The 72,089-nt window shown below is 43.5% G+C and overlaps 3 protein-coding genes across 8 annotated transcripts; all 3 read left to right on the top strand.

The window, feature by feature from the left end:
• The first annotated feature begins 5,306 nt into the window (after positions 1-5,306).
• Positions 5,307-19,326, top strand: LOC123991405 (zinc finger homeobox protein 2-like). 5 transcript variants are annotated; one of them, XM_046292973.1, is made up of 5 exons: positions 5,307-5,411; positions 9,467-9,619; positions 10,754-10,814; positions 11,113-15,302; positions 15,627-19,326. In XM_046292973.1, the coding sequence occupies exons 1-5, from the start codon at positions 5,346-5,348 to the stop codon at positions 16,020-16,022; spliced, it is 4,866 nt and encodes a 1,621-aa protein (XP_046148929.1). In that variant the 5' UTR covers positions 5,307-5,345; the 3' UTR covers positions 16,023-19,326. The 5 variants fall into 5 exon arrangements, with proteins under 5 accessions (XP_046148929.1, XP_046148931.1, XP_046148933.1 ...); XM_046292975.1 differs by lacking the exon at positions 5,307-5,411 and adding an exon at positions 7,454-7,571; XM_046292977.1 differs by lacking the exon at positions 5,307-5,411 and adding an exon at positions 7,538-7,571 and having other exon boundaries at positions 9,467-9,505.
• Positions 19,327-19,934: 608 nt separating this feature from the next.
• On the top strand, positions 19,935-34,311 carry LOC123991407 (polyadenylate-binding protein 2-like). Its single transcript, XM_046292978.1, has 7 exons — positions 19,935-20,440; positions 22,057-22,165; positions 22,385-22,452; positions 23,814-23,920; positions 29,322-29,409; positions 29,911-30,065; positions 34,183-34,311. Exons 1-7 carry the CDS (start codon positions 20,294-20,296, stop codon positions 34,220-34,222), a joined length of 714 nt encoding a protein of 237 aa, XP_046148934.1. The 5' UTR covers positions 19,935-20,293; the 3' UTR covers positions 34,223-34,311.
• An 11,273-nt stretch (positions 34,312-45,584) lies between these two features.
• On the top strand, positions 45,585-56,550 carry LOC123991408 (solute carrier family 22 member 17-like). 2 transcript variants are annotated; one of them, XM_046292980.1, is made up of 10 exons: positions 45,585-46,120; positions 46,925-47,452; positions 49,953-50,056; positions 50,568-50,722; positions 51,319-51,484; positions 52,520-52,635; positions 52,758-52,863; positions 53,613-53,836; positions 55,179-55,290; positions 55,464-56,550. In XM_046292980.1, exons 2-10 carry the CDS (start codon positions 46,985-46,987, stop codon positions 55,738-55,740), a joined length of 1,728 nt encoding a protein of 575 aa, XP_046148936.1. In that variant the 5' UTR covers positions 45,585-46,120; positions 46,925-46,984; the 3' UTR covers positions 55,741-56,550. The 2 variants fall into 2 exon arrangements, with proteins under 2 accessions (XP_046148936.1, XP_046148937.1); XM_046292981.1 differs by having other exon boundaries at positions 45,586-46,120; positions 47,121-47,452.
• The last annotated feature ends 15,539 nt before the right edge of the window (positions 56,551-72,089 follow it).

Genomic DNA, 72,089 nt, shown 5'->3' on the forward strand with positions numbered 1-72,089 from the left:
TAGATGATATAGAGTACAGTATATACGTATGCATATGAGATGAATAATGTAGGGTATGTAAACATTATATTAGGTAGCATTGTTTAAAGTGGCTAGTGATATATTTTACATCATTTCCCATCAATTCCCATTATTAAAGTGGCTGGAGTTGAGTCAGTATCAGTGTGTTGGCAGCAGCCACTCAATGTTAGTGGTGGCTGTTTAACAGTCTGATGGCCTTCAGATAGAAGCTGTTTTTCAGTCTCTCTGTCCCAGCTTTGATGCACCTGTACTGACCTCGCCTTCTGGATGATAGCGGGGTGAACAGGCAGTGGCTCGGGTGGTTGTTGTCCTTGATGATCTTTATTGCCTTCCTGTAACATTGGGTGGTGTAGGTGTCCTGGAGGGCAGGTAGTTTGCCCCCGGTGATGCGTTGTGCAGACCTCCCTACCCTCTGGAGAGCCTTACGGTTGTGGGCGGAGCAGTTGCCGTAACAGGCGGTGATACAGCCCGCCAGGATGCTCTCGATTGTGCATCTGTAGAAGTTTGTGAGTGCTTTTGGTGACAAGTCGAATTTCTTCAGCCTCCTGAGGTTGAAGAGGCGCTGCTGCGCCTTCTTCACGATGCTTTCAGTGTGAGTGGGCCAATTCAGTTTGTCTGTGATGTGTATGCCGAGGAACTTAAAACTTACTACCCTCTCCACTACTGTTCTATCGATGTGGATAGAGGGGGGTGTTCCCTCTGCTGTTTCCTGAAGTCCACAATCATCTCCTTAGTTTTGTTGATGTTGAGTGTGAGGTTATTTTCCTGACACCACACTCTGAGGGCCCTCACCTCCTCCCTGTAGGCCGTCTTGTCGTTGTTGGTAATCAAGCCTACCACTGTTGTGTCGTCCGCAAACTTGATGATTGAGTTGGAGGTGTGCATGGCCACGCAGTCGTGGGTGAACAGGGAGTACAGGAGAGGGCTCAGAATGCACTCTTGTGGGACCCCAGTGTTGAGGATCAGCGGGGTGGAGATGTTGTTGTCTACCCTCACCACCTGGGGGCGGCACGTCAGGAAGTCCAGTACCCAGTTGCACAGGGCGGGGTCGAGACCCAGGGTCTCGAGCTTGATGACGAGCTTGGAGGGTACTATGGTGTTGAATGTCGAGCTGTAGTCGATGAACAGCATTCTCACATAGGTATTCCTCTTGTCCAGATGGGTTAGGGCAGTGTGCAGTGTGGTTGAGATTGCATCGTCTGTGGACCTATTTGGGCGGTAAGCAAATTGGAGTGGGTCTAGGGTGTCAGGTAGGGTGGAGGTGATATGGTCCTTGACTAGTCTCTCAAAGCACTTCATGATGACGGAAGTGAGTGCTACGGGGCGGTAGTCGTTTAGCTCAGTTACCTTAGCTTTCTTGTGAACAGGAACAATGGTGGCCCTCTTGAAGCATGTGGGAACAGCAGACTGGTATAGGGATTGATTGAATATGTCCGTAAACACACCGGCCAGCTGGTCTGCGCATGCTCTGAGGGCGCGGCTGAGGATGCCGTCTGGGCCTGCAGCCTTGCGAGGGTTAACACGTTTAAATGTTTTACTCACCTCGGCTGCAGTGAAGGAGAGTCCGCATGTTTTCGTTGCAGGCCGTGTCAGTGGTAGTGTATTGTCCTCAAAGCGGGCAAAAAAGTTATTTAGTCTGCCTGGGAGCAAGACATCCTGGTCCGTGACTGGGCTGGTTTTCTTCTTGTAGTCCGTGATTGACTGTAGACCCTGCCACATACCTCTTGTGTCTGAGCCGTTGAATTGAGATTCTACTTTGTCTCTATACTGACGCTTAGCTTGTTTGATAGCCTTGCGGAGGGAATAGCTGCACTGTTTGTATTCGGTCATGTTACCAGTCACCTTGCCCTGATTAAAAGCAGTGGTTCGCGCTTTCAGTTTCACGCGGATGCTGCTATCCATCCACGGTTTCTGGTTAGGGAATGTTTTAATCGTTGCTATGGGAACGACATCTTCAACGCACGTTCTAATGAACTCGCACACCGAATCAGCGTATTCGTCAATGTTGTTATCTGACGCAATACGAAACATATCCCAGTCCACGTGATGGAAGCAGTCTTGGAGTGTGGAATCAGCTTGGTCGGACCAGCGTTGGACAGACCTCAGCGTGGGAGCCTCCCGTTTTAGTTTCTGTCTGTAGGCAGGGATCAACAAAAGGGAGTCGTGTGTGTGTGTGTGTGTGTGTGTGTGTGTGTGTGTGTGTGTGTGTGTGTGTGTGTGTGTGTGTGTGTGTGTGTGTGTGTGTGTGTGTGTGTGTGTGTGTGTGTGTGTGTGTGTGTGTGTGTGTGTGTGTGTGTGTGTGCATCTATGAGTTACACATACATGTCAGTACATACACAACAAGTAGGTCACATGGGGGAGAGGCGTTGTGTCATGAGGTGTTGCTTTATTAGTTTTTTTGACACCAGGTTTGCTGTTCACTTGTGCTATATAAGATGGAAGGGAGTTCCGTGCACTCACGGCTCTGTATAATACTGTATGTTTCCTTGAATTTGCTCTGGACCTGTAGTCTGTGAAAAGACCCCTGGTGGGAGAAGTGTGTGTGTCAGTGCTGTATGTAAGTTGACTATGCAAACAATTTGAAATTTCAAACAGAGTAATGTTTCTTATAAAAACAAGAATTGATGCAGTCAGTCTTTCCTCAACTCTTAGCCAAGAGAGTCTGGCATAGTTGATATTAGCCCTCTGATTACAATGAAGAGCATTTTCTGGTCCAGCTGCACTTGAACTAGTTCCTTCTTTGCAGCATTTGACCATATGACTGGACAATAATCAAGATAAGACCAAACTAGAGCCTGCAGGACATGCTTTGTAGATGACATTCAAATCAAAATGTATTGGTCACATACACGTGTTTATTGCAGGTGTAGTGAAAATGCTTGTGCTTCTAGCCCCGACAGTGCAGTAATATCTAACAAGTGATATCTAACAGTTTCACAACATATAGCCGAAATACATGTAAATCTAAGTAAGGAAAGGATTAAGAATATATATACATATGTCAGAGCAGCATTGGACTAAGATACAGTAGAATAGTATAGAGTACAGTATATACATATGAGATAAGTAATGCAAGATATGGAGACATTATTAAAAGTGGCTCGTGTTTCATGTCCTTAAAGTGGCCAGTGATTCCTAATCGATGTCTATAGGCAGCAGCCTCTGATGTGCTGGAGATGGCTGTTTAACAGTCAATGGTGTAGTCTAGAATACAATGCAGTATATACGTATGAAATGGGTGATGCAATATGTAAACACAATTTAACAGTGACTAAGATACTGTAGAATAGTGTGGAGTGCGGTTTATACATTATGGAGATGAGCAATGCTAGATACGGAACATTATTAAAGTGGCTAGTGATCCATTTCTAAAAGTGGCCAGTGATTCCTAACCTACAGTTGAAGTCGGAGGTTTACATGCACCTTAGCCAAATACATTTGAACTCAGTTTTTCACAATTCCTGATATTTAATCCTAGTAAAATCTCACTGTTTTAGGTCAGTTAAGATCACCACTTTATTTTAAGAATGTGAAATGTCAGAATAATAGCAGAGAGAATGATTTATTTCATCTTTAATTTCTTTCTTCACATTCAAAGTGAGTCAGAAGTTTACATACACTCAATTAATATTTGGTAGTATTGCCTTTCAATTGTTGAACTTGGGTCAAACGGTAGCCTTCCACAAGCTTCCCACAATAAGTTGGGTGAATTTTAGCCCATTCCTCCTGACAGAGCTGGTGTAACTGAGTCAGGTTTGTAGGCCTCCTTGCTCGCACATGCTTTTTCAGTTCTGCCCACAAATTTTCTATAGGATTGAGGTCAGGGCTTTGTGATGGCCACTCCAGTACCTTGACATTGTTGTCCTTAAGCAATTTTGCCACAACTTTGGAAGCATGCTTGGGGTCATTGTCCATTTGGAAGACCCATTTGTGATCAAGCTTTAACTTCCTGACTGATGTCTTGAGATGTTGCTTCAATATATCCACATCATTTTCCTACCTCATGATGCCATCTATTTTGTGAAATGCACCAGTCCCTCCTGTAGCAAAGTACCCCCACAACATTATGCTCCTACCCTCGTGCTTCATGGTTGGGATGATGTTCTTCGGCTTGCAAGCCTCCCCCTTTTTCCTCCAAACATGAAGATGGTCATTATGGCCAAACAGTTATATTTTGTTTCATCATACCAGAGGACATTTCTCCAAAAACTACGATCTATGTCCCCATGTGCAGTTGCAAACTGTAGTCTGGCTTTTTTATTGCGGTTTAGGAGCAGTGGCTTCTTCCTTGCTGAGCGGCCTTTCAGGTTATGTCGATATAGGACTTGTTTTACTGGGGATATAGATACTTTTGTACCTGTTTCCTCCAGCATCTTCACAAAGTCCTTTGCTGTTGTTCTGGTATTGATTTTCACATTTCGCACCATAGTATGTTCGTCTCTAGGAGACAGAACACGTCTCCTTCCTGAGTGGTATGACGGTTGCGTGGTCCCATGGTGTTTATACTTGCGTACTATTGTTTGAACAGATGAACTTGGTAACTTCAGCCATTTAGAAATTGCTCCCAAGGATGAACCCGACTTGTGGAGGTCTACATTTCTTCTGAGGTCTGTATGTAATGACACAAAACAATTCCCGAGCTAATAACGTAAAAAAGAGTACATAAACAAACAAAATATTGCAGTGTTGCTTAAGAGCTAGTCGCGATGCTGCCATCTCTGTCGGCGCCATCATGTCTGATAAAGTGTAGCAACTGAGTTTTAGCACTCCAGCTCAAATCAGTCTGGATTTCAATTTACTCCTGAAAGTGGTAAAAGTGGAAGGCACAAGGTGCAATGTCGAAATTGGATAGTACATCAGCAGTTTTCCTCTTGTCATGTTAGTCATTGGAGACTGAGTTATGTATAACTTGCCATCGATGTCCAAACCAACTAGGCCATGTCAACTAACATTTTTTAGCTTTTTTTTTTTTTTTTGCCCATTGATTTTGTTGACATGACAATGCTGGAAGTGGGGCCTGAGTGAAAAAGTTTGGGAACCCATTTTATAGGGTAACATTTGGACTTCTAAATTTCAAAAGGTTGCTATAAACCTGTCTTAAAATCTCTTAAAAAATTGTATTTAAAAATGATGATTGCGCAGGATCTTTTTTTGTATCTTGTATTTAATTTATAAGGTAATTATACTAACTCAATGTTATTTGTTTTTTTAAAGGTTGGTTAACAAGACCAAACACAACTAGTGTGGTGATAGAGGTTGGAAGACACATTCCCAGTCATCCAACATCCTCAGCCAGAGTGGATCCACAACTTGCAGAATGGCAGATGAAAGTATCATTCAGTGACACTGGAAATGATTGCTCTGATTTGACTGACTCCGCATATGGACAGGTTTGTAGTTCATTGTTCTTTAAAAGTGGTTGAATTACCATGTACTAGGTAAAGGACACCCAGACGCGTCTTTCTTTTTCTCAAGGCAGGTAAGCTAAAACCACGCCCCCGGCGTTCTATTACGCTCCCATTGGCTAGCTAGCGTTGTCTCACTCACTGGCGATCAGCGCAGAGACAGTGACCTTCCAAGGTAAGAATGTTAAGTGTAATTTAACAATTAGCTGCCTACCGTAATGCAGGCCTATTATTATCATGTTTGGTAACATTTGCCCATGTATTTATTTTCAGAGTTTCAATGAGTTGTACAAATGTCTCATAACTCTGCTGAATTCCCTAAATTGAAGGTCAGCTAAGTTAACCCATCTCGGTATTTGAAGTTATATTATCATTAGTAGGCTACTATCAGGTAAAAGCAAATGCTTATTATTCACAATGGCTCATATTTATTAGCTAATCATTCAGTCGAATACGCTATGCTACAGCCATTGAATCTGTCTTTGAGCGTTAAGGGATGTTAATGGCTAGCTCGGTCCACGACATTATGTTATTATATTTTTCAATCTTGAAATACAAGGGAAAATGTTATTAATCAGTGACTGAAAATTCGCGCTACGTGATATTCACTTCCGGACTTGGAGAGCGCTCAAAGCGTTGTAGAACGCCTCTCTGAATAACGGGGCGTGGTTTTGGCTTAACTGCCTTGGGAAAAAGAGGACGCCACCTACAACAGCACAGCAGGACATACCTGGAAACCAATCATAATAACTTTTCATTGCATGTTTGTAATAACAAAATGAGACCATACTTTTAGTGTTAACCATTTTAATTAGACAAAGTTAAGGACATGAAAAACTAAAACAAGGAATTATAATGTACAGAATTTTCTCTGCCATTAGTCAGCTACTATTTGTTACAATGTAACAGTGCAGCTGTATGTGCATTTAGTCATTTTACATAGTGCCCTGGGCGGTATCTTTGTAGGTAGACAACCATTTTTCCTTGAACCCTCTAATCGTCAAACAGAACTAAAGGTGGAGGGGGAGAGGGGAAAAATAAAGAAAATATAAAATAGTTATAACATAAATACACAATTATCGGACATAAAAGCACGGCATATAGTCGTCAGGATATGGTAACAAGTTATTACCGATCAACAATCACGCAAAACAGGTTGGAGTTTGAGTTTTCCTAAATCCCTGACAGCTGCAAGTATTTTAGAAAGGCGCAGTGTGGACACCTAGGTAATTACTGCATTCCCGGGCATCATAGCCCGTCATAATAACGCAGAAAAGGTACATTACAGAGATTGGAAAACAACTGTAACAGTTTTTAAACATATCCAATATACTCGTTCTATCTTTGTTATAACCCTATTCCCCCGTAACTAATGCAACTATTGTGACGCACTACTTTGCAATAAAATGTATATTAATATAAAAGTGTTTGGTGAAATAAGAAGTGACTTAACGTTTGTTTTGTGTACCGCCATGATATAATAGAAGCACTAGAAGAAGTGACCTAATTACATAGGGGTCGATTCTTTTAGGCCCAAGTGAAAAGTGCCAATCTCATTGAATTAGCCTGCAATTGCTGGACTCGGAAACAAAACAGAAACCAAATAGCTTTAATCGAATACATATCTTGGCTCACTATATTTCGAAATAAATGTAACGTTTTATCGAGATACATTTCCGATATAGTGGTTTTAAAGTTTAAATCTGTAAACTATTCACTCTGTTTAGTTATTTTAATCCTAATCTGATGACCCCATACAGGATCAGGATGTTGGGAATGAAATCTGATTCAATCCGGTTGATTGAATTTTACAAATGCTTATTCAGATCAGTCGCCATGGCTCTGGAAAAGCCCACTCTCAGCATGCCTCATTACATTAAACAGCAAAACTGGTTCGACGAGACAAATATTATTTGAATCAACTCATATTGTTACATAAAGATTTTATATTGACGACACGTCTGCGTCCCTGCTGAATGTCAGCGATCAGCCTTGGGGGGAGCTGTCGTGTGTTTACTAGAGAGAAGAGGGAGGGAGAGAGACGAAGGGAGAGAGAGAGAGAGAACAGGCGAGGGAGGGCGAGCAGGAAAACTTTTCAGTTTTAAAGAGCGAGAGGAAGCGCGTGCTGGAGCGGCGACCATGCAGGTAAATGCATTAACTAATTGCAGAAGTTAATTAAACGATATTGTCGATGTCTTAATTGCGATTGTGCTTGAACGATTTAAACTATCATTTGAACAACAATCGAACGATGAATTGTTGTATATCAAATAGTCCTATGCACCGAATTCGAACATAAATGTCCAAAACTTTTCTGCCTCCCCTTCTCTTCACCCCACCACCCCCCTTTGCCGTGCGCAGTGTGCATGTAGTCTGTTTCAAGTAGCTTAGCGTTTGATTTATTTGGTCAATTATTGCACGAAGCTATCAACAATGATTTGTTAAAGATGTTCGTGAATACTAAAACTGTTGGATAATGAAACTGATCATTAAAATGCGTCCTGGGTTTTGTGGAATGGTGAGGGAGGAGGGGTGCGTTTTTTTTTTTTTTTTTACACATCTGTGAAGGGAAGCCATATTCATTAATTAAATAGCTTAGTCCATGTAGGCCTCAATTTGCGCTGTTGAGCAGGCAGCGGGTGGCGTAATACTGGATGCCCGATTGGAAGCCCATAATCTGTGGGGTAAGGGAACCACTCAAGGCCGAGGTTTCGGATGGGAACCAAAAGCCTAGCGACTCAGTCTATGTATCTATTTGTAGTGGAACGCTATGCTTCAGGATGTGTAGCCGTGTACACCTGGGATAAGTTTATTTTATGTTTTTTGTCTTCTGGAATAGCTAGTTGAGTGCGACGGGTTATCTTGTCGGCTAACAGGCTGGCACGATTGTTTGATCCTTTTGTTTTAATTTCGCACCGTAAATGAATAATCAATGCGGTTACGTTTCGAGTCTCTTGTTTTTAGCCGTCCTTTTTATTATGGCAGAGGAACTAGTGTTTGTTGCATTTCATAACATTAGTTTAGCATCACAACGTTGATCGCTTGGCTAACTAACTAGCTTGCTAGCTAATTGATCCATCACTGTTCCGCGTATCTAATTAATATGTACCTTAATTAGCTAAATAATGAAGAGCAATGGGAATGTATCAATACCGTTGTATAAATCCTTAAACTATGGTTTATAACGCACGGCACTCTCTCTCTCTCTCTCTCAACTATAATAATCAAGCAACCTTGTTGGTAAAACGATATTTTCTGGGCACGGCTAGCTAATTGGTGAGGACGGAAGTGGTATTCGACATGTATCTTTTTATCGCTCGTCGATTCGTTTAGAAGTACCGGTATTGAAAGTTGTAGCCTAATAATAGGGTCGTTTGGTCTAATTACACAATTCAATGTCTGCCGAGTAGCTTTGGAAAAGGACAACACTGCTTTGTCTCGTGGTTGGGGGTATGCTGGCCATTTACAAGGCTGTTATATAGGTGTGTGTGTGTGTGTGATCACGTTCAAATGGCCCATGGTTCGCTCATTAGTTACAATGAACCGACATGTTATGTTTTGCATGATCCCAGATATCGTACTTGTCTCTGAAATTTGGTAAATGTATGCTGGTCAAGGTCAATAATCACGCCATTCACAACGATTTAATTGAAGTGGAATAACTGTTTCTTCGTGTGAAGTGAAGTGGCATTGCATTCAAGTCAGAAAATATTCTGTATTTTTATTTGTCTGTTTTTATTGATTTATTTGGACCAAGTTCGTCATACTATTTTGGCTGTATAGCCTAAACAATTAGACTAGCAATAGGCTGTATGTGTTTCTTCTGATAGTTATCTAATATTGAGGCATAACTTGGATTACTCTCTCTATTTAGGTTTATGTAGATTTATATTTCCAACATACTTACTGAAATAACATTTGCACTGTATAGCCTATGACATTTAAAACATTTAGAAAATACAAGTAAACAACCCTGGATATGGTTCTAATTTCAAAGCAATATTTTTTTCTATCCACTGAAACACATTTTGATCTTGCAGGAGAAGTCTGGAGAGACGGTGAGCAGTGAAAGCAACGAGGTGTGGTTGTGCCCCCTGTGTCAACAAGGCTTACCAGACAGGGGCTCCCTTTCTCTGCACCTGTCTGACAGTCATAGTGTGCTCCCTAACTGTGTAGACAAGCTGCTGGACATTGTGAGTAGTGCTACGCTACATCACATGGGTCTACAAAACTTGACTTGGGTGTCTGTTATTATGGTGATGTGTTTCATGAATGATACTTGGATGTTAAACAGTATACATGATAAATTATTGTACATTGTACAACATGATACATTATTGTACATTGTGTGTATGTACATTGTACATTGTGTATGTACATTGAACATTGTGTGTATTCATGATACATTATTGTACATTGTGTGTATACATGATACATTATTGTACATTGTGTGTGTATACATGATACGTTATTGTACATTGTGTGTGTGTATACATGATACGTTATTGTACATTGTGTGTATTCATGATACATTATTGTACATTGTGTGTGTGTATACATGATACGTTATTGTACATTGTGTGTGTGTATACATTATTGTACATTGTGTGTGTGTGTATACATGATACGTTATTGTACATTGTGTGTATACATGATACATTATTGTACATTGTGTGTGTGTATACATGATACATTATTGTACATTGTGTGTGTGTATACATTATTGTACATTGTGTGTGTATACATGATACATTATTGTACATTGTGTGTGTATACATGATACGTTATTGTACATTGTGTGTGTGTATACATGATACATTATTGTACATTGTGTGTGTATACATGATACGTTACTGTACATTGTGTGTGTATACATTATTGTACATTGTGTGTGTGTGTATACATGATACGTTATTGTACATTGTGTGTGTGTATACATGATACGTTATTGTACATTGTGTGTGTATACATGATACGTTATTGTACATTGTGTGTGTATACATGGTACATTATTGTACATTGTGTGTGTATACATGATACATTATTGTACATTGTGTGTGTATACATGGTACATTATTGTACATTGTGTGTGTATACATAATTGTGGGACTGTAGACCGCTCAATATAACTTTATTTACCCCCTTAGGGCATTATTAGTAGTGGATCACTGGTTATGTGAAATATTGCAGAATGAGTCACCAATTTGTAGTAAGATGCTATCTTGTTGGACTGCAAAGCGCAAGCAGTTGGTTCCCGTGTCAGCAGAATTTAGTCTGAAGATAGTGTTTCCTTTTTCAGAATGAATTAATCACGTTTTCTTCACCAGGCTGCTCCCAAACAGGGGGTGAGTGGAGTGGACGGGGACACCGATGTTCGGCATGACGCAGGTGACTTTCTCCTTTGAATGACCGCAGTACCCACCATTTTGCACTGTGGATTAGTTTATCAATATTGTATTTATCAATTTATTTTAATAGTGGATACAAGCACATTGAAAGAGTAACCTAAACATCTAGCGTGTGTTAAAAAACGCCTGTTACTAAGAGGGTATTGTTACACCTACAAGCATTTTTTTTTGCTATGACTGTATTTGTGTGTGTCAGGTAATACATTAATCGGGTGCTGTCAGGGTTCCATCTACCAAAAAAAGCTGTTGAAATGTCTTGCCTTTCTCCTTTACATCAGATGCTCCGTCATTACAGCTGGAGCTTTTAGAAGCCTCCTCCGCCTCCCTCTCAGACCCGTGTCATAATAATGAGAACGCTGACGGACCCCAACATAATTCCGACAGTAGGCACACTCTCATTGGGTCTGGAGACAAAGATAAAGAGATGGATAATAAGGAGGCCGAGGGAGCTAGAGACCTGGAGGGAGGTGGAGTTGTCTTTGAGACGCATCAGGAGAGAGATCAGTCCACAGAAACACCTGACAACAATGAAGAGTCAAAGGGTACACATTGTGTAATGGCTGAAGGCGATGACAGTCCTCCATTCAAGTGTAATGCGTGCTTAGAGGCTTTTCCTACCAGGACCGCATTAAGTGTTCACTACAACTCTGCATCCCATGTGCAACGGATGAGAACCGGATCCCTAAAACAGGGTGGTGAAAATGGGACCCCAGCCGCTCCCTCAGTCCCTTTTCTGTCTCGGCCATATCTATCAAACAAGCCCTACCAGTGCACTGTGTGTCGAGTCTCTTACAACCATGCCATCACCCTGGAGAGTCATTTGAAATCTGTTTTGCACCAAACTCGTAGCAGAAATGCAGGAATCTCTGCCAACAGTGCAGGTGGAAATTCAGGAAGGACCAATATGGCTACTAACTTAGTTGTTACGTCTGGGGGCAGTGCTGCACAGTTGGTTAGCACCCCCAGCAGCAATTGTGTCACCCCGGCAAGCCTGGCTGCTGCAGCAATGACTAACAAAGATGGAGATGCAATTCAAACCCAGCCGTCTCCCTCACTGCTTTCCTCCCCTGTGACCTCTGCTCAGGCAGTCTCTGCTTTTCTCACCCTCCTCACGTCCAGCCCAAGCTCTATCTCACACTCCCTCCTCCCCTCCCTCCTCCCCTCTCTGTTTGCGGCTGGTGCATCCCCTGCCACGGCCTCACCTCAGCTCATAACCCAGACTCAGATGCTCATCCCCTTTATCCTGAATGGGCTCCAAACACAAAGCCAGAGACTAAACCCAGAGCTTCTGACCCAGTCAATACCCCTACTAGGTCTCAATGCTGCCCAGCAAGCTATCCTGGCCCAAAGACTCAGTAGCTTACAGAACCAGTGGCCAGCTGTCGGTCTCCAAGCAATCTCACAAGCCTGTTCAGAAGACAGCCAAACAAACAAGAGCAAAGTGAAGCAAGACACAAACGAGGCGACAGCTGAGGAGAAAGGATCACTTAAGGCTGAGAAGGAGGACAGTTGGTCCATGGAATGTGGTGATGGAGAAAGAGAGATTTGTGAGGAGGATGGTAAGGGATATGCACAAGAGCATCTCGGCGCCTTAGTAGGCAAAAATAACAGGGCTGAGTCATGTATGATAGATGGAGATATTGAAATGAAAGAGAGCACAACAGAGAGCGGGAACTCAGCAGGTCACGTGGGGCCAGATGAGAAAGTGGGGGACAATGACAAGTGTAGTGACCGCTCACCGTCTGTTACCAGCAACTCAAGCCTAAGTCCTACCACTTTAAACCTTTTGCTTAGCCCTGATTCTACCCCTCAAAAATCTGAAGTTGGCACAAGCCCTTATGCCTCTGTCTGCTCCCCGGAATCTAGCCCATCTAAACGCACCTTAAATTCCCCCGATTCAACTCGTCGCCATGCTCATTTCAGGGCTCGCCACTTCTCAGGCCCCCCGATACTGTCAGAGTTCCAGATACAGGTTATGCGTGCGTTTCTGGAGTCGCGAAGCGAGGCTGATGCGGCCAGTCCTCCCCGTGACGACTGCGAGTCGTTGGGCAGGGAGGTGGGGCTCACCGAGGTGGAGGTACGCGAGTGGCTCACCGATGCCCGACGAGCCAAAGAGCGGCAGATAGCTGGGGGAACAGAGCGCGTGAGCAGCATTGCAGGCTATGGTAAAAAATACAAGGCTCTTGAGAACGACGAGGAGGAAGGTTGTCTTACGATAGATGAGACCGAGGGTGGGGTCAGCGACGAGGCCTCTGGCAGTCACGCGATGGATTTGTCAAATAGTGGAGGGCGTAAAGAGATGGGGAGGGAGAGCCAAGGGGACTCGTGTCTGACCTCAGACAATGAAGAATTCTACACCTCTGTCATTGTGAGTGATGAGGACAGCCTGAGTGGCTCCATGAGGGAGGGGCCAGGCAGCCCTGCTAAAGAGGAGGCTCTGGTAGAACTGTCAGGAGACAAGGGTTCAGGAGGAAAGGTGTTGCGCTCCACCACTGTGTTCCTCTCAGACGCTGAGGATGACGATGATGCCGAGGAGGCCGCAGCTCAGAGAGCAAAGAGAAGAAAGAGAAAGAGGGAGTTGGAGCGGGAGGAGGTAGAGGTTAAGAAGGAGAGACTAGACCCCGACGTGGATTTACAACTAGAGGCGCAAGCTGATCCTCCTTCCCACCTTCCCGTCACCATTGACCATCAACGGCTTCCAAGTGGCATTCTACACTCCCTCCCTCTGTCTCTGTCCCTCACTCCATTCTCTAATCAGTTCCATAGCCCTTATGTTCTCTCTCTCCCTCCATCAGTGGTTGGGCTCGGAGTTGCAGAAGGAGATGGAGGCAAAGTACCTGCCTTTCCAAACCCCCCTAACATCACCCGGTTCTCTGACCCTCTCATTACATCATCCCTCTCCTCCCATACCCACACCTCCCACTACATGTCTAATGGAGGAGACTGTGAGGCTGCTTTAGATCTCAGCATTGGGAAAAGCAACAGCTCAACATCTCTCACGGGTGACAAGACTTCAGCACAAAAGGGCCGTCTGCTTGATGGACTCGGTCTAAGGCCCACAGCTTTTGGGGCACCTGGGGAAGGGAGACTCATTGTGGTCGAGGTCAAACCTGAGCAAGCGACTTCCAACAGCGGTGGCTTTGTCAGTGGGAATAACATGGCCAAGGCCAGCACTGTCTACATGAGAGAGAAAGAGGAGAGGGACCAGAAAGGCAGGCCCAAAGCACGGCGGTACCGCGACATGAGACGTTCCAGGACTATCATCCAGGCTGAGCAGCTAAATGTGCTTTATGGCTGCTATTTCAAAGACCCAAATCCTGGGAAACACGAGTTTGAGCAGATATCAGAGTGGGTCCATCTCCCAAAGAAAGTTGTACAGATTTGGTTCCAGAACATGCGGGCTAGGGAGCGCAAGGGTGAGGTTCGCTTCATCAGTGACGGCACGCTGGCAGCAGTGGGCAAACCACTCATCAAGTTCACCTGGCCACTGTCACAACCTATCTTCTCCAGCACCCCTAAATCAAACTCCAACAGCAGCGTCTCAACTGTAGCCAATCCAGTACGGGCCATCCCAAAGATGGAGGTGAAGAAGGAGGAAAATGTAAAAAAAACAGTTCCAAACAGGCCCAAGGAGGTGGCCTCTTCTGTTTCCTCCATGAGCCACAGTGTGTCTGCAGTGCCAAAGACCAAAATGGAGTTGACGAACAATGTCACAATGGTCAAAATCGCCCCCAAAAGCATCGCTCCAGCTCTCCCTGTCGTCCACAAGGAAACCCGACCTCCCCCTCCTCGCCCCCTTCCCAAACATGCGCCTGAAGAGGAAGTTGGGGAAGATGATGAGGAAGTGGATGATCGTAACCAAGCGAAGCCACTCGCCAGGCCTGGATCCACCAACCGCATGGTGCCAAAACTGCCCTCGACGCCAATTAGCAAGTCTCCTGCTGCGACGTCACAAAAGCAAAATGGGCTCAATTACTGGTCGGCCAAGGGCCCCTTTAAGATCAACACACTGTCTAGGGAACAGTTGGGTCTGTCAGCACCCCGTACCTTCACAGCTGTCGGTGCAGCTGCTGCCCCCACTGCCATCACCATTTCTGCCACGTCCTCTGCTCCTGCTGCTGCCACGGCCTCCGCTCCCGCCTCTGCTGCCACGGCAACTACCACCCCCACCACCACCACAACAGCAAGCGCAAGTAATCAAACCACAGTCAGCATTGTCACCATCGCTAAGACCTCTCCATCGGAGAGCAACTTCCTGCACCACTCCACCACCCGCAGGCCACGCACACACCTGTCCTGTCTGCAGCTGTCCATCCTGCAGTCATGCTATGAGACGTGCGCCCACCCTAACGCCATGGAGTGTGAGGCGGTAGGGACGGAGCTGGGGCTGCCGCTCAAGGTGGTCCAGATCTGGTTCCAGAATACCCGCGCCAAGGAGAAACGATGGAGGCTGCAGCAGGAGAAACTGGTCAGACATTTTACTGTACAGTATGCAATGAATTGGTCTGTGGAGATATATAAAAAATTTAAAAACTTTACAGGCAACTATTTAGGAAAGAGATTAAGCCCAGTTGTGAACAAAAAAAATCAATTTCAATGGAGATCGCCATTGTGCATGCGTTTTAGTCCAGGACTAGGCTGAATCTGTGTCTGGGGAAACCAGCTCTAAAACATAGCTTCTTGTCTAGAACTGTATTTTGAGGTGACCTTTTGACCTTTTGTTGAACATGTATGTCAGAAGCCAGTGTTGGAGTGACACTTTTTCTTTCTTCTCTCTCTCTGCCTTTTGTAGTCTCCTGTGTCGTCAGATCCCTCCAAGACGATTGACATGAGCTCGGGCAGCTACCTGCAGTACAACGCTCTGCGAGCCCACCGTCCCATCCTTCCCAAACCGGTTCAGCTGACCGTCCTGGAGCCCTCTTCTCCCCCAGCCGGGGGCCAGCCTGCAGGCCGAGAGACGCTGAGAGGCAAGTGCCAGGCCTGCAACACAGGCTTTGAGTCCAGAGCAGCAGCAAGATCCCATGTCTTCTCCCTTCGACATTTAGCCACTCTGAGAACCACTAACTTTGGCCAGCCAGCGACCATCATCAACAATAAATCTGACAGCGGGTCTATTTCTGTTTCCGCCTCCGGGTCTTGTGTGGAGGACCCTTCAGCTTCCCCACCCTTACCCAGCAGCACCAGCTAAGGCACCCATCAGTGGTGGTGAAGACTGGACCCATTGGGCTCCTTAAATGTTTATAAACACATTGGGCACTGGTCCTCCAAGCTAATATTCTTTAATGTGTGATGGAAAGGCCCAGTCACTTACCACCCTTTGCTCCCTCACATTGGATGTCTCTCTCCCGAGTTCTTGTGTCCAAACTGGATACACTGTTGTCACACTGCTTCACCAAAAGTTATCAAATGAGTGAACATTTACCAGTCCCTTATATTGTCCTGGGCTGCAGTTATAATATTGTTCTTAACCATCCTGGCCCAGTTTTTAAATCACTCTTATAATACTTGTGTATTATCCCTAAAGACTGTGCTTATGCAAAAAACAATTCGGCCATTATCTGACTGACTAAAAAAAAGACTGCTGGGATTACCTGTAACTGTATCGAGTTGGACCAGAAATGAGAAGTAGCTCTGTTTTTAGTGGCGTTGAACTTGCCATCTTGATTGTGTGTCACTACAAGCTTTCTGTATGGATACAGGTGGCGTGTGTTCAGATGGTGTATGCTACTTCACATGGAATCGGAAGGTACTTTTAACTGTTTGTGACTAGAATTGGCCTGTTAAACTGAACAGATTATCCCCTCCTGTAAACACACTGGCTGTGGCTGAAATGGAATCCTCCATGGGCCCTGGTCAAAAGTAGTTCACTATATAGGGCTCCATTTTAGACACACCCACTCACTGTTCTCATGACAATCCTCTATAGACAGGGAAAAAGAGAGGCTGAAGAGGGCAGACTCTCATAATACGGCACTTTGATGCGTTTTACATTGTATGAAACGTTTTTTATTCTTAAGCATTCTTATGCAGTGTCTTTCTACTTAATGAAAGATGTGCGTGTTGCATGTTGGATGTGTTATTGTAAGTTACATTAATTACATTGGAAACATTGTTTTTGGTACTTGCAGTCTGTCAAAAAAAAATATCTACATTAACTCATTAAACACCAAACAAAAGGGATCAGACCTTACTGCTGTGCAAGGAAAGTCTTAGTCCTGACACTTAAATTATTTCTAAATTTATTAATTCACTACTGGTGTTTTAAGATCTATTGAATGAATGTTGAACAAGAAAATAACATTTCCTTATTTGGTCAATGAAAAATATCCACAACAAATCATTTCAAGTGTAAGATTGAAACGGGTGATATTCCTTAACAAACAATATACACTGAACACAAATATAAACGCAACATGTAAAGTGTTGTTTCATGAGCAGAAAAAAAGATCCCAGAAATTGTCCAAACACACACAAATGTGATTACATCCCTGTTTGTGAGCATTTCTCCTTCGCCAATATAATCTATCCACCTGACAGGTGTGGCATATCAACAAGCTGATCCTTACACAAGTGCCCCTTGTGTTGGAGACAATAAAAGGCCACTTAATTTTTTTGCAGTTTTGTTACAACACAATGCCACAGATGTCTAAAGTTTTGAGTGTACAATTGGAATGCAGGAATAGCCACCAGAGCTGTTGCTAGAGAATTTAATGTTAGTTTATCTACCACAAGCCACCTCCAACGTTGTTTTCGAGAATTTGGCCTCAACCGCAGACCACGTATGGCGTCTTGTGGGTGAGCAGTTTGCTAATGTCAACGTTGTGAACAGAGTACCCCATGGTGGGGTTATGGAAGCATAGCAATACTGTGATGAGATCCCGAGACCCATTTAATTTTTTTTTTTTTTTTAAGGTATCCTTGACCAACAGATGGATATCTGTATTCCCAATCATGTGAAATGCATAGATTAGGGCCTAATGAACTTATTTAAGTTGACTGATTCCCTCATATGAACTGTAACTCAGTAAAACAGTTAATTGTTGTGTTTTATATTTTTGTTCAGGATACATCAACTTCCTGGGGAGGTCAAATGAAACAGACTTGACAAGAAGAACTAGAAAAGAATGGGGTTTCATTTCTGAGATTTAATTTTTTCTGTCTTGAAACATATGTGGTTGCAAGCTAGTACTTATCTGTGTATGGGTAGAAACAATGCAAGTCCAGAAACCAGGAGAAGGGAGTCAGTTGGGTACTCTAGTCGTCACCTTTGTCTTACTGGGGATACTTCTGTAAGCAATCGGGACATGCAAAAAGTCAAGACCGCACAAACTATGAAAGGTGCTGTTTTGAAGGACACATAAAATACTAAAGATATTTTTCCTTCTGTTTTAAGTTGTATATTATTAACAATGTTACTATTAATAGTTTTGACAAAATGCAAAATGACAAATTACACTTTTTTTTTTTTTTAAAGAAATATATTAAGAAAAAAATAATATTCCAAAGTTATCCTTCCTTTTGCTTTCTGTCATTTAAAAAAACCAAAAAGCAATCTTGAGGTTGACAGAGCAGCAGAGATGTTCTTCATGCAAACTGTAAAGGAACTCCCATGGCTTGACATTTGAGCCAGTCCAAGATCTTTACCATGAGCTACAGATGAATGCATTTCAGCCTTCACAACCTGGGGCAGGCACTTGATTTGGCTCATAGACTACAAGTTTTAAAATATCCTTCATAATTACTAATCTTTTTTGCTTTTCTTTTTTGTTTGTTATGGTGTCGAGCTGTAGCTTGTCTAAAAACAAGGACTGGGTTGCAGTGCTGTGCTCCAAGTCTGGGATCGGTCCAAGGTAGTTTTATGGAGATATGCTTTTTATTGTATTCACTATTCATTGTCACTTGATTATCACTATTGTTATAACTACTACTTCTGCTATTTTTTATCATTATTCATCACTGTTTTGATTGTTGACTCATAACGGTTTTAATGTCTCTTTACTCAAAGAGAATTTTTATTGGTATGAATATTGAACAATAATGGTGGCAGTGTGTTATAAGTGTGTTAGCATATTGATTCAGCTTTTTCTCCTTACTTGTACTCTCATTTTGTGTTGGATCGCCATTTGGTTTTCTTTGGTATACAGAAAATAAATACATTTTAATTGAACAACAAAACTGGTCCTATTACCACGTTATTGGTATGTCAGTTGGGTTTATTGCTCCTCAGCTTGTTAAATGAATCTCATCAGTCACTTGTGATTGTCTACATGTTATCATAACCAAGAGTATTTGCAAATTCACTGGATATGCCTATGTGGCCTGGAGGTGTGGATGCTTCTAGAGGGGAATACAGTAGAACAAGGAGAGTTCTACTCCATGAGGAGCTCTCAATATGCATGTTGTTTACAGTTAGATATTTAGTTTCTAGATTACAACTGAATCTGCAACCCAACCTGATCTGCTAATATAATAAAAACTAATTGTAGAAGTTACTCTGTAAATGGAACACCTTCTCTCACTCCACTTTTCTTGCAATAACATTCACCACCGCCACCATATTTGTTCAGCCATCCCCATGGGAAAAATTTATGGGGAAAGAATAGGATTTGGGAATAAATGCTCAAAGCAAGGTATGAGGTTAACACAGATTTAGTAATAATAGCAATCAGTTAACAAAGCCTATGTGATTTATTTTTAATTGACATAAATTGTTCCAAATGTACAACAAAGTGACTTTAGCTGATGATTATTATTTCAACAAAATTATCTCCAAAGCCTGTGTGTACCACCTTTTATTTTCGTTATTTAGCCAAAAAACCTCCAAAAACACAATTCTCCTCATCCATAGGCTTTGTCCAACGATCCATGGCGGAGTTAGTGCCTACAAAAAGACTCCATTAATGATAATGCAATCATAGGTCGCAAAACAAATGGGGGAGTGGGCCTTGTGATTGACAGATTTCTAATCGAATCAGATTTTGAAGTTTAAGACAAAAAAAATGTTAAAAAAAGAGAATGTGCTGCCAGATATCCAATAGATGCAGGGGTGTGTGTCTACGATCATCAACTGACTAATAAAATTGCGAGTTCACGCCCGCAGTGAAACGTAACTCCACCCCCCGGCATCCATTTCTGAACGGAGGGACACGGCGCTAGCGAAGAGAATCCTCGATTTTATGTATATTTCCTCATGTATATCACTGTAGATTATCTTCAGAAAATTCGCGACATAAAACTGAAGTAGCCACTAGTCTGTGAAATCGTATCATATATTATCCATTGAACCCGTTCGGACAGAGGCAAGAGTTGAAGCTCGCCTTTTATTTCACGTTTAACTTTCCTAAGCGGCGTGTTCAGCCGTTTTTTTCTTCTTCCTTTGCCCCGCTCCCCCCCGGTGTGAGTAGTGGCCTGTAACGTTGATTTAGCCACGAGGCGGGTCGGATCAACCGGAATTGGGCGATGGCGGAGTTCGGTAACGGACTGGACTCAGGAATGACGGAGGAATCCCTACTGGACTCAGACCCAGGGCACCCAGAACTAGAAGACCCGGGTGTTGGCGATGAGGAGCCGGGATTAGAGGAAGGAGAAGCTGCAATTGAGGACCCGGTAAGTGAAGGACATAGTTTATGCCCAAAGCCTCTCTAAAAGTTGAGACAAATGTCTATTGTACGATATGTATTGTGGGTGTAAACACGTTTATTTTTTATGATGGATTTAGCTATATTTATATACCCTGTGGTGGTATGTGACTGTGACTTATCTCTTTGGTCGATATAACCGCCATTGTGGCTCACGCAGTGCAGTATAAATGGGTGGTGACATGCGTGGTTTTTGGCGGCCATGTTGGCGCAGCAGCGGTGGTAGTTTCTCTGCAGCAGAGTTTGTCGACCTAGTGGGGGGGGGGGGGAGAAGGGGGGAGGAGAAAAAAAAACATTCGTCGCTAAAATGCGAGACCGAGATGTGGACAGGGGCGAGGGTAGGACAGGCGCCATTAGCCGCGGCATTGCGAGTCTATCTGCAGACGCGAAGAGAGCTCACGGTAAACACGCCTCCTTTTTATTTTCCTCATACGGTGACAGCCGCTGAAGTAGAAGCGTATACATCCTATGCTTGTCAATTAACGGTCATTTTACTAGCTACAAGCAAGCGTTTTAACGGCATATAGCTAAAATGCTAGCAAACGGGTATGCGGCACTTGCGCTATTGTAGGTACGAGTTTATATGGACATTCAGGCTTGGTATAGTGGAGGGAGCCGAGTCGCTAATTGAAACGATCATGACATGCCCCTTGACACACGTTCATCTTCCCACTTAAGGCATTTCACGTTGGAGGGATATGCACAACACAAGCACGTTTATGCGAACGATTAGTCCTTGATGTCCTCTTTTTTTTGAGTACAAGTATTCTGTTATTACATTTGTGGGTCGTGGATATTATTGTAGTTGTGTGCAAAGATGCGGATTGCCAATATTTTGAAATTAAAGATTTTGGTTTGCGTTTGAATGTTTTTATAGCTACAATATTTCAGGTTTTATACGCACGTGATTGTGTTCGTTGACACATAAATGTGTTGAAAAGCAGTTGTGGGGATGAAGTGTTAATTATTATTTTTATTGGTTTAAGGCTGGGCCCGCATCCTTCGGGTCTTTATTTTTAGGGCTGGCCTTGCGTCCTAAAATATTTTCATATGGGGAGGGAAGAGACACTAAATATGCAACAAAATACAGACATGTATCAGTGATGACCGAGTCAAATAAGCCATGTTGCCATGAATTTCAGTGTCCGTTTGAAGCCTGTCAAAGCTGTTGGAATTCGTCTATTGGTTGTGGATGTCATGTGTGACATCCCCCAAGATCTGGAATGGGTTTCACTGCAATGCAAATGTTGTCATTCAGTGAGTGCATGTCTATGGTTATCTAGTTGAGAATGTAGCTGTGTCTGAAATGAATGGTGAATAAATCCTGCCTGTTATACAAAGACTCAGCCAGTGGTCATGTGCCAGGCTGTTCCACTCAGAAGTAGAAATGGGGTCAGCTCAGGCTGCTGAAATTTCAATTGTGTTATGTGCATGCAGGTCACAGATGGATATATTCCTTTGGTTTCATTTTTTCCCCCCAGCTGATTTCTGTCCTGACTGATGTGGTGGTCTTTGTAATTGATAGGTGTCTCTTTGTTTTATTTATTTATGTTTATTTATATAATATATCTGTTTTTTTTTCAGGAGCTGGAGGCAATCAAAGCCCGGGTGCGAGAGATGGAGGAGGAAGCAGAAAAGCTGAAGGAGTTACAGAACGAGGTGGAGAAACAGATGAACCTTAGCCCTCCACCAGGTGAGTTTGTGGGAGGAAAGAGTAAAGTGTGTAAAGTGCCCTCGGAGAATGTCTTCCAAAAATATGTTTGAGGACATTGACTGAATGTTATATTTCACTGACGTTTCCAGAGAGCAGATGCAAGACAGATTAATATCAGACTCATCCAAATGTATATCTGTTTGTTCTTTAGTTCACCGTTTTTAAATTTCACTCATTGCTCAATTTTGCTCTCATTAGCCGGTCCCGTCATCATGTCCATCGAGGAGAAAATGGAAGCCGACGCGAGATCCATCTACGTTGGAAACGTAAGGCTTCGCCTCCCTGGATGTTATTTGGGTTGTTCTTAGGGATGTAACGATTCCTCAATATGCATCGGTCCCTGGTAAAAAGAAATGTTTAAGATACAATGCATTTGGTCAGGGGGAGCCCCAATCCAAATACAAGCATGCATCGATCAGAAAACCCATTCTCACTTTTACAAATCGCCCAAGTCCCTAATGTTTTTACTCATTGTTTTATCTGTTGGGATGGAATTGATGCGTCCTCTGCTATAGGTTACTGAACTATCAAAGCTTTTATGCATGTAACTGTGTATGACTGTCACATAACAACAGTGCGGGAGGCACAGCTGCTCGCGCCAACAAGAGGTAGGCCTATTTCTTTTCTAATAGGCTATTTGAACATCTGTGCGGCACCTACAGCTTTCATATGCTTCTCAAATGGCTTTCGCAATGTCAAATTGTAGGCTTTATTAGTCGTGACAAGCAATGTCATTTGCTTGTCACTCAACTAATAGTTAGCAAGTAGGCTGTAGAAAATTGTTTTACCGGAGTTGTGTAGCCTATCAGAGTGGACGCCACTGCTGATTGGGGGGTTTTCAAACATTCCAATTGTCCAGACCAACATAATACATCGTTTTGGTAGTTTTGCTTTAAACAGTCAGCGTGTTTGGTCATTTTTCCATGAGCAGGGTAATTTTCATTTTTTTTGCTAATAAGTATTGCCGTAGTACCAGCTCACAATTTTAATCAGTGGGTGATGGTGATTTCAGATAAGTAGGGGGACAAAAAGCATACATTCCCCACCCCTAATCTGATAGTGGCCTGGTAGCTGCTCAGTGCTGTATGGGTCAGCTCAGGTACCTACATACACCGTTGACATTGAGACGCACACAGCCATTTAGTTTAGAGAAGTAAGCAGACGGATCCAGCCCAGAGGCCCAGCTCCTGAGCTCCCATCAGCAGCAGATTTGAATTCAAAATGGAAATGTGTTCATGCCACACACAAGTGCATAGACTGCTATCGAACTAAATCGCATCAATTCGTTCCCTCTAATCAAACCGAATCATACGGTCATTTCAAACGAAGGCTATGTATCTAGATATTTATCGAATAGCTTATGAAAGGAGATACATGCAAACAGAGCAACCACTGATGTGTATGTGGTGATTCTCCTTGTCAGGCCTATCAGTTTGCATTTACTATCTGTTTCAAAGGACTCAAATTTCCATAAATGTCCCGTTGACATTAGGGCATGATTTTCACATGCATTTGTGCAGAAATTTTTAATTTGGGTTTTTGGCTCTGAGTGAATTCTCCAATATGGAATCGACTAGCCACTCTGTCTGTCAGAGGTATCTCACTTGTTCTCCCTCTCTGTGGAAAGGTGGATTACGGCGCCACGGCGGAGGAGCTAGAAGCCCACTTCCACGGCTGCGGCTCCGTCAACAGAGTCACCATCCTGTGCGACAAGTTCACAGGGCATCCCAAAGGGTACGTATCTACACCCCGTTCCTCCATGTGCTCTTTCACTACAGGCCTGTGAGTACACAATGAGTACTCCGGTCCTTCTATCAGTCATCTAGAGCAGTGAATCCCAAATTTGTTATAGTCCCGTACCCCTTCAAACATTCAACCTCCAGCTGTGTACCCCCTCTGGCACCAGGGTCAGTACACTCTCAATTTTTTTTTTTTTGTTGCCATCATTGTATGCCTGCCACACACACACACACACACACACACACACACACACACACACTACATGATACATTTATTAAACATAAGAATGAGTGTGAGTTTGTCACAACCTGGCTTGTGGGAAGTGACAGAGCTCTTATAGGACCAATAATTATGCTTTTTTATTTAATCATCTTACATATAAAACCTTATTTGTTTATCAAATGGTGAATAACCCACCACAGGTTAATGAGAAGGGTGTGCTTGAAAGGGTGCACATAACTCTGCAATGTTGTATTGGAGAGCGTCTGTCATAATTTTCCAGTCTGTTGCCTGTATTTAGTTTTCATGCTAGTGAGGGCCGAGAAACCACTCTCACATAGGTAAGTGGTTGTCAAGGGCATCAGTGTCTTAACAGCACAATTTGCCAAGGCAGGATACTCTGAGCGTTGCCCAATCAAGAATTCTGGCAGCGCCTTCTGATTTTTAAATGTAATTTTCACAGAACCCCTTGTTGCAATTTCAACAAGGCTCTCTTGTTCAGATATCAGTAAGTGGACTGGAGGCAGGGCATGAAAGGGATAAAGAATCCAGTTGTTTGTGTCATCTGTTTTGGGAAAGAACCTGCTTCTTTGCGTGCCCAACTCACTCCGGTCCTTTGCTATTTGACATTGTCTGGAAGCTTGAGTTCATTTGCACACACAAAATTATACGATGGGGGAAAGACCTGTGTGTTGTCCTTGTTAATGCAGAGACAGAGAAGAGCTCCAACTTCTTAGCCTCAATTTTGTCCCGAACATTGAATATAGTTGCGGAGAGTCCTTGTAATCCTCAAATCAGATCATTCAGACTTGGAAAAAGAAGAACATCACCCAGATAGGCCAGTTGTGTGAGAAACTCATCATGCAAGCGGTCAGACAAGTAAAAATGGTGGTCATTAAAGAACTTTAAGCTCGTTTTTTTAAATTGTATTTAATTGAGCGGCGTGTCAATACTTTGCCCCTTAATAACCAGAGCACTTCTGTTGTTAAGGTGTTTCATGGTCGCTTCCCATATCATTGCATAGTGCAGAAAATACACGAGAGTTCAGGGGCCTTGCTTTAACTAAGTTAACCATTTCCACTGTTGTGTCAAACGTCTTTCAAGCTGTCAGGCATTCCCTTGGCAGCAAGAGCCTCTCGGTGGTTGCTGCAGTGTACCCAAGTGGCGTCGGGAGCAACTGCTGGCACGCGCGTTACCACTCCACTATGTCTCCCTGCCATGGCTTTTGCGCCATCAGTACAGATGCCAACACATCTTGATCACAAGTCCTTTTGACGTCACAAAGTTGTCCAGTACTTAAAAATATAAAAAATATCCTCCTGGTTTCCAGTGCTTTGCAGAAGAGCAGTATTTGTTTCAAAACATCTCCTGCCATGTCACTGTGTCGTGAAAGAGTTTATGAAGGCATTGTCTGTACAGGTTTTTTTTTTGCCCTTTCCCCATCATTGTCCCAGCCATATCCATGGCAGATGGAAGAATGAAGTCCTCCACAATAGTATGGGGCTTGCCTGTCCTAGGCCACTCGGTAGCTCGCCATATAAGACGCTTCTATCCCCTTCTTATTAATGGCGTCTGTTGCTTTTATACGTGTCTTACTACTCGAAAGTCATCTTTATTCTCGCTCAAACTCACGTGGCTTATTTTTCAAATTGACATGTTTTGTTTCTAAATATCTGCACGAGTGAAGGCTTCACTGAGTTGTGAGATCGTACTCTTGCACATATAACACACTGTGGCTGAGGAAAGGCACTACTCCCGATTTATAAATGAACCCCAAATCAATGTAGTTCTAATCATATTTGTACCTCTTCGGTGGTCCAACGTGCCTGTCTGTTCGGTGCTTTCCCGGGTAAAGGGGTCAGTAACTCTTCAGCTGCATCAGATTCACAACGGTCAGTGTCCATGTTAGCTGGGCTAACAACAAATGTAGAATTACTGATGCTAGCATTGGATGTGCTCGTGGAAGCAGAACAACTTGTGTCGTCGACAGGTGCAGGTGTAGTACTGCTGGTAGTAGCAGTACTACCAGTAGAGCTGGTATATGTCGCTATAGACGCGGTCCTTACTACTTTAAAAAATACTTTTAGCAATTTTTGTGCAAACTAAATGAGCAGCAGCTACATACGGACCAATAGTGGAATTCCCGTGAGAGAGTAACGGTTAATGTGGTTGGATGTTAATTATTTGACGAGGCTACCTGTATTTGACGACGTGTTGTTTCACTGAACACTAGATGGTTTCATTTTATTTTTGGCAGTGAAACAACTCTACTCGGGCAATAAAAAAAACCTCACCCAAATGTATAGCCCTGATAGGAAAATATAAATGAGCTGTTAGAAAATGTGGACCTTTTTTCTTTCAACAAATGAATGTGAATCGCATTTTTATTTGGCGTTGCCCCGACGGCATCCGTACCCCAATTTGGTCATACATGGTCTAGAGGAATGAGTATACACAACGTACTTTACTAGATTGTAATTGTCTACACTCAATGTGCAGGTTAGCAATGTAGTCCATTTTCATTCACATGGATGTACAGTGCCGTCAGAAAGTATTCACACCCGTTGACTTTGATTGTTAACAAATTAGTAATAAAATAGATTTGTTTTTGGTCAGCGTTATACACAAAATACTCTGTCCAAGTGGAAGGATTTTTTTATTTTTTTTGGAAAAGTATTCAAGCTCCTGAGTCGATACTTGTTAGAATCACTTTTTGGCAGCGAATACCGCTAGAGAACCACTGTTAATCGGCTGGGCCAATATTGTCTTTTTCTAGTCTATCTGCTTTGCTGATAGTCCTGCTACATAGCAAAACTGCTGCTATGCCAGCCGCCACTCACCGCCTGAGCCATGAGCCACTGCACAATGCTGAGGAATGTCTAACTGGGAAAACCAGCAGCAAGATGGCTCATTCTCCAACACAAAGGTGCACTCTTGACACGGATGAATTGATACAGTGACCAAAATCAAACTCATGTTGTGAAATATTTGTTTAGGTAATTCACTAGCTGCTTACGTCGACGTGCCGTTATGCATGTATCCAGTCTGAATCGGTGGACCCTGACATGTCACAGAGCTTTTTCATGCGCAATCCCGAGAGTGCATTTACCGTTTATATTGACGACGTTATTGTCCGGTTGAAATATTATAGATCATTTAGGCTAAAAACAACCTGAGGATGGAATATAAACATTGTTTGACATGTTTCTATGAACTTTACTGATACAATTTGTATTTTGTCTGCCTGTTTTGACTCCGTTTGAGCCTGTGGATTACTGAAGAAGCTAACAAAACGGAGGTTTTTGGATATAAAGAGACTTTATCGAACAAAAAGAACATTGATTGAGTAAATTAATGTCTTCTGAGTGCAAACATATGAAGATCATCAAAGGTAAGGGATTCATTTAATCTCTATTTTTTTAGTTTTGTAATGCTTCTGCTTGGCTGGTTACTGTTTGTAATAATTTGTCAACTGGGCTATGTTCTCAAATAATCGTAAGGTATGCTTTCGCCGTAAAGCATTTTTAAAAATCTGACACAGTGGTTGGATTCACAAGAAGTTAATCTTTAAACATATGTAAAATATGTTTGTTTTTATAATGAGTATTTCTGTATTTGAATTTGGCGCTCTTCAAGTTCACTGGATGTTGGCACGATCCTAGAGAGGTTAATGACCTAAGGCTCGCATTTCTGTGTTATGTTTAAGTGTGATTTGATAGAGCAGTCTGACTGAGCGATGGTAGGCACCAGCAGGCTCGTAAGCATTCATTCAAACAGCACTTTTGTGCATTTTGTCAGCAGCTCTTCTATTTATGACTTCAAGCCTATCAACTCCTGAGATTTAGGCTGGTGTAACGATGTGATGTGAAATGGCTAGCTAGTTAGCGGGGTGCGCGCTAATAGCGTTTCAAATGTCACTCGCTCTGAGACTTGGAGTTCCCCTTGCTCTGCATGGGGAACTCTGCTGCTTTGAGGGTGGCTGTTGTCGTTGTGTTCCTGGTTCGAGCCCAGGGAGGCGCGAGGAGAGGGACGGAAGCTTTACTGTTACTCTGGCAATACTAAAGTGCCTATAAGAAAGTCCCGATAGTCAAAGGTATATGAAATACAAATGGTATAGAGAGAAATAGTCCTATACTTCCTATAACTACAACCTAAAATTTCTTACCTGGGAATATTGAAGACTCATGTTAAAAGGAACCACCAGCTTTCATATGTTCTCCTGTTCTGAGCAAGGAACTCAAACTAGCTTTTTTTAGCTTTCCTCCATGGCACATATTGCACTTTTACTTTCTTCTCCAACACTTTGTTTTTGCATTTAAACCCAATAGAACATGCTTATTTATTTGAGGCTAAATTTATTTTATTTATGTAATATATTAAGTTAAAATAAGTGTTCATTCAGTGTTGTTGTAGTTGTCATTATTACAAATACATTTTTGTCCTCCAATAATTGGTATCGCTATCGGCGTTGAAAGGGTGACCATCCTGGTGCATGAAGGCTTCACTCACAGATGGGAACGACAGACCACAATTAAGTCTTTCTGGAAGAGCACCGACTATGATGCCATTCGAATGCCGAGGTCGCATAACCCTCACTGACAGGATTATTTCCAAGTTAACCGACCAATGTTCATAGTTAGGACACTGCTACAGTAACTGCTCGATAGTGACAATTGATGCCTTTAAAAAAAAAAAAAAAAAACATTTTTTTTTAAATAAGGGAATGTTTTGTAGCCTCGTGGACGTTCGCTGTAAAATTGTATTGTTTGCGGCACTTCGACCTTAATATTTTAAAAATGTTACCTTTTTTTAACTAGGAAAGTCATTTAAGAACAAATTCTTATTTACAATGACGATCTTTGCCGCCACTTGCTAAAGTACTGCATATAAACATGTTAATTGCACACTGTGACTCCAATTCCCAGTAATGTTACATCAGTTGAGTTACAGCTTATTCTAATAACCTGGAGGGGTCTATTCTGAAGTGCGTAGAAACTGGCGATCTGGTTGTTCAAATTTAAGTGTTGTTAATCACAGTTTATTCTCGTTAAGGGAATTGAGAAAGAGGTGTCAACATTTGTTTAGTGAATTCTGTTTTGAGATTTGAGCTTCAATATTTCCGTTCTCTGCGATTTGTCGTTTGTGACCCATTTTCTTGTTTCTGCTGCTGTTGCAGGTTTGCCTATATCGAGTTTTCAGACAAGGAGTCTGTGAGGACGGCCATGGCATTGGACGAGTCTCTGTTCAGAGGAAGGCAGATTAAGGTAAGGACGCGACGATGTATACACATTTAGTGGAGGCTGCTGAGGGGTGGACGTTTCATAATCGCTAGAACCTAATGCAATGTCATCAAACATAGAAACCATGAATTTGAGATTCTGCTCCGGGTATTACAACAAACCCCCTCCTCCCCAATTGAGGTGCCACCAACCTCCTGTGATTGCATTTCCATTTGAGCAGTTTGGCAGACACTCTTATCCAGAATGACCTACAGTTAGTGTATTCATATTGAGAGTTTGGTTACACAACCACATCTGTCATGGTAAGTACATTTTTCCTCTGTAGCTTTCGGCAACGTCAGCGCTAGTAGGAAAAATTCAAGTGCCAGTGTCGATTTTCAACTAAAGAACTGGGATAATCTCGGGATTTCGACCGATGTATCTGTCTATGATGTGAATTTCAGTCAGATTTCCTACTTGGACTGAGATTGATGTACATGACCCTGTACTAGTGTCTGACTTGTGGAGTCCTGTTTGTCCTGGCAGGTGGGGGTGAAGAGGACGAACAGGCCAGGCATCAGCACCACAGACCGCGGGTTCCCCCGGGCCCGCTTCCGCTCACGAGGAGGAAACTTTAACTCGTCACGCGCACGTTACTACAGTGGCTACGCACCGCCCAGAGGCAGAGGACGGGCCTTCAGGTGAGCACCCTGAGATTGGGAGACAGCTGGCCATTACCGGAGGGAGGAGGAGGAATATGGAGATGTGAAGGGGCAGAAGACTGAGTAGTGAGATTATAGAAGTAGCGGGGGATGATCAGAGCAGGAGATGGTTAGCGAGGGGAGAAGAGGACCCTGTGAAGCGTTGTTAGCCCGGAGGGTGGAGATGGCCAGCCCCGAGGGCTCGGGGGGTGGGTGGGAGGATGGCTGGGGTCGGGGGTGGGTGGGAGGATGGCTGGGGGTGGGTGGGAGGATGGCTGGGGTCGGGGGGTGGGTGGGAGGATGGCTGGGGGTGGGAGGATGTCTGGGCCCGGGGGAAGATGGCTAGCCCCATGGGAGATGGCTAGCCGGGGGGGGGGCATCATCACTGTTCATCAATAAGTGTCTGGGCTGAAACTGGCCATATAGAGAATCATTGAGAAGGCATGTCTATAAGTCTGCCTGTAGTGGGAGGAGACTGAATCTGTGGCTGCCATTGACGATCAGTGAAGGAGTTTCCACAGCAGAGTGGAGGAAAGGTTTCCTTTAGAGTGGGAGAGAGAGACAGGTGGGAGGGAGTCGGGTAGGTTCGATTGGGGGGGGGTGTGGTCTTGTTGCGTGCACCATCTATAACTGTTTCAGAGGAGGCAGCTAAACTCTCAGCCCACAGCAGTGAGGTCCACCCAGGCTGTACATGTATGGGAGGCAGGCTGTTTGTATGGCTTGGAGCTACATTACATGTACACACGGACTGTGAGTGGGCATCTCTCCCACAGTGCTGCTCATTAATGCTAAAGGTGACAGGCAAAGTGTTTCACTTAAATGTCAGTTTGTTCTCATTTTGTTCAGTGCTGCTGGTCGTATTCCATTTTATAATTTTGATCATTATGATGCCGTGACAATTTTAAATGCAAAGACGTTAATCTTTGTAAATGCATTGCTTAAACATTAATTGGCATGTGTATCTATGACAGTTCAGTTGTTCTAATGATGTACCAGTGTTGAGCAGTAGCCTGTATCCATCCTGTGTTCCATCTCATCAACGCAGTGCTGTGTTTTCACCTGTCCTGGGCCAGCTGTGTTTCACCTGTCCTGGGCCAGCTGTGTGTTCACCTGTCCTGGGCCAGCTGTGTGTTCACCTGTCCTGGGCCAGCTGTGTGTTCACCTGTCCTGGGCCAGCTGTGTGTTCACCTGTCCTGGGCCAGCTGTGTGTTCACCTGTCCTGGGCCAGGTGCTCCAGAGCAGTGTTTTGCCTGTGACCTTTTCCAAAGCAACACCCCTGGTATCTGGATTTGTTTTCAATCTGTACAAAAGCTTGCCCCCTATGTATGTAAAACCTGGAGTGGATCAAAGTGCTGTGCACTGGGAGTCTGGTGTGTCTCCCTGGAGTGTGTGTCCTACGGTGTCTCTCAGTGTGAGGTGAGAGGGGGGGTTCCCATGATGACTCATTGAGCGCTCAGTGGGCCTCACTCTGGAGCTCTGTCTCTGGGCCCATGTCCTGTTTTGTTATTTTTTTCATTTTTTTTTTTCAATATTGTTTCGCTGAGAAGAGGGGCTGCAGAGCAAGCACAATGAGCATCCTCGCCAACTGACATGCACTGACAGATTCTGACCAATGGAACAACCTTTTCACTCACTACTAGACCAATGGGGTCAGTTTAGTCCTATGTAGTAGTACCTCATTGGCCCCTCTATGGGAGTTGATATGATCGTCAATCACTGACGTTTTAGAGGGGCTCAACTTTTGAAGTCCTATTTAACACAATTTGGTGCCAGTCCCAATCGTATGCCCACCACACTCCTATACATAGACTAGCCTGGGAACAGGTGGCCCCGCTATAGGGAGACGAAAAGCATGAGTCCGGATGCTTTGCCTTGCTCTGAAAACCAACTGTGATGTTAACTACACATTGGTGCATCAGACACACAGATGTCCCCTTGGTCAGACGTTCCCACTCACGGCCTTCACTTCCAGAATGGAGGGTTCATTCCTGCAGCCTGATTTTGACCACAGCATTCTCACCACTGGTTTCTACTCGTATGACCCGTCTGTTTGTGGGTACTGGATGCCTGGGTTTGATGTTTGTGGTGTGTGTGTGTAAGACAGGGTTTCTGTTAGCTGGTAATAGGCAGCTTTTATCTGGTTATTATTTTTTAGAGAAAAGGTGAGAAATAAAATTGGTGTTGACCAATTGTCCTGGAGAAGAGAAATGCATTATCCCACAATGGGATTTTCTTTTTGCCTATTAATTGATGTAAATACATTTGACTGGTCATTCTTATCGGTCTATAGGTTAATTTGTATAATTGAGTGGAAATAAATTGTCACGTGTACAGTATTTTATGTAGCTTTATTTATCACACGACTACCTAATGTAGAGCCTTGGAGTGTAAAATCTGTCTGACCGAGAGATGCTGCTGTATCTTGTGGTGCTTTCAACAGAACTGGGAATAATACCATGTCAAATCCTGACGTCGGCGATTTGGAGTCCTCAGTTCCCCGAGTTGGATCACCGTTCAAAACCATTTTTTCAGCGGTCGTATTTTCCCCAGTTTTTAACCGCATCGTCAAACCGCAGCGGAAGGCAGGCTTCAGCAGTGCATCGCAAAGTGGAGCGACCGCCTGGAGGCCGTTTTGCATTCTGAACACATACATCAGTGTTTGAAACCTGAATGTTTTGCTACATATTATGAGGAGTGTTTTTACCTGGCTTCAAATGAGCTTATTAGATCTATGTCTCTAAAGCTCTACCAGATTTTCATCTGTCACTTCCAACCCGCTCACCTATGCATTGCCATTTTTACAACAGCGTTTTCCTGCCAATTTGCATTATGGGGTGAACATTCATGTATAGCCTACTGCCTTGTGCGTGTTATAATGTCAAGATATAATAGTTCATCAACATTTTAAGCTAAACGTTCTGGTCGGTTGCATCAGACTCATTGCTTTGAATGTTTGTATTATGTAGCCTAAGCCGATTGGTTGTATGAATTTGGGCTCTATTGTCCCAGAATAGGCTTCGAATAGGCTGTTTCTTTCACGACAAGCTAACCAATAAGAGCAGGTTGCCTAAACCTGTCTATTATAGTAGATTGACACAGGCAAGTGATTTAGCTGTTTAGTTACTCGTCTTGTTGATATGAATTAGCACATTTTGAATAAGGTTTGGGTTGCCTAGTGGTTAGAGTGTAGAGCTGACAGGGTAGCCTAGTGGTTAGTGTTGGACTTGTAACCGAAAGGTTGCAAGTTCAAATCCCAGAGATGACATGGTACAAATCTGTCGTACTGCCCCTGAACAAGGCAGTTAACCCACTGTTCCTAGGCCGTGATTGAAAGTAATAATTAGTTCTTAACTGACTTGCCTCGTTAAATAAAGGTAAAATAAATTTTAAAAATTAGTCATGGGTCCAGTACAGTACTCAAACATCCAGTAAAAATGTTTTCAATGTTGCTGGTCAAATGTTTGGCTCCACATTTTCCTAATGGAAACCCTGTTGTGTGAGTGGAAAAGCGCTTTGATGCTGTGTTTGAGTGATGGTGCAGTCCAGGTTGTCAGGAGAAGGGGTCAGTCAAGTCTCCGTGCTGAAGCTATAGGTGTTGGCCTTCCTAGCATGTGCCATGTGAATGACTCTTCTGTGGGGTGAGATGGAGGCTTCTGTCCTCAGGGTCTCTCCCAACAGCGACCTCGGGGGGCCGCTCTCGCAGAGAGAGAGAGAGAAAGAGGGAGAGAGTGCCTCACTGTCCCACACACCCCCACACCATTATTTCTATAGTCCTGTATAATCTGAGAATCAGATATTTTAATGTTGGTGAAGCTGTTCTCCGCTTCTTTCTGTACTGTTAATTCATATTCGTAAAAATTTTAAATTGTGGTAATTCAACACTTATCAAAGAAAGGCACAATACCATTAAGATGGTATACATGTCATCCTACCAACAATTTGTGTATACTCAAAACAATTATTCATACATATATATTACCCCTCAGTTTACCTCAGATTGACTTCTCATCAGGCCCTTTTCTACCTGCACACTAACAACCACACCACACACCCTAAAATTGGTGTCCGTCTTTAAGCCAATCAAGAAACTCACCCTCTTTTTCTCTCTCTTTTCCAGGGGCCGAGGGCGAACAACATCGTGGTATTCCCCTTACTAATACCCCCAACCCCCTACTATCACCCCATGTCCCCATGCAAAAAAAAAAAGAATGAGAGAGAAAAAAAAGTCCCAGGAAAAAACACTGAAGAAAAAAAAAGATGAAAAAAAAAACCCCCCCAGTATTCTCCTGGACAGACTGGCCACAGTGTGTGATTGTGTGTGAGAGTGCGTGTGCGGAGATGGTGCGGTCACCCTGGTAATGTATCTGATGGCCGTCTGAGATTTGGTGGCAGTTATTTTTTGAGAAGATATCTCAGGCTGCAGATTTGTCTCCTTTGTCTGGCTGTGACCCTCACACCCAACACAGCCCCCAAATGCTTGCTTTCGAAAAAGCAAACATCGACGAGAAAGGAATGTCTTTTTTATTTTTTATTTTTTTTAATGTACCGTCCATGTTAAACTTCCAAGAGCAAATATGTTGTTTATTTTTTTAAGTTGTGGTGTTGGGCGTTTTCATTTCTTTGTGTCTCTGTTTTCTGATCAGTTACAACTCTCACTACTTTTGCTACCATATTCTCCCTCTGGTTCCATCTCACGCTCTCTTGTGTTTAGTATCTCAACAGCTGTGACTTCTGTTCAGTGGGTCATTGTTTTTTTATATATATATTTTTTTAAATGTTGTCTATTGAACCTTTCCTTTTAGTCTGTAGCATTCACCCCAAGAAGGCATGGCCAGAGCTCTGCCAACTTTTCTATTTAGTTATTTTTATTTTTTTGTAGGCCTCACTTTTTCCCCCTCTTCTTGCACCCCTCTGCCTTTCTGTGCTGCTGCTCCTACCATTTTGTCCTTCACCTCTTCTGCTCTCTTTCTCCTTCTCTCCTCTCTGTGTATATTAGACCACTTCTTGTCGTTTCAGGTTTCAGGACCAGTGGAGGCTGACAACCCCTCCAGTGGCCGCGGCGCCCCCCCAATGTCTCGGCAGGGTCTCTCTCTCTCTCTGCTCCTGCTATGCACACTCACCCCATCCTGTCTGTGTGGGGGGGAGGGGGTCAGGGCGATCACAGGGCCACTGCAGGGGGTGTTTACTACAACAAGCGTTGAGTTGACTTACTCACCCAGCACGCACTCAAACATACTAGGCCCACACACTTCAGACACCACACAACCAAACAACCACACATATTTATATAGCGAGAGCTAGTCAAGATGGCAGCAGCTGTTTTAATTGGGAGTGAGAAAGACCGGACCTGATAAGGGGTGGGGGGGGGGGGTTCCAGGGCCCGACTTTAACAGTGCGTAGTGCAGCCACGGCTTGTCGAGGACTAGGAGTGGGGATAAAGGCATCGATTTAATGTAATAGCCGAGAGGGGCGGAGCTTTTATTTTAGGGGGGGTAGGGGGGGGTTTGTGTGGAGAGGTTTGCATTTTTGAAACGGGAGAGTGGGTTAAACAAAAAAAATATGTTTTGCTTTTTTAATTTTTAACCCATTAGTCTGTAATTAGAAAAAAAATACAAAAAAATAAAAATAAAGACGTTGTGTAAAAATGATTAATTTGTTTGTGATTTGTCCCTAGTTACAAAAGCATTTTAAAATCGGTTCTTGAAAGTAAAGCTGCGAGAATTCTGAATCTATTGACTGACGTTCTGCAGTATTTTTAATATCAATATAGTGTCAAATGTCTATGTTCTTTAAAGGTGCAAAATGCAGAAATCATTGTACTATCTAACCAGCTGTGAAATATATTTTCCATAACTCAATATTGTATTTTCAGCAGTTTGAAGCTGGTGTAAAATGTAACAAAATGGGAACCATAAATAGCGCACAGAACAGATCTGCCGCTTCTTAGACTTGCTTTCAATGAGAATGACAGATCTATAATCCACATTTCTATGTGAATTTGTCCGGCTTGCCCAAAAGGTTCCATATTGCAGCTTTGAGTGTTGTAGTCTTCTCCAGTACCCTCTTTAACAACACACAGGAGCCGAACACCCTCATGAGGTACAATTACTATTCTAACTATTTTAAATGATTTACTGTAACGTGTCTAAGCCAACTGCCTTTTTACAAGTGTTCATACTTTCCAGTATTATTATTACAAAGCAGTGAATTAGATTTAGTTTCATCCTAAGAAAATCAAAAACACATTTGGCTAATAGGCTCTTATACCACAAATAAGATCTTTAGAAAACGAGTTAATGTTTGAGATGACATAGTTCAACAATACACTTGAGTATGCACAAGAGTGAAGGGATAAATATGTAACATGTTATTTTTTTATCACATGTTTGATTCAGTCCCTAAAATGTAATTCACGTGTTTTAAAATAAATAAATAATAATAATCCCATTTTCAATCCTGAAAAGGTGTGGCTAATAACGTTTAGGTAATGCCCAAGGAAAATGAATCTGCTCTGCATTCCAAATTTGATTTTGGGCATCGTGATATTGAAAACTTGGACTGCATGAGGCTCAAACATGAACTAATGATAGATAAATCATCCTCATAAAGTTTTAGCACCACAATCACTCAATTATTGTGAGAAGCTATTCCAAGTGAATTGTCCCATTTAGCCCGAAAACGTAAATCTTCATCCTGCTTTCTTTTTTTAGGATTCAATTATTGATCTTCTGAAAGTCTCAGGTAAAGATGGATGCATAATCACTGTACTCTCTTGTAATTGAAACCGAATTCGCAAGGTTTCATTTAACACCAAGAGGAAAGAAATCCTGACGTCCTGGCTATGTCAACAACACTGTTTTTCATTTAGTTTCTTCTTGGGTCCAGGGAAATCTGTGTACTGAAGGGAGGGACAGAAAACATTGGGGCTAATATTATCTAACTTGCATAGTCATTTCACCCCTACCTACATGTACATATTACCTCAACTAACTTCTACCCTGAACATTGACTCGGTACCCCTGTATATAGCACTGTTATTTTGTAGCTCTTTTCTTTTAGTATTGTTGGTTCAGGGCTTCCAAGTAAACATTTCACTAAGGTCTAACTTGTATTCGCGGCTTGTGACACACGATTTGATTTGAACATGGGCCAGCGTCCCTGTGGAGAATAAATCCTAAGCCAATTATTCCCAGGACCAAACATACGTAAAAATGTATGCGCGCACGACTAGGACACTTTGGATAAAAGAGGCTGATAAATGGCGAACATGTACAAACATTAATGCCTGCTCATTCCATGACCGACTGACCCGGTGAAAGCTATGATCCCTTGTTCAATCCACTTCAATCAGTGTAGATGAAGGGGAGGAGGAGACTGGGTTAAAGACAAATTGTTAAGCCTGGAGACATGGCTTGTGTGACATTCAGGGTGAAATGGGCAAGACAAAATATTTAATTGCCTATGAACGGGTCATGGTAGGTGCCAGGCGCTCCGGTTTGAGTGTGTCAAGAACTGCAACACCGATGGCTCTTCCACGCTCAACAGTTTCCCGTGTGTATCAAGAATGCTCCACCACCCAAAGGACATCCAGCCAACTTGACACAACTGTGTGAAGCATTGGAGTCCAACACGGTCCAGTATCCCTGTGGAACTCTTTAGACACCTTGTAGAGTCCATTCCCTGACGAGTTGAGGTTGTTCTGAGGGGGAGGGGGTGGCCGCGGGGTGCAACTTGGTGTTCTTAATGTTTTGTACTCTTATCGACCACTGCATGGCAGTATAGGAGTGGCATGACACTGAACTGTGTCCAACTCACCGGTCCCCCTCCACCCTTCAGGGCTGTGGCATGTCACTGAGCTGTGGCATGTCACTGAGCTGACCAGACATTCCTAGCATGCACGCCTCATTTTAAGTGTTTCTCTCGTTAGGGGCACTTGCAGATGCATCATTGACTCTTAAGTTTTTCCAAAAGGATAATAATGACAGGAAGGGACCAAATGAGAGCACAAACTACTGTAGTACTATACAGTTAAATGAGAGCACAAACTACTGTAGTGCTTTACAGTTAAATGAGAGGACAAACTACTGTAGTGCTTTACAGTTAAATGAGAGGACAAACTACTGTAGTGCTTTACAGTTAAATGAGAGCACAAACTACTGTAATACTATACAGTTAAATGAGAGGATAAACTACTGTAGGGCTATATAGTTCAATGAGAGGACAAACTACTGTAATACTATACAGTTAAATGAGAGGACAAACTACTGTAGTGCTATACAGTTAAATGAGAGGACAAACTACTGTAATAGTATACAGTTAAATGAGAAACGTATCAATAACAATCTTATTGAATGAGTTTGACGACAGCACTGACCTGCTCTCGACTCTGTCTTGAAGTCCCTGTGGTGGCTGTGGGAGCTTTTTGACCACACGGCTGAGGAGGGCGCCACGTCTCTGCTTTGTATTTGTCTGCATCGTTCATGCCTCCCTCTGTGGGTCAGGTAAAGAGAAGTATTATACATCACATCGAATGGTTTTGTAAAATCATACCACAGAAACATGGCAGCTTTGGGAAGATGTGGGTATGGTTTTTAAGAGGGGGTGAGTACATACGATTTAACAGGAAGAGGGAATTAAATATAACATTTTAAGGTGAAGACATTCAGAAGTGACAAGGAGCAATGAAACAAAATGAACAATAATTGTATTCATTATACACAGATTGAGATGCCAGGAGATTAGAAGTGGAAAGGAGGGCATTTTACTGTTCTTTACTGAACTTTTGTAAGGTCCCAATATCCACAGAAATGCAACGACAATACATCACAAAATGAGAAACATCGTCTCTTTTTCAAATTTTGAATCGCATTTTTGGAAATGAGGGCATCTTACCGTTTTAACGGTGGCCAGTCTGTGAAGGGCGCCGTTGTCTTTAACACTTCCCTACTCTCATTTGAGACTGATCAGGTGAGTGACATCGCAGGTAAAACAGCAGCAGCTGCTATCGCACGTCCAGGAAAGACAAAACCCTACAAGATAGTGGGAAATTAACTTTTTGATCAACTTAACAGTTTCATGAATCATCGTGAATCCACGCCAATGTGAACTTTCAATGACAGTACTTACCTTGGATGTTCCATCTTGGACCCTCATGTAAATCTCAAACATGCACTGTACCCGAAGCCACCTAGGAATGAATGTGTACAGACCTTATACATCTGTGTGATAGGTAATAGATCTCAGTAAGTAGAGATATATACAGTATAACTGTTCAGCAACGCTACCGTAGCAATATATTATTAGCAATAACGCTACAGAAGACACATAGCTAGCTAGCTATTAGGCCAAGAGTGGACTAAAGGAGCCTAACATTATAAGGATTCATGTTAGAGGTGTTAGAGGTGAACTGGCTCTGGCAGCCAAAACAGCCAAATACTCCATCTAAACATGAATCGATTCTCAAGTGCAGTATGGTTCTAGAAATATAAAGAACTGTACTTTCATATCACATGTTCTGTTTAGAGGTGAACTGGCTCTGGCAGCCAAAACAACTATAACAAAACAACATTACTGTAATGTTAAAGTAATATGATAGCCTATACAATGCAAACAGTGGGACACAAGTAGCCTACCTTTAGAGACTGGGTAACAATGGCCTCAAGTTCCACAGAATATATTCAACTTTTACCAGCAAACTAGTGTGAAATATATATACAATATGTAACTCCTTTGGAATGATAGACAGGATATAGACTACACAGAACAGGACACCTGATAGACAGGACATAGGCTAGACAGGCCACCTGATAGACAGGATATAGACTACACAGAACAGGACACCTGATAGACAGGATATAGACTACACAGGACAGGACACCTAATAGACAGGATATAGACTACACAGGACAGGACACCTGATAGACAGGATATAGGCTACACAAAACAGGACACCTGATAGACAGGACATAGGCTAGACAGGCCACCTGATAGACAGGATATAGACTACACAGAACAGGACACCTGATAGACAGGACATAGGCTAGACAGGACACCTGATAGACAGGATATAGACTACACAGAACAGGACACCTGATAGACAGGACATAGGCTAGACAGGCCACCTGATAGACAGGATATAGACTACACAGAACAGGACACCTGATAGACAGGACATAGGCTAGACAGGCCACCTGATAGACAGGATATAGGCTACACAGAACAGGACACCTGATAGACAGGACATAGGCTAGACAGGCCACCTGATAGACATGATATAGGCTACACAGAACAGGACACCTAATAGACAGGATATAGACTACACAGGACAGGACACCTGATAGACAGGATATAGGCTACACAGAACAGGACACCTAATAGACAGGATATAGGCTACACAGAACAGGCCACCTGATAGACAGGATATAGGCTACACAGAACAGGACACCTGATAGACAGGATATAGGCTACACAGAACAGGCCACCTGATAGACAGGATATAGGCTACACAGAACAGGCCACCTGATAGACAGGATATAGGCTACACAGAACAGGACACCTGATAGACAGGATATAGGCTACACAGAACAGGACACCTAATAGACAGGATATAGGCTACACAGAACAGGACACCTGATAGACAGGATATAGGCTACACAGAACAGGACACCTAATAGACAGGATATAGACTACACAGGACAGGACACCTGATAGACAGGACATAGGCTACACAGGCCACCTGATAGACAGGACATAGGCTACACAGGACACCTGATAGACAGGACATAGGCTACACAGGACACCTGATAGACAGGACATAGGCTACACAGGACACCTGATAGACAGGACATAGGCTACACAGGACACCTGATAGACAGGATATAGACTACACAGGACAGGACACCTGATAGACAGGACATAGGCTACACAGGACAGGACACCTGATAGACAGGATATAGGCTACACAGGACAGGACACCTGATAGACAGGACATAGGCTAGACAGGGTAGCCACCTGATAGACAGGATATAGACTAGTAACCAGAACAGGACACCTGATAGACAGGACATCCCAGACAGGACAGGATCTACAGTTCTGTCACCTGAACAGGGCAGTTAACAGGCCACCTGGACTAGGACTACACAGAACAGGACACCTGAAAACAGACATAGGCTGACAGGCCACCTGATAGACAAATAGGCTACACAGGACAGGACACCTGATAGACAGGATAGGCTATGACAGGACACCTGATAGACAGGATATGATGCAGGACACCTAATAGACAGGATATAGACTACCACAGAACAGGACACCTGATAGACAGGATATAGGCTACACAGAACAGGACACCTGGATAGACAGGATATAGGCTAAAACACAGAACAGGCCACCTGATAGACAGGATATAGGCTACACAGAACAGGACACCTGATAGACAGGATATAGGCTCAAACCCACAGAACAGGACACCTCATATAGACAGGATATAGGCTCACTGGGGGAACAGGACACCTGATAGACAGGATGATAGGCTACACAGAACAGGACACCTAACAGACTAGCAGGACAGGACACCTGATAGACAGGACATAGGCTACACAGGCCACCTGATAGACAGGACATAGGCTACACAGGACACCTGATAGACAGGACATAGGCTACACAGGACACCTGATAGACAGGACATAGGCTACACAGGACAGGACACCTGATAGACAGGACATAGGCTACACAGGACAGGACACCTGATAGACAGGATATAGGCTACACAGGACAGGACACCTGATATAGACAGGATATAGGCGGCAGGGTAGCCTAGTGGTTAGAGCGTTGGACTAGTAACCGAAAGGTTGCAAGTTCGAATCCCAGAGATGACAAGGTACAAATCTGTTGTTCTGTCCCTGAACAGGCAGTTAACCCACTGTTTCTAGGCCGTCATTGAAAATAAGAATTTGTTCTTAACTGACTTGCCTAGTAAAATAAAAGTAAAAAAAAAAAACACAGGACAGGACACCTGAGAGACAGGATAAAATGGCGGAAAACATGTAATAATGGCAGGATGTGATGCAAAAAAGGGAGAAGTAAATTGAAAAAAAGATTAAAAGAATATACATACCAGCTCATGTGTGGTGTGAAAGAGGTATTCTGCTGTATATATTGAAACACACTTACATAACCAACAACAATGTACCACTGTTGGTTACTTGTGCAAAAAGACAGTTGCATCAGAGATGGAAAGAAATGTTGACTGAATCTTCGGGTTTATTCGGCTTGTTTTATAAAATTTTAAAACATTTCAATAGACTTACAGTTCTAAAGTTATTACTTCACAATAGAGGTGATTAATGCATCTGGAGGTGATTCTAAAATGAGTCTGAATTCCAGATAGTTGTCTCAATCTTCTGTGATTCAGTCGTCCTGCTTCTGTCCCATTCACAACCTTCAGTCACATTACCACCCCCGCTACTACAACCCGGGCCTCAAACCCAGACCCATCGACCCCGGCACCCTTAACCAATCATATGCCCCAGATGGAGGGGATTCCATACAGCCGGTCACTGGGGGCTCAGGGATTGGTCAGGACTGGCAGTAACAGAATAGCAGAGCAGATGATGGGATTGTCATACCTGTCCGAAGCACCTTCCACAGAGACTACAGTCTCATACTGCAACAGGTATGTGGATACTCCGCTATGTTTCTGTTTTCATCAGAATGCACATGTTGCAGTTAGTACAATGTTGAAAATCTGTCTATTTTCTTGCATCCCATTTTCTCCTTCTTAAAGTGAATGTTATTTCCTCCCTCCAAACCCTTACATCCCAACTCCCTCTCCTACAGAACTCCCCCCCCCTGCGAAGCCAAGTACACCAAGTACGTATTGACTGCGGTGGGAGAGGAACAACATTGCTATGAGGAAGAGCCGAGACAAGGCCAGTTGGCACATACAGCTCACCCACCAAAGGGCTCTGCAGCTGCAAGAGGAGAACCACCGGCTGCAGATACTCGTAGGGAAAATCACCCAGCAATTGGACACATTGGACCAGCAATCAAACACATCTTGTCACAGAGTCACCTACGGCCCAGGGGTGAGAATGTGGCCAGGGAAGAGGGCTGTTGAGTGTGTTGGGGAGTGTACATTTTACATTTGAATAATTTAGCAGAAGCTGCTATCCAGCAGATTTATAGCAGGAGTTTAGTGGTAGAGAATTAAAGCAACTATTTATTGTTTAGTGAAGTTCTGAATGAAAACATGTTATTTTGTTGTTGGAAATTGTACATTCCTATACACTGAAACAGTCACATACAGTTGAAGTTGGAAGTTTACACCTTAGCCAAATACATTTAAACTCAGGTTATCACAATTCCTGAAATTTAATCTTAGTAAAAATTCCCAGTGTTTGGTCAGTTAGGATCACCACTTTATTTTAAGAATATGAAATGTCAGAATAATAGTAGAGAGAATTATTTCTTTCAGCTTTTACTTCCTTCATCATTTTCACAGTGGGTCAGAAGTTTACATAAACTCAATTAGTATTTGGTAGCATTGCCTTTCAATTTTTTAACTTGGGTCAAATGTTTTGGTTAGCCTTCCACAAGCTTCCCACAATAAGTAGGGTGAATTTTGGCCCATTCCTCCTGACAGAGCTGGTGTAACTGAGTCAGGTTTGTAGGCCTCTCCTTGCTCGCACACTCTTTTTCAGTTCTGCCCACAAATTTTCAAAGGGATTGAGGTCAGGTCTTTGTGCTGACCCCTCCAATACCTTGACTTTGTTGTCTTTAAGCCATTTTTCCAAAACTTTGGAACTATGCTTGGGGTCATTGTCCATTTGGAAGACCCATTTGCGACCAAGCTTTAACTTTCTGACTAATGTCTTGAGATGTTGCTTCAATATATCCACATTATTTTTCTTCCTCGTGGTGCATCTATTTTGTGAAGTGCACCTGTCCCTCCTGCAGAAAAGCACCCCCACAACATGATGCTGCCACGCTCGTGCTTCTCGGTTGGGATGGTGTTCTTCGGCTTGTAAGCCTCCCCCTTTTTTCTCCAAACATAACGATGGTCATTATGGCCAAACAGTTATATATTTTTTTCCTCAGACCAGAGGATATTTCTCTAAAAAGTATGATCTTTGTCCCCATGTGCAGTTGCAAACCGTAGTCTGGCGATTTTAATGGTGGTTTTGGAGCACTGGCTTCTTCCTTGCTGAGCGGCCTTTCAGGTTATGTCGATGTTTACATACCCTACATTACTAATCTCATATGTATATACTGTACTCTATACCACCGTTCGGCCATCGCTCATCCATATATTTTTAGGTACATATTATTTTTCATTACTTTACACTTGTGTGTGTATAAGGTAATTGTGAAATTGTTAAATTACTTGTTAGAAATTACTGCAATGGTCGGAACTAGAAGCACACAAGCATTTCGCTACACTCGCAATAACATCTGCTAACCAATGTGTATGTGACAAATCAAATTTGATTTGATAGATGGGCATTCATAAAATTAAATTTCAGGCAACAGTGTTGCCTACAACTCAGTAAGCACCGACAGACTCCGACCGACGCCTTCTGGACATCTTTTTTTGTTGCAGTTCAGGACCGGCCAAGATTTCCACATTTGGCTGCGGGCCAAATCTGAACGAATCATATATGTCTATGTTTGGTTCAGATTTTGACCTGTCTGGACAAACATAGACATATATAAATAACTCGTTTTTACATTTAATTCAGAACCAAAAGTGAGCCTGATTTCAACACCCGGAAAATTCATATTTTCAACGTCTGTAAAATACGTATTTTCAACATCCGGAAAATAAGTATTTTCAACTTTCATTTAGAACCGAAAATGTACCTGATATAAAAGTACAGAAAATCCTTTTTTTTTAACGTCTTTTCAACTTCATTTTGCTTACTGGGACTATTCTAGTTTTGCAGGGAGGGGCATTTTATTTTGGTTTCACCTATGGTAGCAGAATGGCAGGGACCGGCTCTGACCCAAGTGCAGCCATCAAAAGTTTGTACCAACGGTATGAATATAGCAGGGGACGCACTTAAAGAAGGAATGATGATGATGAAGAAGGATGATGATTATGACCTAATGATCACTTTATGATATCTTCAAGAGGTTCAGACCTTTTACTGTGCGTTTTTGGATGGACAATTGCAGGGACCTGTGTTCTAGTCCTGGTCAGGCTACTCCCCTGAAATCGCTACACTGGTGTGAGAAGTAGGACGGCACAGTGTGCCCAAGGGTAGAGGCACGATGGGAATATCTACAATATGCTCTCCGTGCAAATGACAAAATAATCTGGACAATCCATTTACAATACAGCGCATAATGCGAGCTCTTTCAACCTTGAGAATAATCTGTGATGTATGGCCCCACCATGCGGCAGATGACTCAATTTGCAGTGAAAACTGGGGACGTCCCCTCAACGACTACACCCGATTTCTCACGAGTCTGGAGATCGCTTCTACCAATGCAGACCTCTTTGTCCCAGAGACAGAAATGATCGGTTCGCCTCGTTCAGCCAGCCAGCCAGCCAGCAGTTAATGTGACCCGTCCCCTTTAAGATGATGTCAGAAATAATAATTTAATATTGAATTTCTTTGTTTCATGTCGGCGGACATATACTTCGGTCGAGCAACAATGTTAGAAATCAGGGACGGTAGAAGTCGAGCATCAACCTGTCTGCCAATACAGCAAAACGGATTGCTTCCTAAAGTAGGTTTCAGTGGGTGTCAATGTTGAAGCTCTGCGTTATCTTCTCTGACAGGACTTTTAGTTTCCAGTGCTTCATATAACACCACCCCGGGACAGAAGCCTATATATCACAGGATGGAATAATAGCCAAAGCCGACAGTGAGAAGACGCAAAGGAAGAGTTGAGATAATTGCGGTGAAATTTCAACTCAATTCGGAATTGTTCCCTTTATCCCCTTCAATGTTTTGGATTTACCAAAACGGACGTTCGGAAGTGACAATGGGCAATCGTTAACCCAGTGGATTTATTATAATATCCGACGACTATAATAATACTGGAAAGGGGTACGTCATTCATTTTGCTGCAACTGTCCCCGTGCCACACAGCCTGTGACAATATTGTATATTTACAAAATAATGTGTTTTGCTGTCTGCCCCGGGCAGATGCGTGCGTGCGTTTCTTTCAGTGACCGATTATGTCACTACCATGCCAGTTTTATTCATGTTACAATGTTACACAATAATGTTAGACATTTTTATTTTCTGGTGCTTTGTGTGTGTTGCTCAAAACCTCTTAAAATATGCGTTGGCTCTTTTCCTTCGATGCAGTACTTTCCCTGTCTGAAAAACCTATTATGTAACTTCATTCCTTTAGCAGTAGCCTAGTTCATGGCCTTGCCAGTATAATGGACCATGCCCTTATGGCTGATAGTATAGACGTGTCCAGAAACCTTCCATGATCTTGGGCTATAAAATATAACAGTACAACGTATTTCTTACAAGTGTTATAGTCATGCTACAGATAAAAACGTTTTCTCTTTTTTTACCCAGTAATATAATGGGTATTTCCACCAATCGAATATTTGGCTTAACATTATGTCATGTGGTTGGCATTGCTCCCTCTAGGCTCTTTTATGGGATTGATTGGAGATATCATTTGCCAGACTTTGCGATTAATTAAGTATGCAGGTGAAAGTTGTAAAACTGACTGTTCAAGTCTGTAGATAAATAAGAAAGCAGATCCATTCACTGAGCTATTTATTCTCATTCTGCAGGTGAACTGTATACTGGAGATAATAATATATTTTGGAGAAAGTAGTAATGGTGAATCCAAGCTTGTCAATATTTGTGTATGTTTTCCCACCACAGATATTCCCCATATTTCCCAGTCCATCTAAGAAGTGACCACATCCTCTCTGGTCCTCAGTCATGACATCACCTGAGTCCCCCCTCCCCTCCCCTCCCCCCTGTCCTCCTCCCACTTCCTCCCTCCCCTCGTCTCCCACTCCCTCCTCTCCCACTCCCTCCTCCTCCCTCCCACATCCCCCCTCCCTGCCTCCCACAGGGGAGGTGATGGTCCTGGCCCTGGGGAGGAAGAAGCAGAGGATGCTCATCGGTCTCTCCATCCTGCCCAATCTCTTCCTGGCCTTCCTTCTCTCCTCGGACGCCCTGCTTACCCTCACCTCACCCCACCACTGCCGCCTCCCGGGACCCTTGCCTGCCGCCCAGATCCTTAACGTGTCCCTGCCCTGGGAGAAGGGGGACAGAGTGGGGGACAGCGGGGGGCTGTCTCAGTGCAAGCAGTATATCAACGGTACCCAGTCCGGGGTGGAAAACTGTGAAGCTGGCTGGGACTACAATGTCACAGAAGGATTGAGGATTAACATTGTTACTGAGGTACCTAAAGGAACTTTGTCGGCTTCGTTGTTTTCTTGATTAGTTTGTAATTCCCGGTCTCAGAATCCAAGTGGCTCCTAGGGGAGCAGGGAATGATTGTTTAACAATGATACAATGCATTCTTCAGTGAAGTTCTGATACCCTTACATGCACTGTAACAGAAAACTGTAATTTATACAGTAATTTTTGGTATTAGCATTAGTAAAATACTTTGAAATATTTAACTGCAGCGTACTGTAAATTGTATGTGCAAAGTTTGACTGATCCAATGAACCATTACATTTCAGTTCAACATTTTGTATCAAGACTACCCAAATGTGCCTAATTTGTTTACTAATAACTTATCAAGTTCAAAACTGTGCATTCTCAAAAAATAGAATGGTATTCTTTCACTGTAATAACTACTGTAAATTATACAGTGCAGTTAGATTAACACGAATTTAAGCTTTCTGCCAATATTAGATATGTCTATGTCCTGGAAAATATTCTTGTTACTAACAACCTCATGCTAATCGCATTAGCCTACATTATCTCAACCGTCCCGTGGATGAGACACCTATCCCAAATAAGTTAAGGCCTCTAGAAGTGCAAGTGATATAATACCCCACATATTTATAGATATGCTGTAATGTGTATCCCTTATAATTACATTAAAATACTGTGAAATACAAACCCCTCCCCTCAATGAATTTCATCCATTGATCCATTCATTCCGATTACAGTTGTATTTACTTTTTTTTTAAACAATATAATATAATACATTTTACAGTATTGTACTGTATGTCATTACACGGTACTTGCTTTGATACCGTAATTAGATTACAGTAGATGTACTGTAATATGAAGGGGGAAAAAAACGAACTTACTTGCCAATGAGCTGCCTGTAAGTAACTGTCAAAATCACGTCAACAGTAAAAAACGCTTTCACCATTAACACAGCTTTGATGAAGTAGGCCTATGTTATAAATAGTCACGTAGAGGGAAGTAATGGGAAATGTACAACCAAACTCATCCTGCCTTTCTTCATTTACTGTTGTGTGTACTTGTTCTACAATTCCTTATGACGCACCAGGCCTAATGTCTTTGGCAGAACTCTTGACAAATGTCCACCACACCCAATTTTTCCATGGATGTCTTAAGCTCTCAATTGGCTCGCTGTGGACCGACTCTCTATTTGTTTTGAATTCCAATGCGTGGTGGCGCGGGTGGCAAACCCAATGCTTCTTCTGTAAGCTGTTCTGTGGGCCTGTTGCCCTCTGTGGTTAACTGAACATACACTGGTCTCAAGGAGTCAATCTAACTGAAGAGACAGACTACTGCCGCGGTGTTTTCATGCACCTATAGACAGCAGGAATATCATTCAGTTAGTCTTTTCATAGACACAAGGCCTGATTTAGTGGTTGGTTTCAGAGTGTATTTTTACCTTGTCATGATCCACCTGTACAACACCACGGTGCTTCTTCAGTAACTTCTCACGGAGGCCAGAAACGCTCTGATCAGTACACGCCTTTATTCAATAAGGCTTGAGTGGAATACTGAACTAAGCACCGTTAAAGCAGCTGCCTCGTAACACCATGGCAGCCTATATGCTCCTTTGACATGAGGACGTTTACTATAAGAGGGGAAAAGTGCAAGGCAAAGGATTTGGCCAAGGGCATTATAATGCTTTCGAGTCAGGTTTATAACCGGTTTGGGCAGTTTGGTAACTTGTTTGTGTGCAGGTTTTGCATTTTGTCTTTTCTCCCAAACCAAGCTATGCTTTCATGTGTGAGGTTACTATACAGTGCATCTATGCCGACCAGTGAGGTTGAGTGATAGTATTTGACAGGCTTTTATGCGTCCCTACATTGGTTCCAGTAACATTTTTTATGTTTTTTATTTCACCTTTATTTAACCAGGTAGGCAAGTTGAGATCAAGTTCTCATTTACAATTGCGACCTAACATTTTTTTTTTTTTTTTTTTTACCTTTATTTAACCAGGCAAGTCAGTTAAGAACATATTCTTATTTTCAATGAAGGCCTGGGAACAGTGGGTTAACTGCCTGTTCAGGGGCAGAACGACAGATTTGTACCTTGTCAGCTCGGGGGTTTGAACTCGCAACCTTCCGGTTACTAGTCCAACGCTCTAACCACTAGGCTACGCTGCCACCCCAACATAAGGTAGTGTTAGCAGCAGCTTCCCTGACTGTGCCCAAAAACAATGCTAGAGATAATTATAGAGATAATTATAATCACTTAGCTTTCAACAGTAGAAAATGCAGAGCTCTTGAGATGTAATAACAAAGTCACACTCAAGTCATTTCAAACACTGAAAGGAAATGATTGAAATCACATTTAAAAATATACTGTAGTTTGGTTGAAATGTTAAAAAAATTGTATGATCTGGAAAAATGACCTATTGATGGAGTGATTGTGCATAACATACAATGTTGAACTGTTTCTTCCCTTTCTGTATCCTTCTGTTGGTTTCCCACCTCGTTGTTTTCCTCTCCTCTCCCAGTGGGATTTGGTGTGTGGTCAGTACTGGCTGGTCCCAGTCGAAGAGGTGTCCTTCATCCTGGGCGTTCTGACAGGATGCCTGGGACTGGGCTTTGCAGCTGACAGGTGAGACGAGCTGAGAAATACAAAGGGTTAGACTGGGGAGGAGGAGAGCTCTTGTGGATTTAAAGTGAGATGAAGCAAATGTAATTAGCCAACCAGATTCAGTTCATTAAGTTCATCAAAAATTAAGCTTTCAACGACAGTTTCATATTCAGGCCTGGGCTGCACTTGAATCCAGACTCAGGCCTGGGCTGCACTTGAATCCAGACTCAGGCCTGGGCTGCACTTGAATCCAGACTCAGGCCTGGGCTGCACTTGAATCCAGAAATGTGGTTGAATGAACATTGTTTACATATATTTCTAGACTAAATGTCCATAAATAACTATGTATTTACATGGAAATGACCCTGGTTATTTACTTTTTAAAATTCGTGGACTCAATAAACCAGGACTGTTAACTTGGTTTTTAAACCTGTTTTTAAGAGGCTTATATATGGATTTACTTTCCATGAAACCGGCCAGTGTTTAAGCACTACTAAAACAGAGCTTTGTATCTTCTCTATGTTTTCCTCAGACTGGGCAGGTTGAAGACACTACTCACCTCTCTGACCCTCTCAGTGGTATTTGGCGTGCTTGTGTGCGTTTCTACCGCTCCCCCATTCTTTATTGCCATGCGTTTTTGCCTGGCTGCTGCTAGCGCCGGTGTCTACCTCACGCTTTACATCACACGTGAGTCGTCTCAGATACTGGTGTCATAGTTAGGGCCTTTACATCACACGTGAGTCGTCTCAGATACTGGTGTCATAGTTAAGGGCCTTTACATCACACGTGAGTCGTCTCAGATACTGGTGTCATAGTTAGGGCCTATACATCACACGTGAGTAGTCTCAGATACTGGTGTCATAGTTAGGGCCTTTACATCACACGTGAGTCGTCTCAGATACTGGTGTCATAGTTAGGGCCTATACATCACACGTGAGTAGTCTCAGATACTGGTGTCATAGTTAGGGCCATGTGTATTGCGCAGTCATGTGACATATCATAATTGTATTCTGTATTTCAAGCCTTATCCAGAAATGAGAATAACTCCAAAAATGAAAACAATTTCCTGCGGATGATGCTGAACCATCTGACATATGGAGAAAAAAGGGAGTTTGATAATGAAAAAGAAAAAAGTTCAAATCCAGGCACGTCACATGATTGGTCAAAACACAGAGCCATAGTACAAAAGGCTCTAACAAAAGCATCAAAAGTCTACTGGCATGATGACCACTGCTGATCTATTGTTATCATTCATTGTTTTGTCTTGTGTGTTTGTTTGACAGGTCTTGAACTCTGTGACCCCTCACTACGTCTGTTAGTCACCATGGTGGCAGGACTAACGACAGTTGCTGGGGAGCTGCTGTTGCTGGGTTTTGCTCTGGGTTACCAGTCCTGGAGAGGTTTACTTGGAACTGGGGCTGCACCACTCTCTCTGTTCCTCACCTATGGGTGAGTGTGTGTGTGTGTGTGTGTGTGTGTGTGTGTGTGTGTGTGTGTGTGTGTGTGTGTGTGTGTGTGTGTGTGTGTGTGTGTGTGTGTGTGTGTGTGTGTGTGTGTGTGTGTGTGTGTGTGTGTGTGTGTGTGTGTGTTGCGGGATAGTAGCTTATGGACAAGGGGGAAGGGGAATATGGTAGTCATTTCATTAAAGAAGTAAATGCAAACTGACTTGCTGAGAGCATCCCGGCATTGTATTGATTTCAGCCATTAACTCAAGTCAGAATACATTAACATTTGGCTTCAAGGTGCAGTGTCCCTCCCACACTCCTCATGACCTTTTATTGCAAATAGTAAATTCAACACAGAGCAAATGAAATATGAACTTTGCTGTTCCAGGGGAGAGAATAGCTTGGGATGGATCCTAGGTTGAAGAACCTAATAATTCCACGTGGAAGCTAACTAGCATCGCTGGTCCCATTATTTAAAATTCTTCCTAAGAACAGCCCTTAATCAAATCAAATCAAATTTTATTTGTCACATACACATGGTTAGCAGATGTTAAATGCGAGTGTAGCGAAATGCTTGTGCTTCTAGTTCCGACAATGCAGTGATAACCAACAAGTAATCTAACTAACAATTCCAAAACTACTGTCTTATACACAGTGTAAGGGGATAAGGAACATGTACATAAGGATATATGAATGAGTGATGGTACAGAGCAGCATACAGTAGATGGCATCGAGTACAGTATATACATATGAGATGAGTGTGTAGACAAAGTAAACAAAGTGGCATAGTTAAAGTGGCTAGTGATACATGTGTTACATAAGGATGCAGTCGATGATGTAGAGTACAGTATATACATATGCATATGAGATGAATAATGTAGGGTAAGTAACATTATATAAGGTAGCATTGAGTTATCACACTGTAATCCCTGGATTCTCATGCCTTATGACTTAATTACAACCCTCTTGTCTTAACCGTTGTTATCTTCAACCTAGAAGGAAGCTAGGAGAAAATGACATGAAAATGTTTTTGTTTCAGTATCCCAGGAGTATTTCCTGAGTCTCCTCGCTGGCTCCTCCTCTCCGAGAGATCTGCTGATCTGAATTCCTTCAGTGAAAGAAGAGATAGAGGGAGGGATGACGAGAGCTTCACAGGTGTGTGGGAACCATTTGGAATTTTATTGTGTGGGTCTTTTCATGAGATTTATGACTTTTATTAGAAAAACAATTCTCTGCTGATGCCTCCAGTGTGACTTGTGGTGTTGTCATTATTTCAGAGCTGGACTCTGAGCTATCTCCCTCTACTCGCCCACATCTGTCCTTCCCAGAGCTCGTACACAGCAGGAACATCTGGAAAAACATATGTGTGCTCGGCTTCACCTCGTAAGTCACCTAACTGTGTTGTTTGAAGTTTGCCCTCACATGTCAGACGTTAATTAGCTGCACACATAGTAAAAGTAGTAGGTCTACCAGTAGTAGATATGCAGTGGTGTAATAATGTTATATGATGTACTGTTTTATCTTTAGTTTTTATATGTAATGTAAGTGTCTTAATGTGTTTGGACCCCAGGAAGTGTAGCTGCTGCCTTGGCAGGAACTAATGGGGATCCTTAATAAACCCCAGGAAGTGTAGCTGCTGCCTTGGCAGGAACTAATGGGGATCCTTAATAAACCCCAGGAAGAGTAGCTGCTGCCTTGGCAGGAACTAATGGGGATCCTTAATAAACCCCAGGAAGAGTAGCTGCTGCCTTGGCAGGAACTAATGGGGATCCTTAATAAACCCCAGGAAGAGTAGCTGCTGCCTTGGCAGGAACTAATGGGGATCCTTAATAAACCCCAGGAAGTGTAGCTGCTGCTTTGGCAGGAACTAATGGGGATCCTTAATAAATACAAATACAGTACATGAAAGTTTAACTTATTTGTGTAACTACACAATAACTACACCGTTTACTAATAAGATATAACAACATTTTGGTAATCAATCATAGTAGTATGTATGCTACATATAGTGTAATGTAAAGGTTTGGCCTTGCTTCTATCAACATTTTACAGGTTGGCACCCATAGGATTCATACAGTAGTTGCCAATCAGACCATGATTCTCCCTCTCCATCTTCTCCTGTTGTCTGTCAGGTTCATTTCCCATGGCATTAGTCACTGTTACAGCTCGTTCCGCGGTGATGTCAGAGGCACTGCCCCCAGCTTCTATTGGACCTATCTGCTGTCTGTCTGTGCGGGAGGAGGGGCCTGGCTGTTGTTATGGGCAACCGTGAACAGGTGTGGTCGACGTGGTATCCTGCTCCTCGCCATGACGATGACAGGGCTGGCATCTCTGATTCTCCTCGGACTGATGGAGTGTAAGTTGGCGTTCAAGGTAGAATCCTTAGTTACTACACCCATTTTTGGACTTGTAAATTAATCATTTATTACCCATTGAATCTTGAAGAATATAACTAAAATGCCTCATGAGTTTATTTAAACTGTTATACCCCATCAGAAACCAAAATATAAGCTTGTTTTACTTCAATGTTTGTAAACAATCACTGTATAACCTTAAAACATGGTTAAAACTGTAATGTTGATGTCATTGATGGTCAGTCCTTGTATTCATAGCTCTGTCTATGCATTTGAGTGTTTACATTTATCCAGGCTCTTCCCTCAGCTTTTTTACCAAAACAGAGATTGGGTGGCCACTTTGTTATTGTTTCAAATACAGATTGGCATAATGCTTTGTAGAAATAGTCCCTTATAACCACTGATATAGGATCAGATATGTTTTCATCCACTAAAACTTATAATCCTGTGTCAGTGCTTAAGGGTCAAATTCTACCTACCCCTCACCTGGAATACACATAGTTAGGGGCCAAATTCTACCTACCCCTCACCTGGAATACACAGATTTAGGGGCCAAATTCTACCTACTCCTCACCTGGAATACACAGATTTAGGGGCCAAATTCTACCTACTCCTCACCTGGAATACACAGATTTAGGGGCCAAATTCTACCTACCCCTCACCTGGAATACACATAGTTAGGGGCCAAATTCTACCTACCCCTCACCTGGAATACACATAGTTAGGGGCCAAATTCTACCTACTCCTCACCTGGAATACACATAGTTAGGGGCCAAATTCTACCTACTCCTCACCTGGAATACACATAGTTAGGGGCCAAATTCTACCTACTCCTCACCTGGAATACACAGATTTAGGGGCCATATACAACCTACTCACCTTGAATACACATAGTTAGGGGCCAAACTCAACCTACCCCTCACCTGGAATACACATAGTTAGGGGCCAAATTCTACCTACTCACCTGGAATACACAGATTTAGGGGCCAAATTCTACCTACTCCTCACCTGGAATACACATAGTTAGGTACACATAGATAGTTCTCACCTGGAATACATAGAGGGTAAATGTAATTCAGTTCATAGGAGACCACATGTCATGAAGTAGTTACGACTCCATCATTTTCTCAATTGACATTGAATACAGGAAGCACAGGTTATTTTTGCATGGCACCACCTTGTGGCTGAATGGTGGTATACCAGTTCATGAAGGACACTGCCGTGGCAGTAATGTCAAAGTCGCGTCTCAGTTTCAGATGTAATCGCCAGCCAGTCAGTCTGTGGAGTTCAGTCCTAAGTTAACTCTCAGTTCTAAGTTAACTCCCCCTCCTATCCTTCTCTCAGATCTAAGTGAGGCGGCCATCACTGTGTTCTCAGTGATGGGTCTCTTCTCCTCCCAGGCGGCTGCCTCTCTCTGTGTCCTCTTCACAGCAGAGATCATGCCCACCATCATCAGGTAAGGACCAGAAACTCACAGACTGTCACACGAGTTTTCCCCATCTAGGCATGTTCCGTGTATTAGATGTATTATTTAGGCCTAATATTCATATTAATGGGTGTCATTTTTGGCTTGATCCTCATCTTTCCTCTCGGAGATCACTAACCTTTGAACTTTTCCCTCTCGTCCAGGGGCATTGGCGTGGGCACGGTGTTGGCCCTGGGCTGTGTGGGTCGGCTCACCTCGCCGCTCATGGACCTGCGCAACCACTACGGCTACTTCCTTCACCACGTGGTGTACTCCTCCCTGGCTCTGCTGGCCGTGCTCTCCATCCTGCTGCTGCCCGAGAGCAAGAGGAAACCGCTGCCCCAGACGCTGGCCGACGGGGAGCAGTACCGGCGCCCCTCGCTGGGCCGGAGGAGGAGGGACAACGTGCCCCTGCTGGCCACCCCCAACCCAGAGACCTAGCATGTCATAACGCCAGCCCAGAGTGTCAGCAGGTCACGGAGAGGAAGATGGTGAGGGAGAAGAGGGTCAGCTGTCTGCTGAAGATGGTTGTGCTGAGCCAATGAAGGAGGGTGGTTGAAGGGACCCACACCTCCCCTCACCTTTCCCAGGCCTGTGTGTCAGGAAAGGGAGCAGATGCGTTCTGCCCGTGCTCCTGTCTGCCACCATCAGAGAGGCCCTTTTGATAGGTGTATTATCTGGCAGAGTATGGCATCACACACTGTTCACTGAGGTAGAGGCATGTATGCTATGGAAACGGTCCTGTAAATACCTACAACGTAGTTTCTTTAACTTCATGAATGCTAGGTTATCTATTTATAAAAAAAAGTTTTGTGACTGGAAGTTTTTGGAAGGGTACTTTGTATTGTCGAAAAGCATCGTACTAAGACGAGATGAGGGCAATTTTGTCTACTGCTCTTAAAGACATTGGGGGTGTTACGGCTTTCTTCCGTTGAAGGAGAGTCGGACCAAAATGCAGCGTGGTTATTACGATACATCTTTAATGAAGATGACACATGAAAATACAAAACAACAAACGGAACGTGAAAACCTATACAGCCTATCTGGTGAAATACAAAACACTGACACAGGAACAATCACCCACGAAATACTCAAAGAATAAGGCTGCCGAAATATGGTTCCCAAACAGAGACAACGAAAATCACCTGACTCTGATTGAGAACCGCCTCAGGCAGCCATAGACTATGCTAGACACCCCACAAAACCCCATGACAAAAACGCACCACAATAACCCATGTCACACCCTGGCCTGACCAAATAAATGAAGACAAACATACTATACTTCGACCAGGGCGTGACAGAACCCCCCCTCCCCTAAGGTGCGGACTCCCGGACGCACATCAAAACAATAGGGAGGGTCCGGGTGGGCGTCTATCCATGATGGCGGCTCCGGCTCGGGACGTGGACCTCCCCCTCGCGTTCTAGGATAGTCCACCCTCGCTGCTGACCATGGCCTAGTAGTCCTCACCCAGAACCCCACTGGACTGAGGGGCAGCTCGGGACTGAGGGGCAGCTCGGGACTGAGGGGTAGCTCGGGACTGAGTGGAAGCTCAGCATTGAGGGGAAGCTCAGCACTGAGGGGAAGCTCAGCACTGAGGGGAAGCTCAGCACTGAGGGGAAGCTCAGCACTGAGAAGAAGCCCAGCACTGAGAGGAAGCCCAGCACTGAGAGGAAGCCCAGCACTGAGAGGAAGCCCAGCACTGAGAGGAAGCTCAGCACTGAGAGGAAGCTCAGGCAGGTAGTTGGATCCGGCAGATCCTGGCTGGCTGGCGGATCTGGAAGAGTCTGGTTGACTGGCAGCTCTGGCTGCTCCATGCAGACTGGCAGCTCTGGCTGCTCTATGCAGACTGGCAGCTCCATGCAGACTGGCAGCTCTGGCTGCTCTATGCAAACTGGCAGCTCTATGCAGACTGGCAGCTCTGGCTGCTCCATGCAAACTGGCAGCTCTGGCTGCTCCATACAGACTGGCTGCTCCATGCAGACTGACAGCTCTGGCTGCTCCATGCAGACTGGCAGCTCTGGCTGCTCCATGCAGACTGGCAGCTCTGGCTGCTCCATGCAGACTGACAGCTCTGGCTGCTCCATGCAGACTGACAGCTCTGGCTGCGCTGAACAGGCAGGAGTTTCCAGCAGCGCTGTAGAGGAGGAAGGCTCTGGCAGCGCTGAACAGGCAGGAGACTCCAGCAGCGCTGTAGAGGAGGAAGGCTCTGGCAGCGCTGAACAGGCGGGAGACTCCGGCAGCACAGGAGAGGAGGAAGGCTCTGGCAGCGCTGTAGAGGAGGAAGGCTCTGGCAGCGCTGAACAGGCAGGAGACTCCAGCAGCGCTGTAGAGGAGGAAGGCTCTGGCAGCACTGAACAGGCAGGAGACTCCAGCAGCGCTGTAGAGGAGGAAGGCTCTGGCAGCGCTGAACAGGCAGGAGACTCCAGCAGCGCTGTAGAGGAGGAAGGCTCTGGCAGCGCTGAACAGGCGGGAGACTCCGGCAGCACAGGAGAGGAGGAAGGCTCTGGCAGTGCTGTATTGGAGGAAGGCTCTGGCAGCGCTGAACAGGCAGGAGACTCCAGCAGCGCTGTAGAGGAGGAAGGCTCTGGCAGCACTGAACAGGCGGGAGACTCCGGCAGCACAGGAGAGGAGGAAGGCTCTGGCAGAGCTGAACAGGCAGGAGACTCCAGCAGCGCTGTAGAGGAGGAAGGCTCTGGCAGCGCTGAACAGGCAGGAGACTCCAGCAGCGCTGTAGAGGAGGAAGGCTCTGGCAGCGCTGAACAGGCGGGAGACTCCGGCAGCACAGGAGAGGAGGAAGGCTCTGCCTGCGCTAAACAGGCGGGAGACTCCAGCAGCGCTGTAGAGGAGGAAGGCTCTGGCTGCGCTGAACAGGCGGGAGACTCCGGCAGCGCTGGAGAGGAGGAAGGCTCTGATAGCGCTAGACAGGCGAGGCGCAATGAAGGCCTGGTGCGTGGTGCTGGCACTGGTGGTACTGGGCCGAGGATACGCACAGGAAGCCTGGTGCGGGGAGCTGCCACCGGAGGACTGGTGTGTGGAGGTGGCACTGGATAGACCGGACCGTGCAGGCACACTGGAGCTCTTGAGCACCGAGCCTGCCCAACCTTACCTGGCTTGATGCCCACTCTAGCCCGGCCAATACGAAGAGCTGGTATGTACCGCACCGGGCTATGCACCCGCACTGGAGACACAGTGCGCTCCATAGCATAACACGGTGCCTGCCCGGTCTCTTTAGCCCCCCGGTAAGCACAGGAAGTTTGCGCAGGTCTCCTACCTGGCGTAGCCATACTCCCTGTGAGCCCTCCCCCAATACATTTTTGGGGCTGACTCTAGGGCTTCCATCCGTGGCGCCGTGCTGCTTCTTCGTACCAGCGCCTCTCCGCTTACCCGCCTCCAGTTCTTCTTTGGGGCGTCGATATTCACCAGGCTGTGCCCAGGGTCCTTTTCCGTCCAATATCTCCTCCCAAGTCCAGAAGTCCTGTGATCGCTGCTCCTCACGATAAACAGGGGGAGTTGGCTCAGGTCTGAACCCTGACTCTGCCACACTCTCCCTGAGCCCCCCCCAAGAAATTTTTGGGGCTGACTTTCGGGCTTCCTTGCCAACCGTGTTCCCTCGTATCGTTGGCTCCTCTCTCCGGCTGCCTCTGCTCTCCTAAGTGCCTCCACCTGTTCCCATGGGAGGCGATCTCTTCCAGCCAGTATCTCCTCCCAAGTGTAACAACCCTTGCCATCCAAAACGTCTTCCCATGTCCATTCCTCCTTTCGCTGCTTCTGCTGTCGCTGCCTGTCACCACGCTGCTTGGTCCTGGTGTGGTGGGTGATTCTGTTACGGCTTTCTTCCGTTGAAGGAGAGTCGGACCAAAATGCAGTGTGGTTATTACGATACATCTTTAATGAAGATGACACACGAAAATACAAAAAACAAACGGAACGTGAAAACCTATACAGCCTATCTGGTGAAATACAAAACACTGACACAGGAACGATCACCCACGAAATACTCAAAGAATATGGCTGCCTAAATATGGTTCCCAATCAGAGACAACGAAAATCACCTGACTCTGATTGAGAACCGCCTCAGGCAGCCATAGACTATGCTAGACACCCCACAAAACCCCATGACAAAAACGCACCACAATAACCCATGTCACACCCTGGCCTGACCAAATAAATGAAGACAAACATACTATACTTCGACCAGGGCATGACAGGGGGAAATTATATTGATTGAAGATTCTTTATGAGTAATGTTATACTTGAGGGTAGTTTGGTGAAACTTTGAACTTGCATTAAATAAATACTAATAGGCTCCTTCCTCAAACCCAAGAGTCCTTACAATCTGTTGAATAACAAAAGATGGAGAAAGTGACATTTAAATGTACTGTAGTTCCTCAGATTTGGTTGGATGTGATAAAACGATATGAATTCAATTTCCAGATGTGACTTGGAGCCAGTACTGTTTATGGGTCATTCATCTTGATCGTCTAGGCTGTCAGACCTGTCTTACCCGGCTTCCCTGAAGACATAGGGAGCGTGGCTGTGCATTCAGAGCTGAAAACATTTTGATAGATAGAAATGTATGGTACAAAATGGACACACATTTCTATATTGTATCAGTTCTACGCTAAATATTATTGTGGGGAAATGCCGTGAACAGTTTGCAGCATTGAATTATAGCCGCGTCCAGAAACCAGGCCAAGCCCCCACCCCTTAGGCACTGATCTGAAAGGATTGGCTAGGTACAACAATCCATCCAGCTTATCATGCGGCATGGTGAAGCTATTAGGATATTGCTTATACCTTTCAGATCTCCACAAGCATCTTGGCCCTAGGCTAGGGGATGAGGTCTAAGGGCTGTTTCCAGACCTGGGCTATGCATTTCTCCTTTTAGAATACAGGAACTCACTATAATAGAGTGATGGTGATGTGCATAACAGGCACCTTGTCGCAAGGATTTGGTCCTGTATGTCTTATTTGAAACATTCAGGACCTAGCTGTTTGATGTTTTTTGACTGGATCTACTCCAGAACCTTCTCTGGGCAGAGGTGTGTGTGGAGGGGAGGGGGAGGGGGGGGGGCTGAATGGGGTTTGAAGTTAGGAAGGGGAAAAGAGACACCTCCCGCTGCAGGTCTTTGGTAGTTTCTTTAAAATGCACTAAACAAATCTAATAGTAATATGGATATTATTGATGATGATAATAACTATGAGTAACTTGACAACAGTAATATGTTGTTAGACATTGCTGGCTCCTTAAGATGATCTATTAAGCAATAACAGCAATGTAATTATGTTAATAACTCTTAATAACCTGATTGAATCAAAAAATAAAATGTTAAGTAAACAATGGGTTGTTGTCTGTCTTGTCTGTGTTGATGGATGTCTTGTCGTCAGGAAGCTAACAGATCATCCTATTGATCTTGGATATTGGTTTTAAGATTGTATCATTTACTTTTTGTTACGCATACCTTTTCCCCCAGAAAACAACGTAGAGATGTTTCAAAGTGTTTCTGATAAAGATTGGTACGAGCGCCGCAAATCCATTAGGGATGAAAAAGAATTATACAAACTCAAACTTGAATCGATGTTTGACAACTCAGACTCGCAACGCATGTGACAAGGACTACAGGCTATCTATCATGGACTACAGGCTATCTATCATGGACTACAGGCTATCTATCATGGACTACAGGCTATCTATCATGGACTACAGGCTATCTATCATGGACTACAGGCTATCTATCATGGACTACAGGCTATCTATCATGGACTACAGGCTATCTATCATGGACTACAGGCTATCTATCATGGACTACAGGCTATCTATCATGGACTACAGGCTATCTATCATGGACTACAGGCAATCATGGACTACAAAGGCAAATCCAGCTGTGTGGTTCCCACCGAAGCCTCCCTCCCAGACGAGCTGAACACATTCTATGCTCGCTTCGAGGCAGACAATACCGAGCCATCCAGGAAGACTCTGCTCCGGACGACTAGGTGTTTTCACTCTCCCAAGGTTGACGTAAGGAAAACTCTCAAAAGAGTAAATATAGTTCAGCATTCAACACTGTTGTACCCTCCAAGCTCAAAATCTTTGTGTCCGAACACTACCCTCTGCAACTGTATCCTGGACTTCCTGACGGGCAGACCACAGGCTGTGCGGATTGGCAACAACACCTCCTCCACAATGACTCTTAACACAGGGGTCCCCCCAGGGGTGTGTCCTCAGCCCTCTGCTGTACTCCCTGTTCACCCACCACTGTGTGGCTTTGCACCACACCAACTCCATCAAGTTTGCTGACAACACAACGGTTGTAGGCCTGATAATCAACAACGACGAGTCAACCTTTAAGGAAGAGGCAAGTGAACTGGCATTGTGTTGCCAGGACAACAACTTCTCCCTCAAAGTCAGCAAAACAAAGGAGTTGATTGTTGTCTTGAGGAAGTAGAGGGAACAGCCCGTTCCACATAAATGGGATTGCAGCAGAGAGTCAGCAGTTTTAAGTTCATCGGCGTCCACATCACCAGTGACTTAACATGGACCAACAACACCACCCCTCTTGTCAAGAGGGCGCAACAACGCCTCTACTTCCTCAGGCGGCTAAAGAAATGTAGCATGCCATTCGGGGTCTACTCCAAATACTATAGCTGCACCATCCACAGCCTACTGACCATTTGCATCACGGCATGGTACAGGAATTGCTCTGTCCACGACCGAAAGGCTCTCCAGCGGGTGGTGAAGACGGCCCAGTACATCACTGGGACCGTGCTCCCATCCAGGGAGTCCCACACACCCCAGCCATGAGCTGTTCATACTCCCTTACTGTTTGGCAGATGGTATTGAAGCTGGGTCTGACACCAACAGGCTTAGAGACAGTTTCTATCTACAAGCCATCAGACACACACATCACAACTGCTGCTACCAGACTATTATTTACTATTGCTAATACTGCTCAACTTAAACACTTGTCCCCCAATCACCCCTTCCCTGATATACAGGGGTAAATATAAAATGTGCCTTCCTGTATTATACGTATGCTAAAAGATTTATTCTGTTCTACTGAGCCAATTACTTTATGTTCAAATTCTTATGTCCCAAAATGTATTGTACGCTGCTGCATAAACAACGTAATATTCCAGGGAGATGTGTATACTGTAGCTAAGAAAGTAATACTAAGTCTATGTTGTGTAGTAAGCTGTTAGTAGCCCATGTGCCTCACCCTAATCATTCGCCTACTGTTCTGACTTGGTGGTGCACATGTAGCCTATAACTTGTTTTTGAGAAATGTAATCATCGAATAAGAGCTTGTAAGAGCTTTCATTGTCTGCTTATATGCCTCCTTTATTTATCCTATGGTTCTGACTTGGTGTACAGGGAGAACACTGTAAGAACGGCTCATGTTCTGAATTCTGTTGCTGTACATTTCAAAAGTGCTGAACAAATAATTATATTAACTATGTCCGTCCTAGCTCGCTCATTAATGTCTTAATCGAAATTCTGGATTGCCACTTATCTGCTTGTTGTCCCCTTATGGACTGCTGTTGGGACAGCTTTATCGAGGTCCTAACAGTTTGTGGGCACCGTTTGTCACAGTTATAGTGCAATTAATGTATTGTTTAGTGTTGTGTAGTGGCTTTGAGGGCATGCGTCCCACATAATTATAATTTTTTGTCTCACCAAGATGTACATGCTAAAATCGCCACTGTATGTAACCATGCCAAACACAACATATCATACTAAATTGAGTGTCTCAGATTTACGTACAGAATAATGCGAAATGCTCTGAGACCAGGTTGGCCGTTTTCAAGGGATTGTTAAATAAATGTTAGAACTATTTGGTTTATAATATCATCTATTTTCGGATTATTCCATGCAAAAAAATACGCAAATTTATCTCCATCATCAGAGTTATACAGCAAATAGCTATATGCTATTCATGATCAGTTAACATTAATGATCATGTAATTTCAGATACGTGAAGCTAAACAAACATCATTTTGTTAGCTTCATCCGAGATTATAGGATTTGGGAAATAGTTTGACATCGGCAAATCCTCGTCCTGGTAAAATTGTCTGACTACTGTCATCACCACTATAGATGGCCAGTTTATCCCCTGAAAGTTGGCTTGTTAACAAGCCATACTGACGTGATCCTTCAAACAATGTAGCCTTATATTATATCTGTCAGCAGCAATCGTAATTAAACCCGATGTTGAAAAGGGGAACATTTTAGCTAATTTAGCTAGGTAGGCCTACATTAGGTCCATTTACCGCTATTAGCCAACGGTACAACGTTTCTACCGGTAACTTGCAAAGTAAACATCAGCTAACACTGCAAATGCCCTTCTGCTGCTTGACAGGCAGAGACGAAAAAAAGATGGGACATTTAGCAAAATCACTCATACTTGTCAAGTAATAGTTCACTTTTTATTTCACTCAAATATCCAATTAATGATGGCCAATATTGAGAGATATCCGTATCTGAAATTACATGATCATTGATGTTTACTCATCACGAAAAGCATGCAGTTACTTGCTGTATAACTCTGATAGAGCTCAATGTGCGCAATTATTTTTTGCATGGAATAAACTGAATAGTGTAAGTCTAACAATGCTCTTCAAGAGGTTATATTACAACCAAATAGTTAACATTTAACAATCTCTTAAAAACGGCACGCAGGTGTCAATGGTTTTAGCAGAGATGTAGGTCTCTTTAACCCAGATTGGGGTCCAGATCAAACATCACAGGAAAAGTAGGGGTTTCAAAATGAACCAATAAGAAATGGGGGGTTTCGAAAGGAACCAATGAGAAATAGGAGTTTCGAAAGGAACCAATGAGAAATAGGAGTTTCGAAAGGAACCAATGAGAAATAGGAGTTTCGAAAGGAACCAATGAGAAATAGGAGTTTCGAAAGGTGCCACTCAAGACGTTGTATAGTTATCGGACGTTAGTTATGGTCTGCAGAGATGACAGTAAAGGAATTGAAATTATGCACAAAAAATATATATATTCACTCACTGTAAGCTGTGTCTTTGAACGATACCTACCGGTAGCTATGGATGTAATGTTGTTTTTCGTAAATGTAAATGCTAGCTAACGTTATCTACCGCAATTTAGTCATCAGAGACCGTGGCGTTTCACGAGCCCCCCGAAAGGTTCGAGCAAGCACCCCCTGCTATTTCCTGCTATGCTACACATTTTGACATGAAGCTGAGAGAATATTTTCCCATTTTTAAAAGCTCATTTCCTGTCATTCTAAACATTTTGAGCAGGCAAATCAAATGCTCTACACCTCACTGTGGCATGTTATTGAAAACGACCTATTACCCCAAAATTAATTGAAGATCAGCATCGACATTCTCATCTACTTGTCATCCCCCCAAATCCCTTCACTTGTAGTGAAGGCTTCTCAAAAAGAGTTTCATTTCCATGACCTGGACAATCAGGCATGTGGTGGGATTAATCTCTGATAAAACACTTATAGCACCTAATCTAGATCAGATATCAATGTACTTCACACACTGTCCACCTCAATCAGAGAAAGGCACTCGGCAAGAATTTCACTGGGTTATATTTGTACTGAAGGACAAAGGAAGGGAAACAATGTGGTGTAAATACGAGTTAAGGTTACGCCTCACAAACCATCAAGTTGAGAGACAGCAACAGCTACATCCCCATTATTAAAGACACCTCCTACACATAGTCAGGGACAAAATTATTGGCACCCTCTATAAAGATTGTGGAACGTTCCGGCTAAGGTTACACCTCACAATCCGTCAACTTGTGAGACAGCAACAGCTAGGCCTACGTCTCATTATTCTTTAACATCCCACCTTTGGCTTACACACACTATTTTCTATGTCATTTTTTATTAATGTAAATTCTGCATTTCATCAGTTTTTCTGTAAACTGTTAAACAATAATGAATAAAATCAAAGTCACTCAACTGCAATAACTGAGGCAGTGGGATTCCTGACATATCAGCACTAAAAGTGTCACAGGTTTTTAGAAAGAGAGGCCACAGCTCTGAGCACAGTATCTGTCAACACATCGTGATTAAGAAGGAAAGGATTGTTCAGGACATGTTGGATTTCTGCATTCTTCAGCTAACAAAATCTAGCCACATTAATGACAAAAATACCTTCCCTAATGAGTTAGCTAATCATATATTCTTAATAACCTTCAATGAATTGGACAAACGCAAACAATATAGGTCTAAACTACTCACAACAATAAAGCATTTTGGACATGTTATTTATTCTCTTACACAATCTTTGCGACAGATACATCCTCAAAATGTTAAGAGGGTATACTGTAATATCTGTAGTGTGTCCACTCACAATAACATCTCTCTACTTGGTCAGACAAGGATAAAGCTGATCTGGAAATAAATACACAAATACAATTCTTTGAATATAATTTCTTTATAACTTAAGTGTAATGATGTTGAAATGAGTGAAACGGCACAAAGCTGCATCGATACATCAGGATATTATCTAGCACAGATATCTAATGAATAACCGCCATTTTGAAAAGTCTTAACATAACGTTAAACAAATAACATTGTAGCAGGTTCTGTGTGTATTTATCATATTATGAGGAATGGTGGACTTTCATTGGAGTGTTTGATTATTGTCTTCACTTGTAGACGTGACGTGCATCAGGTCCTATAATTAGCAGGCTCCTCTACAGCAAATAAAAATACTTCTCTACAGCAAGTAGGCTACTCAGAACAAGCTAGGCTGCTCTCGTTAGCTGCTGGAGGTAAGGTGCCCTTATCTATATTCAATTGTTTTGAATATTTTAGGATTCTGACATCAGATGACATTTTTTTCTCTCTGAGATTTGATCACATAAATGTAAATGTAGAAGCTGTTATTTTTCTGCCAATAATCAAAAGCAGTTAAATTGAAAATGCTTTGATTCAGTACTAGGACGAAGCTGAATCTTAACTTGCTCTTTAAACGATCCTAAAGGATCATTCATTAAAACCTGCAGCTCCACTGGGGAATTCTGTCAATTTCAAAAGCATATTTTGACAGTCGTGTGTGTGTGTGTGGACACGTCTCCTATTTGCATTGATCCTTTGAAGTTGTGCTTGCTTTGCTGCATGCAAAACACAAGTTCTACTTGCAAGGGATTTACTTCAACGTAATTATTCCCACTGTATAATAATCTTAAATCCAAGTGAAATGGCAAAAAACTGTCTGGACCCTTCAATAAACATGCCATTTACATCAAAAACATTTGGATATAAAAAAAGCAAAATTCTCCTTTAGGTCAATGTGCAACCCATTTTTCTTTGTGACTTGCAAGGGATTTACTTCAACGTAATTATTCCCACTGTATAATTATCCCAAACCTGGGCTACTTCACTCCACTGCAGAAATATCAAAGTGAATTATCCCGTGTGGCGCAGCGGTCGAAGGCACTGCATCTCAGTGCTTGAGGCGTCACTATAGACACCCTGGTTAAATTCCAGGCTGTATCACAACCGGCCGTGATTGGGAGTCCCATAGGGCGGCGCACAATTGGCCCAACGTTGGCCGGTGTAGGCCGTCACTTGCCCAGTAAAATAAAAATCATTTTTTGTCTTGCCATATTGCTGTACCTTGCCATATTGCTGTACCTTGCCATATTGCTGTACCTTGCCATATTGCTGTACCTTGCCATATTGCTGTACCTTGCCATATTGCTGTACCTTGCCATATTGCTGTACCTTGCCATATTGCCGTACCTTGCCATATTGCTGTACCTTGCCATATTGCTGTACCTTGCCATATTGCTGTACCTTGCCATATTGCTGTACCTTGCCATATTGCTGTACCTTGCCATATTGCTGTACCTTGCCATATTGCTGTACCTTGCCATATTGCTGTACCTTGCCATATTGCTGTACCTTGCCATATTGCCGTACCTTGCCATAACACTGGAGGGAGTGTCAAAGCATGGAACAAGTGTCTCGGAAGAGGCCTTTCAGACACATGACATCTGTTTCAACATAAAGGACAACTGTTTTAGGCGTGTCGATGTCAATGGGAGGTTTATCATTAGAAACGATGGACAACTAACCTTAAACAAGAGGTCATGGCTACATGTCTTACTGTATAAAGACACCGTGCATGTTTTCATTTTGTGGGTCACATCAACGCACACATATTAATGAGACATGTAGACTACTGAAACAGTTCTCTGCTTTATTCATATTTGGAATGAATTACATTACTGTAATGATCAACCCAAAATTATTGCAGATGGTAAATACAGGAACCTCCATTTCCCACTGAGGAGTAAAATATTATATTTACCTGTAATTCAAAATTCAATTTTTAAAAAAGGAAACACTTCCGAGCTGACAAGGTAAAAAATCTGTCGTTCCTACACTGAGCAAGGCATTAAACCCACTGTTCCCTCGGGTCCCGAAGACGTGGATTGTCGATTATGGCAGCCCCCCGCACCTCTCAGATTCAGAGGTACTAGGTATCCCCCCTCACCTCTCTGATTCAGAGGTACTAGGTATCCCCCCTCACCTCTCTGATTCAGAGGTACTAGGTATCCCCCTCACCTCTCTGATTCAGAGGTACTAGGTATCCCCCCACCTCTCTGATTCAGAGGTACTAGGTATCCCCCCTCACCTCTCTGATTCAGAGGTACTAGGTATCCCCCCTCACCTCTCTGATTCAGAGGTACTAGGTATCCCCCCTCACCTCTCTGATTCAGAGGTACTAGGTATCCCCCTCACCTCTCTGATTCAGAGGTACTAGGTATCCCCCTCACCTCTCTGATTCAGAGGTACTAGGTATCACCCTCACCTCTCTGATTCAGAGGTACTAGGTATCCCCACTCACCTCTCTGATTCAGAGGTACTAGGTATCACCCCTCACCTCTCTGATTCAGAGGTACTAGGTACCCCCCCCACCTCTCTGATTCAGAGGTACTAGGTATCCCCCTTTCCCTGTCTTGTTTCCCCCTGCCTACAGTAAGGGTGAAAATTATGTGTGACCTCCTAGGTACTTCCAATGTTGTCCACTTGGGGAAGGTAGAAAATAAGCGGTACCATTACCCACCTCTTTACTGGCTTCTCACCCCCCTACTGGTAAATTGTGAGAACTAATGCATTGTGTAAGCATTAAGATAGAGAAAAGGGGATACCCAGCCAGTTGTACAACTGAATGTCTTCAACTGATAACATACACTATGTTGTATATTGAAATAAAAACACACAAGAGATAAAACATAAATATTGAAGTGAAAGCCTGTAAAATCAAGGCTCTTTTTTATCTCAGTCTTTGAGACACAGACCATGAAACCGATGCTTAGTGGGGGGTGCCTGTGCTTGGGTTTGGGTTTGACTGCTTTGCTGATGGTGTCGCCCTCCATGGTTTCACTGGGCCGTGTGGCATTTGGCCAGTCTTATGTTATCCTTTCTGGTGTATTTTACGAAGCAGTTTAGTTGTTCTGTAAGGGGGTCTTTGTTTTTGGTGGAAGTGAGATGTAAAGGTTTAATTCATATTGTAGAGGATAAAAACACCATTAAGTCTACCGACTGATCTCTCGGTGGCTGGTTCAAGCTCAATCTTGCCATTTCTTTCAAATCAGTTTTTTTTCTTCAATTGGTAATAATCGCCCTGCCTCATCCCCACAACCCCATAGGTCCACTAAATCAATTTATTAAGTACCATGAATTATTAAATGCTACTCACTACTAGGACTCCCAAATGAATCATACGAGTGCATGGAAGGACATGTGAGCTGATGTGACTGCAGGGATGTTAACCCCGAACATTACACGTGGGGATGGGGATTTTGTGGAAAGGGAAGGAGAATCGTGACGTGGATCTAAGCTATGCACAGATTCCACCTCGAGGAGCCACAAGTGTTTTGAGGTGCATTAGCACTGAGGAAGCTGAGCGCCCGCGAGGCACACAAGGAGATGCTGCCTAGAAACAAACAATGTACGCGGGCGGCTATTCATGTTTTTCTCTTTTGGTTGTTACATCTATGTCTCCGAGATATCCCCACTTTCATCTTTTCACGGGCAAGACTTGTAAAGGAGAGAAAGTATTGCTTTCATCCTGGTGTCTTATTTGTCTGTCATTCCTATGTAGCTACCTTCTATTACAACAAAACCAACTCTGAAGAACTGTAGGAGATGGACTGTTCAAATGACATGGAGAAGGAGTACATTGTGATTTTGTGGGGAGGGGTTTGATCTTCAGATGGAGGGTGTGCTTGGTTACTTCCTACTAATGTGACATCCACAGCAACAAGCCTTTGTTAGCTAGATAGCTGCACAGGGGAACATTGGGGCCTCCTCTTTATAGATAGAGTAATGTTTTACGCCCACTGATATCGGCCACATCATAGGCCCTTTCCCACCTGGACAAAAAACATATGAGAATGATGTTTACAGCTCAGCTTTCAACACCATAGTGCCCATTAAGCCCATCACTAAGCTAAGGACTGTGGGACTAAACACCTACCTCTGCAACTGGATCCAACTGGATCCTGGACTTCCTGACTCCAACACCATCATTAAGTTTGCTGACGACACAACAGTTTTAGGCCTGATCACCAACAATGAAAAGACAGCCTATAGGGAGGTCAGAGATCTGGCAGTGTGGTGCCAGGACAACAACCTCTCTTTCAATGTGATCAAGACAAAGGAGATGATCGTGGATTACAGGAAAAGCCACGCCGAACAGGCCTCCATAACGGCGACTGCCTAAAAGCGGCCTTGGTGTATTTCCAGTTTGTTGCCCTTCATATAAATAGTATTGGATAGAAAAGCCAACTGAGAACCCACAATCCTGAGGTCCTTTTTGACAGCCCCGACTTTGTTTGGTATAGAGGGATGAGGCTAGAGAAATGTAACCACTCAAATTAATGCGCTATGGATGCAACCAACAGTCATATGATTGGCTACGACAGCTGTACTAAGCTAATGAGGTGTGTGTGTGTGTAACAGTATACTTTTAAACCGTCCCCTCGCCCATACCCGGGCGCGAACCAGGGACCTTCTGCACACAACGACAAAAGTAGCGTCGTTACCCATCACTCCACCGGCCCTTGCAGAGCAAGGGGAGGTCTCAGAGCAAGTGACTTAACCGATTGAAACGCTATTTAGCACACACCGCCCCGTTTCACATCCGTTACATGTCTGATTCAGTACATTCGGGAAGTATTCGGTCTTCTTGACCTTTCCACATTTTGTTACGTTACAGCCTTATTCAAAAATTGATAGTTTTTGTTGTCCTCATCAATCTATACACACTACCCCATAATGGCAAAGTCAAAACAGGTTTTTAGTTTAAAAATTTGCATAATTATTCAGACCCTTTACTCAGTACTTTGTATAAGCACCTTTTGGCAGCGATTACAGCCTCGAGTCTTATTGGGTATGACGCTACAAGCTTGGCACACCTGTCTTTCAGGTCTCTCCAGAGATGTTAGCTCGGATTAAATTCCGGGTTCTGGCTGGGCCACTCAAGGACATTCAGAAACTTGTCGCAAATCCACTCCTGCGTTGTCTTGGCTGTGTGCTTAGTGTCATTGTCCTGTTGGAAGGTGAACATTCACCCCAGTCTGAGGTCCTGAGCGCTCTGGAACAGGTTTTCATCAAGAATCTCTCTGTACTTAGCTCTGTTAATATTTCCCTCGATCCTGACTAGTCTCCCAGTCCCTGCTGCTGAAAAACATCCCCACAGCATTATGTTGCCACCACCATGCTTCACACGGATGGGACAGGTTTACTCCAGACGTGACCTTTGGCATTCAGGCCAAAGTGTTGGCCAGAGAATCTTGTCCTTTAGGTGCCTTTTGGCAAACTCCAAGCGGGCTGTCATGTGCCTTTTTACTGAGGAGTGGCTTCCATCTGGCCACTCTACCATAAAGGCCTGGTTGTTGGAGTGCTGCAGAGATGGTTGTCCTTCTGGAAGTTTCTCCCATCTCCACAGAGGAACTCTAGAGCTCTGTCAGTGCTGCAGATATTTTTTGGTACCCTTCCCCAGATCTGTGCCTCGGCTCAATCTTGTCTCGGAGCTCCGGATATTTCTGTCAATTGTTGGACCTTTATATAGACAGGTGTGTGCCTTCACAAATCATGTCCAATCAATTGAATTTAGCACAGGTGGACTCCAATCAAGTTGAAGAAACAGCTCAAGGATGATCCATGGAAACAGGATGCACCTGAGCTACATTTTGTCTCATAGCAAAGGGTCTGAATACTTATGTAAATAAGGTATTTCTGTTTTTTATTTTAAATATTGTGTTTAGATTGAAGAGAGGAATAAGGAATATATTTTTTGAATAAGTCTAAAGTAACTCAATATCATTGAATGTAAGGTATTTAAGGCCTATAGTAGTATTATTATTATTATTGTTATTTGAAAAGGCCATTGGACATTCCAAAATGTCCCAGATTGTCTTAAAACTCCTGGGTGCAACTTAGTGGTACTGAAAACTCAAGCTTGGCTGGCCTAGACAAAATGTCACCTGGGCTGATTATGGGCCATAAACACATGACTGGTGTTAAAATGATGTCACCACTGACTTCCTAGGAAAATGTGTATATGGGTACTGTGTGCTCCTGGTCTGTTTGTCTAGTAGTATTCTTCTATTGTAAAAATGAAAAACCAGAATCAACAGCTGAGACATAAATGAAAAACATGACGACCAGAAAAATAAAATTGAACAAAGGGGGAGGGAAGCCTGAAACCCCACCTCTTTAAGGAATACCTAGGATAGGGCTTTTAAGATTTAGATGCACTATTGTAAAGTGACTGTTCCACT

This window comes from Oncorhynchus gorbuscha, linkage group LG12, assembly GCF_021184085.1.
Source record: "Oncorhynchus gorbuscha isolate QuinsamMale2020 ecotype Even-year linkage group LG12, OgorEven_v1.0, whole genome shotgun sequence".
NCBI classification, from domain to species: Eukaryota; Metazoa; Chordata; class Actinopteri; order Salmoniformes; family Salmonidae; genus Oncorhynchus; species Oncorhynchus gorbuscha.

Excerpts from the sequence above, each read along its gene's own strand:
- LOC123991408 (XM_046292980.1), top strand. The coding sequence starts at position 46,985 with ATGACATCACCTGAGTCCCCCCTCCCCTCCCCTCCCCCCTGTCCTCCT. Across the intron at positions 50,057-50,567 it reads CTGGGCTTTGCAGCTGACAG|ACTGGGCAGGTTGAAGACAC; the intron begins GTGAGACGAGCT and ends TGTTTTCCTCAG. Across the intron at positions 52,636-52,757 it reads GGATGACGAGAGCTTCACAG|AGCTGGACTCTGAGCTATCT; the intron begins GTGTGTGGGAAC and ends TCATTATTTCAG.
- LOC123991407 (XM_046292978.1), top strand. The coding sequence starts at position 20,294 with ATGGCGGAGTTCGGTAACGGACTGGACTCAGGAATGACGGAGGAATCC. Across the intron at positions 22,453-23,813 it reads GATCCATCTACGTTGGAAAC|GTGGATTACGGCGCCACGGC; the intron begins GTAAGGCTTCGC and ends CTCTGTGGAAAG. Across the intron at positions 23,921-29,321 it reads TTCACAGGGCATCCCAAAGG|GTTTGCCTATATCGAGTTTT; the intron begins GTACGTATCTAC and ends CTGCTGTTGCAG.
- LOC123991405 (XM_046292973.1), top strand. The coding sequence starts at position 5,346 with ATGAAAGTATCATTCAGTGACACTGGAAATGATTGCTCTGATTTGACT. Across the intron at positions 5,412-9,466 it reads CTGACTCCGCATATGGACAG|GAGAAGTCTGGAGAGACGGT; the intron begins GTTTGTAGTTCA and ends TTGATCTTGCAG. Across the intron at positions 15,303-15,626 it reads GGCTGCAGCAGGAGAAACTG|TCTCCTGTGTCGTCAGATCC; the intron begins GTCAGACATTTT and ends TGCCTTTTGTAG.